Source organism: Grampus griseus (genome assembly GCF_964374135.1).
Source record: "Grampus griseus genome assembly, chromosome: 6".
Classification (NCBI taxonomy): Eukaryota; Metazoa; Chordata; class Mammalia; order Artiodactyla; family Delphinidae; genus Grampus; species Grampus griseus.
In genome coordinates, this window is record NC_139000.1 from 71,954,017 (window position 1) to 72,026,105 (window position 72,089).

Sequence of the window (72,089 nt, forward strand, 5' to 3'; positions counted from 1 at the left end):
TCCCACTAACTATCTATTTTACATTTGGTAATATATATATGTTGATGCTACTCTCACTTCGCCCCAGCTTCATGCTCCCACTCCTGCATCCTCAAGTCCATTCTCTATGTCTTTATTCCTGCCCTGCCACTAGGTTCATCAATTTTACATTTGGTAGTGTATATATGTCAATGTTACTCTCTTACTTCGTCCCAGCTTACCTGTCCCCCTCCCCATGTCCTCAAGTCCATTCTCTACGTCTGTGTCTTTATTCCTGTCCTGCCCTTAGGTTCATCAGAACCATTTTTTTTAGATTCCATATGTATGTGTTACCATACGGTATTTACTTTTCTCTTTCTGACTTACTTCACTCTGTATGACGGACTCTAGGTCCATCCACCTCACTACAAATAATTCAATTTTGTTTCTTTTTATGGCTGAGTAATATTCCATTGTATATATGTGCCACATCTTCTTTATCCATTCATCTGTTGATGGACACTTAGGTTGCTTCCATGTCCTGGCTATTGTAAATAGGGCTATAATGGACATTGTGGTACATGTCTTTTTTTGAATTATGGTTTTCTCAGGGTATATGCCCAGCAGTGGGATTGCTAGGTCATATGGTAGTTCTATTTGTAGCTTTTTAAGGAACCTCCATACTGTTCTCCATAGTGGTTGTAACAACTTACATTCCCACCAGCAGTGCAGGAGGGTTCCCTTTTCACCACACCCTTTCCAGCACTTATTGTTTCTAGATTATTTGATAATGGCCATTCTGACCAGTGTGAGCTGATACCTCATTGTAGATCTGATTTGCATTTCTCTAATAATTAGTGATGTTGAGCAACTTTTCATGTGCCTCACGGCCATCTGTATGTCTTCTTTGCTGAAATGTCTACTTTGGTCTTCTGCCCATTTTCCAATTGGATTTTTTTTTTTTTTTTTGGTATTGAGCTCCATGAGCTGTTTGTATATTTTGCAGATTAACCCTTTGTCTGATGTTTCATTTGCAAACATTTTCTCCCATTCCGAGAGTTGTCTTTTCATCTTGTTTATGGTTTCCTTTGCTGTGCAAAAGCTTTTAAGTTTCATTAGGTCCCATTTATTTTTATTTTAATTTCTCTAGGAGGTGGGTCAAAAAAGATCTTGCTGTGGTTTATGTCATAGAGTGTTTTTCCTATGTTTTCCTCTAAGAGTTTTATGGTGTCTGGTCTTACATTTAGATCTTTAATCTATTTGAAGTTTATTTTTGTGTATGGTGTTATGTATTGTTCTAATTTCATTCTTTTACACGTAGCTGTCCAGTTTTCCCAGCACCACTTATTAAAGAGGCTGTCTTTTCTACATTGGATGTTCTTGCTTCTTTTGCTGTAAATTAGGTGACCATATGTGTGTAGTTCTACCTCTGGGCTTTCTATCCTGTACCATTGATCTGTACTTCTGTTTTTGTGCCAGTACCATACTGTCTTGATTACTGTAGCTTTGTAGTATAGCTTGAAGTCAGGGAGCCTGATTCCTCCAGCTCCATTATTCTTTCTTAACATTGCTTTGGCTATTAGGGGTCTTTTGTGTTTCCATACGAATTGTAACATTTTTTGTTCTAATTCTGTGAAGAATGCCATTGGTAGTTTGATAAGGACTGCACTGAATCTGTAGATTGCTTTGGGTAGTATAGTCATTTTCACAACATTGATTCTTCCAATCCAAGAACGTGGTATATTTCTCCATCTGTTTATGTCATCTTTGATTTCTTTCAGCAGTGTTTTATAGTTTTCTGAGTAAAAGTCTTTCACCTCATTAGGTAGGTTTATTCCTAGGTATTTTGTTCTTTTTGTTGGAATGGTAAATGGGATTGTTTCCTTAATTTCTCTTTCTGATTTTTTGTTGTTAGTGTATAGGAATGCAAGAGATTTCTGTGCATTAATTTTGTATCCTGCAACCTTACCAAATTCATTGATTAGCTCTAGTAGTTTTCTGGTGGCATCTTTAGGATTTTCTATGTATAGTATCATGTCATCTGCAAACAGTGACAGTTTTACTTCTTCTTTTCCAATTTGTATTCCTTTTATTTCTTTTTCTTCTCTGATTGCTGTGGCTAGGATTTCCAAACTACGTTGAGTAAGAGTGGTGAGAGTAGACATCCTTGTCTTCTTCCTGAAGACATCCTTCCTTCTTCCTGCTTTCAGTTTTTAACCATTGAGTATGATGTTTGCTGTGGGTTTGTCATATATGGCCTTTATTATGTTGAGGTAGTTTCCCTCTCTGCCCATTTTCTGGAGAGTTTTTATCAAAAATGGGTGTTGAGGGCTTCCCTGGTGGCACAGTGGTTGAGAGTCCACCTGCTGATGCAGGGGACACGGGTTCGTGCCCCGGTCCGGGAAGATCCCACATGCCGTGGAGCGGCTGGGCCCGTGAGCCATGGCCATTGAGCCTGTGTGTCCGGAGCCTGTGCTCCGTGACAGGAGAGGCCACAACAGTGAGAGGCCCACGTACCGCAATAAATAAATAAATAAATAAAAGTTGGACAAAATACATAATCAACTGCTGCCAATAAATGGAAAACTTACCATGAATATTCATGAGATTGTACTGGATGCATTTTAATGATTTAATTTTTAAATCATCCATATCTGCTTCAAGTAATTGTCTTCAAATAAAGCTTTAATATAACTGATCTTGCTTGTAAGGAACCTATGAGACTTAAGAAAAATTCCTGTCTTGTGTGAAACAAATGAGTATTCAATATTTCAAAGATTAAGTAATTTGTTTCAGAAATGGGAGAGAGAAAATCTCTACTGAAGGTGTAGAAGTCTATATACAAGGATATAAACTCAGAAGAGGATGGATGTTGGCATAATTTGAAGAGATTTATTTATCAGTATTTGTCTTATAAAATAGTTAAAACGTTATAAATTTATGACAATATTTGCATCACCTTCAATTTATTATTTTTGATTTTGCTCTATACTTAGATTTTAGTAAAAAAAATGTTTTTTCCCTTGAAGATGTTAGAACGCAAGCTTATGTATCATCTCTAAAAACAGGCCGTCAAGGATTTCACATTTAAGAGAAAAAAAAAGTGATATTTTCCTATGTTTAGTGTATGACTAACATTTTTTAAAACAAGGAGCAAAACATTCACTGTGTTTTCCTCTTCCTAACAACACAGAACTTCAAGTTCATGTGGGAAATCCAAGCATATTATAACAGAAAAGAGATCTTAAAACTATCCATTCCAATATCTTCATTTTACGGAAGAAAAATTGAGATACTAAAAGATTAAAACTTTTCAGTTTATACCCCTTTGACTACAGAAGGATGTCTCCAGGAGTAGTTAAGCCTTCATCATCTGAGATACGTTAACAGCATCATATATATTCCCCACTACCTCTGTTCTAAGAGAAAAGAGTGAGTGTATCCCGCCCTGGAAAAGGGGAGATTAGGCTGATGGATATAGTACACATACTTCCTAGTATTCACAAGACACTTCTGTTTATGCTTGTTGTCTTGGTACAATTATTAATAGCTCCCTCTTTTACATCAGAATTGTCCATCTAAGTTTGGGTACCCGAGGATATTGAGTGTTTAATTTGGTTAAACCATGCTGATGGGATAAGGTGGAGTGGATATTCCTTTTTGCTTACATTTTTCCAGCTAATTCAAGAGATTTTTGGAAAGAAAATGAATGAATGGCTTTGCCAGAATTGCATAAAGTTAGAGTCCCTAAATTTTATCACATTAATTTTGCTTCAATTGGACAATTGTGTACTATGTGCTTGACAGACTTGGGTTAATCTTACTATAAGACAGCATTTACCTCATTCTTGCTCAAGGACACTAACAGTTAGACATTCACTTGTGAGACTATTAATATATTATAGTCATCTTCTTCTGTCTTCCAATTTCCCATCTAGTGAGGATTTGAGGAAAAAGGAAGTGAAAAAAATGAAGTGATGGCCTTCTATTAGGAAGCAATAATTATGTTTAAACTGTTACTATTTAAAATGAAGGCACAGATATATTGGCACATGCAAATTATGTGCAAATATATTTGGTCTTATTTCATATAACTATAATATGAATACAAATGTTCTTTTAAGGACAGTTATATAGTCCTAACTTCCATAACAGCTAACCAAAATCTGAATTTGTAAGGAGAAACTTATTATTATAAACAAGCTTCCATTGTTGGAATTTTGTTAATACTTTCACTGAATAAATACCATTTTATGTAGTTGGTATGTCAAATTTTTATGTTTTGAACATGAGCTCATATGTAATTTTCAGTGTTAAGTTGATGTTTCCAGGTGATCATCATGATGAGTCATAGTTTGAGTAGACTTAACTTTATACTTTCATTTCAGCAAACAAGCAGTTATAAATTCACAATTATGCGACTAGATTGCCCCCATGCTATTGAAGTGCAAAGGGAACACTGAAGAAAAACTTTCTCTGATTTATACATCATGGTTTTATACATATCTAATATATACCAAAACCCACCAAGGCTGGATGCATAACAAAGAATTCTTCTGACTTACACAGTGCTAAAATACACATGAATCCTCACCGGCTTTCCTACTTCAATCCACTCATATTGAAGGGGTTGTGTTAAATGCCTACTGTTTCCTAAATGAGATAGCTGTATTATAGAAAATTGAAATGGTTTGTTGTTCATTTCTCAATTACAAATAAAGACTTGAGGTCACAACTGAAGTGAATTAATGCTATTATTTCTGTGGAGAATGTATTATGTCTTATTATACCTGAGTGAAGGGAGTGAGGGGAGTGGGAAGCAATGCCTTTCATAGTATCATAAAAGTAAAACATTACAATATATAAAAAAGGAATAGACTGAAGGGCAAAAAAAAAAAAAAGTAGAAGAAGATTCATTCACTTACACTATTTACTAAAGCTGACAATTTGTAATGGGCATTGGCATCAGTATGTGCAATTACTTCTTTACTTCCACTGAACAGTGAAACTGTTCTCCCCCTAGGAAGGCTTAGAGCAAGGTGTTTCGGGGTAGAGGGTGGGGAAAAAGACAAAAGAGCTTATCCTGAATCTATTAGCTATAATGAACAGGTATGAAGAATCAGACACTGCTACATAACATAAATTACAATCTAAATGAGATACTCGTATTTACATAAGCAGTTCCTCAGGCGCTCTAAGCTAAGTTCATGGGAAGAAAGTCTTCCAAATGCCATTCATACCACCAGGGATAATTGTAGGACTAGAAGCATCCATGCCATTGTTGGGGAACCATGGAATGGGGTTTTAATTTTCAGTTTGACTTACAGGCTGTTGCCATATCATAGAGACTATAGTTGCAGTTTTACAGCATGGTTTTTCTTAGCTTATTTTAGAATCACAGAAAGAGTAAGCTTGCAAATCTTTTAATAAGGCAATTACATTCAGACAAAGATTAGATCTCAGTAGCACAATAGATTTTTGCTATATTATTCAGTATCTTTTTGATATTCCACTGTCACTAGACAAAGCTGTGAATAGTAATGTGACAAGTCTATTCAGAAGACAACAATGAGGGTTTCCTTAATTGTGTTCACTTGTATGCCACACAAACCCTCACTTAATTTCTTTTCCTGTTTTGAAAAAGCAGAAAGAAAATATCATTTAGAGTCACAAAAAACACTGTTGAATCTATCTTTGAAATCGACATTTTGTGTTTGTAAAATGAAAATGTTGAGATAGTCAATCATTTAATTTTTTATTTGATAAAAATATCTTCTGATTCAAAATGTCAGTCTTAATATAGGAATGAATTACTTGGTGTGAAAAAGAACAAAAATCCATAAGAATCTAAAGAATTGCTTAAAATATGCGCTTTTGGTGATGGGATATGGATTTGGAATATCCACATGTGGGTTCCTAGTGGTTGCTAATGGAAAGAAACTTAAGGGAAATATTTGTTTTATGTATTTTCTTCAAGGCTTAACCTTCTCCCCACAACTTAAAATCCTTTGAAAAAATTACAATGGAAACATAAGATATATGGTCATTTTTGGAAAATCCAACTTTACATTAATAGTTCATTTAGGAGAAGAAAATCTTGTTCATATGATCTATGATTTTGTTAATTTTATAAATTAATATTCATAAGTTAATTTTTAAAAGTTGAGCATAATGGCACATCTTCATTGTCCTGGAATGAGATTGTGTACCCAAAACTTCATTGAATTTATGTAACATTGTTTGGAACTAATGAGTGTATAGGAGGAATTATCCTCAAAGTTTAACTCAAGCAGGACAAATGGAGACCGCGATCTAGTGGAGAAAATGACGGGTTCTAATTTGAATTCTACAAGTAATGTTTTTACATCTTGGTTTCACTTAATCTTTTTGTATCTGTTTCCTCAGGAGTAAAACAGAGGAAATGCCTGATGTGGGGATAGAATGGAAAATGGATGAGAAAAATTCTGTAATTGTAAAAGCACTATAGAAACACTACATAATATTAAGAAAGATATAGAAGATCCAAGAAGTTTCCATAATCATAAATTTAAGAGTTTTACATACTGAATCATGGAAAAAAGTAAGAATGTGGTTAAGACTGTATACCACTTGTTACCTTCAAAGAGGTTTCCAGGTAGAAATCAACAAATAACTCTTACACATCTTTAAAAACAATTGATAAATGATATGATGAAATAGAACATTATTAATTTACCAAAATATTCTGAGCAACATTTACCATCTTTATATACGTAAAAAAACCAACTGAAAAAAACCCCAATATTATTATTGGAAGTGATTGATAGAGCTATAGCTTTCTGCTTACTGAAAAGCACTGTGAGGCATTCTGGTGTTTTTGCATAAAAATTAAAGAGAATACTTAGAGCAAATGTAATAAATAAGAAATGAATAAACTTTTCCTAGTTAATCAAGATGGTTTCATGAGCACTAGTTGTACCATTAGACAAAGTGGGAGCTATTATACTTTGATATTCCTACAGAAATCTTTACTTCTATGCTCTTACCAACAGCTTATCATTGAAATGGACTTGGCCAATAGAAGTCAGACCATAATACTCTATTTGTATCTGATGCCTTCAAGAATTATAAAGAATATAATGACAATACTTCATGATTGTTAATATATGAGCAAATTAATATTCATAATCCTGCTACAAAGTCCAAAAAGTTATTGTTGGACTCTTTCTAAGTCACTTTTCTCGGGCAGTAATGCAATTCAATTAATCAAAGCCAGTCCCTCACAAGACGTAAGTTTATCTTGTTGGTGTCTGTAACCCAGATTTGTCATGAACATTAAAATCCCACACAAGATGATTGATATTTACTGTAGAAAATCTTAAATGTAATTTTTCAGCATTGCATTCTACCTCTACAGATTCTAATGAATGAATAAATTATTTATTGACTTTAGCTCAAATGGCAAGGCTATGTGACCCAGGGAATAACCAAATGTTGGCAGAACAAAAGTGAAAAATCAATAGTAATTGATTATTTAAACTCAGAATTTCAGGGTACTCAGGCAGGATTTATTCTAAGCCAAGCCCCAGTAGGAGCACTCTTTGAATCTATCTGATTTGTAAACTGTCTCCAATACTTCATCCCCCCCAGTTAATCTGCAATCAGAATTGCTATTTTATATGAAGGCATCTGATTTGCTGATGAATCTTACATAGTTCTTCTGATTTGTTTATTTTTGTTCATGTGTAGATTAGTGTCCAGCTATATCACACTATTTTTGTCATTTTGAATTCTGAACCACCTGTTCAGATATTTCTCCTTTATGTTATTTTATTTCAGGAACTGCTAGAAAGCCTTCAGGACTCCAGTACTCCTGTGGTGTTGTCAAATTGAATGGTAGGGGAGAGGAGTTACCTGTATGATCTCAGCCAAACCGGGCTGGGACATCATTCAATTGAAAGCCAAGAGGGACTCAATTGGAAAGTACCACACCATGCTTTTTATATATTGCACCTGCCTCTTGGGGGTCATGCTAAAGTGGCAGCACTTTCAGAAAGAGAAAAACTGGCAGATGTTGGAGGTGATTAAAGGGATGATTAAAAACGGGCACACTCTCTCCATGAAAGTGTGCCTGTGTTTATTCTACTACATTTAGAACTTGGCAGGTCTTGGAGATCTGGCTAGATTGTGAAAACTCTGGCAGGACCACTGTTACTTAGAGAGTTTCTTTTCCCAAGATATTGGGATCAAATGCTAGGCTGTTCAATTTGCCAATGAAATACATAATATTATAAATTTAATTGTGTATGAACTGAGCAGAATACACTGAAATTATTTTCACAGAATGGTTGGTGACTATCACAAACACTAATTCTTAAAAATAGAGATGTTGAGTTCTGTGATACAATTAAGCAATGTGTTTATGAATATTTGGGTTTCTCAGGGACATTTAATTTTGTGAATAAAACAATTTGAAATTGAAAATGTCCAAATAAAATATCTGGGATTCTTGTAATCATGATCACACCATTTTTCTAGAGAAATCTGCCATTAATATTATATTGAGTCACTTTTTTTACTATAACAACAAAAGCCATCATTTTTACCTCTTTATTTAATATAGCCATTATAGAACTTTTCAACCCATTTCTCCATAAGACATTCTGTTAAGGCAAGTGATAACCAAGCTGTATGTTCCTTCCAAGAATATCTTAAAGGAAATAGCTTTCAACAGTTTACAAGACTGATTCATCAATAATAGTAGCAGGTTTTCAATTATTGTGAGTATAGGGATACTTAAAGTGTTATCAAACTCTTTATGTGAACTTGTTAATTGCTAATAAGTAAATTAGAAGTTGATTATTCACTTTACAAATACTCACTGAGGCAAGAACAATATATATTTCTGCCATATGGGTAATATTATTATATTATAATAAAGGTGATATTATTATAGAGTGGGAAGGGATCTTAGAATTCAAACTTCCTCCCAAATTTTGAGTCCTTTATGGAACATCCTTAATGAATGGTCAGTTAATCTCTTTGCAGTCACATTTTCTGTCATCTCCAACTATGAAACCCATTGAATTATCTTTGTTGCCTATACATTTCTATGCCTCTGACCATGCTATTTCTCCTGTCTGGACTTCTTTCCTCCCCTACGACTTCCAAAATATTATTTGCCTTGCAATTTGAAATGTTACCTTCTTTGTGAAGGACCTTCCCAATTCTGCCAAGGCAAGTAAAAACATCTTTTGCTCTCTACTGTTACTATGGTTGGCATTTATCACATGGTATTGTATTGATATTATCACACACACACACAAACACACACACAATTTGTTACTCTCACTGTACAATTCTTGTGGCCAGAAGCGGTAAAATTCATCTCTATATGTTTAGAGCCTAGCATATAGTACCCTCCCAATAAACGTTTTCTGAATGAATATATGGACAAATGGATTTAATTGGATCAGAAAAAGCAGCTGTAAAGTTACACAAGAGTTGAAAATTAAAAATCTGAGCTCATAAGACAAAATATAAGTACTGACACAGTTGAGCTATTGCTGAAACAACTAGAATTCTCTAATTTTTGTTAATTTTTTAAAGAGTGATATTGATCAGTGGTAGCCCCAATTCACTGAATGAGGTCAACCTAGAGACAAATATAATGAAGGTAGAGTTTTCACTTTGCCTAGGAAGGAAGCATCAAAAAGGACAGGAAACAAATGTTTAACTGCCCGTGTCCTGAAGCATGCTGTTGAAATTCATGTCTTTTTTCATGTTTCAGCCTATCAGCAAATGATAAAATGTTTAAAATAACAAAACTTAAATTTGGTCAAGCATCCATTGTTTGCCATTATTGTCCCATCTTGACAATAGGCACGAGACTTTGATAAAGTTAATAAATTATTATTCTCCTCAGTATAACTGTCAGTGGGACTAGGATGAATATATCTGCTCAATTTCTTTCATTGTGAAGCTACTGGGATCTGTTTATTTTGTAGCTGTCATTTTAAAACAAACCTAAGTATGACTTGGGATGATGTACATATTCAGGGAGTGAATATTAGAAAATAAAAATTATTAATCTGAGCTATATTTACACCTCTGTTGCTCTTTATACCCACGATTGGAGGGGTTTTCCTTAGAGTTATTACAGCCATTATAGCTTTGCATGCATTTTTAACTTGGAGCATTAGGTTTTTAAGTAATGTTCTAACATGGTTAATACTTTCACAGGATGCAGCTTCTCAATGTTTCAAAATATGGCATTACCCATTCAAAAATTTCAAACAGGATAGTGATAAATCTGCTGCTATTTATTTTCTCTTTTAGACAACATCAGTTTACACATCAAGTTCTGTTCTGAGATATCTAAGTATACTTAGATAATAATAAATAAATTCTTCCAGGTATATTAGAAAGAAATGATTATGTAGTGAATCTCTGGGTTATGACTGAAAGGGAAAAGTATCAATAACTAAGAGAAAGCATCTTTAGGATTTTTAAAGAAATCTTTATCTTAAAAGATGTGAATGAGACTGTCTTCATCATTAAAATGTAAATTTTCAAAAATATTTATGGATATAATAATTCAATGTTGCAATTTTGAATTCCAAGAAATGAAAGAGTAACTAACAAAATAATGAAAGCAAATTTCAATAAAATGTAAATCAACAAATAGGAAGTCATAGGAGACAGGTAAAAAGAGTTTCAGGGAACATCTAGAAAATTACACACATATACAAATATATGAAGTTGAGTAGGAGACATTGGAGGTGTAGTGCTAATTGAATAAAAATTTAAAAACCCTGAAAAACTGGACATGTCTAAGAATTATACCAAAGTAGCATGACTTAATGGGTTTAGGACCAGAAAGTTAAAACAAGAATGTAGCTGCAACTAGTAACAGACAAGATGTCAAGGTATGAGGTAATTAACCTCCAGAGATATCTTCCAACCCAACCAATAGTTTTCATTTAATACTACAAAATTTCTTGTTTATTTACTGAATGTCTATGTAACAGTAGTCCCCCATTATCATCGGGGGTTACATTCCAAGACCCCCAGTGGATGTCTAAAGCTGTGGACAGTACCAAACCCTGTATATACTTTGTTTTGTCCTATACGTACATACCTATGATAAAGTTTAACGTATAAATTAAGCACAGTAAGAGATTAATAACAATAACTAATAAAGAAATAGAACAATTATAACGATATACTGTAATAAAAGTTATGTGAATGTGGCCTCTCTCTCTCTCAAAATATCTTATGGTACAAATTTAATGCCTTTTCCATTTATTATGCATTGTGGCACCTTTTGCAGTTTGAGGTGTGACAGCAAAACTATCATGAATTTCTTTTTCCTCCTTCACAATTCATGGATAGATGATCTGTTCTTACCATAGATGTTAGCAACCTCGGCATACAATTTTTTTCTTTCCTTATTAAGTGGAGAACTTTTACCTTTTCACTTAAAGGAAGTACTTTAAGGCTTCTCTTTGGCATATCTGAATTGTCAGCAACACTACTCTTGCACTTTGGGACAATTGTTAAGTAAAATAAGGGTTACCTGAATACAAACACTGATACCACAACAGTTGATCTGATAATGAGGAGAGCTACTAAGTGATTTGCTGGACAAAGGGATGATTCACATCCTGGGTGGAATGGAGCAGGATGGCGTGATATTTTACCATGCTACTCAGAATGGCACAAAATTTAAAGCTTATGAATTGTTTATTTCTAGCATTTTCCATTTAATATTTTTGGACCATGGTGTACTGCAGGTAACCGAAACTGTGGAAAGTGAAACAGCAAATGAGGGGGGACAATTGTATTATGAATTCATCTGACACAGTTCCCTGAAACTCAAGAGTTCTTTTAACTCTTCAAAGTAAAGTCAACAAATTTCCCCTTAAAAATAAAATAGACTGTAGAGGAGTTCTTTTTTGGAAGCAGGAAAGTTCTAGTACTTATAATGCTTATTTTCATAGCTACTTTAGTGCTGTGTCTACTGTCCTCTTTTAAAAGAATGTGTGCAGTGAGAAAGATTTTCCACTAGAGTTTTTGCTACAATGAAAAAAATTATAACAAAGTTATGCCTTACATGTCTGTATTCATCAATCCAATAATTATTTATTAAGAATCTATTTCTATCAGGCACTGTTCCAGGCATTGGGGATATAGCAGGAGCTTAAACAGTCACTCTTCTCTTATTGCTTCTAATGGTGTCCTTGTGTGGGAAGACAGACAATAAATAATCAGATAAAGGTACAATGTATCAGAGTGTGAAAAGTGGTTTGAAGAAAAAGCATCATAATATAGGGGGTGCTAGCTTAAATAGGATGGTCAGGAAAAAGCTCTTTGATGTAGTAAAATTTAAGCAAAGACCTGCAAGACATGAAGAAGCAAACCATGTGGCTATGTTGGGGAAAGAGGAGAGATATAACCTTTCAATTTATAAAATGCATTACAAAGTGGATTATTTTATTTGAGTTTCACAACAACCATAGAAAGATAAATATATATTACTATCATTCTTAATACTGTGGAAACTAAAGCTGAGAAAGGCCAAGTGTGTTGAAGTTACCTGCTTGGAAAATGGCAGGAAAGGTTTTACACTGAGTCCAAGGCAAATGTTGTTAGTTCAGTAACAAATGTTATTGCCACTTATGAGGCAAGTGACCTTGCAAAAGTTACTTATCTCTTAGACTCAGTTACCTAATTATTAAAATGGTATGAGTTCTGACATCATAGAGTTGTGAGAACTATAAAATAATTTGTATTAAGTCATTACGTGATGTTTACTATATGCACCTAACAATCCTTGACTCTAGAGCAGGGGTCAGCAGACTATGGCCCTCAGACCCAACCCTCCTGTTGTCTACTTTTGTAAGGCATGTGAGTTAAGAATGGTTTTCATGTTTTAAGTGTTTGAAAAACCAAAAGAACATTATATGAAATTCAAATTTTATTGCTCATATATAAAGTTTTATTGGAACACAGCCACCTGCATTTATATTTTGTCTATGGCTGTTTCATCCTGCAACAGCAGAGTTGAGGAGACCATATGGCCGCAAAAGAGACAGAGACCATATGGCCGCAGAGCTGAAAATTTACTATCTGGCCTTTCACAGAAAAACTTTTCTGACCCCTGCTCTGAATGTAAGTGCTCCGCTTTGTGGCCCAGGCTACATTTCACTTCTTTGATTCTGAGAGTAACTACCTATCACTACCTATCTATAGCCCTGATTGTTAGGGCTATAGACTAGGAGTGATTCCAGAGTCTTCTTTTTTCCTAACCCTCCTACTTCCAATATATTAACAAGTCTTGACAGGTCCACAGCCAGATAATGTCATGGATGCAGTCACTTCCCTCTTCAACTACTACCACTAGAGAGACAATATAAAACCAGCCAATGGCTAGACCAAATAATAGAACTTTGACCCATAACCTGAAGCAACCTGCCCAAGAAACTAACCCCTTATCTACAATAAACAGCCCTGTAAGCCAGCCTGCTGCAAGTCAGACTTGCAGGAAGCCAGAATTCTATCTCTAGAAACAATCCAAGAAAATAAAAAATTACTTCTGTGACAATCAGCCTCAAATGGCTGAGACTTCATTAACAACTGACACCTTCCCTAATTTTTCTTCCTGCTTTTAATTTAAGACTAACCAGAGAAAGTCAAATATGCACCAATCACACAGGATAACTTACTTCTCATTAACCCACCTACAGCTTCCCCAGGGCAACAAAGCTTTTCCCATTCCTCTGCCTGCCGTTGAATCTGCCAAAATGAAAGTGATGGTGGCAAGCTCCCTTGCTACGGCAAGCTCTGAATAAATAGCCTTTGCTTTTCTCAGTTGGTTATTTTCATTTATTTCCACAGTTCGTAGAGCAACCTCTATCAACTCTTGCCTCCACAGTATAGAAGTCACTAAGTGGGGCTTTTCTGCCCTTGGTCCTTCGGATTTTCTTTTTGCCAGCAGTGAAGTGGTCCTTATACTTCGCATCCAGCAGTGAAATGGTCCTTTTGGAATGTTACATTTGATTATATCAAGCCTGAATTCAAAACCCTGCCATTGTATTTATAATAAAAACCAAATACATACCTACACCTAAATGCCCTATAGGGTGTGTTTCCTGTCTACTTTAAAAAATTTTATCTCTTGACTATCAACATCTTATTTGCTTTGTTTTAGTTATACTGTCTTAGCTTTTTTCCTTTAACTCAACAAGCTCTGTTGCGCCTTAGGTCCTTTGCATTTTTCTCCCAGATCTTGTAAGATGAAGTCCTTGCATTTTGAACTCTGCAGGAGGCCTTCTCAGACCACCCAACCTAAAGTAGTTCCTCCTGTCCCAATCCCAACCCTTAAGCTTTCTATTGTTATGTTTTTTTCTCAAAGCACTCATCAACATCTGAGAGAATCTTGTTTATTTTTCACCTACTTACTATCAGTTTCTTTCCCACGTGACTACTCTATTAAAGTAGAAGCTCCATTTGATATCTTGTCAGTTATAGTTGCAGCATAAAGATGATACTTTTTTTCTCTACCTACATCTCTTTGATCTTATCTCTTAATTTCTAATGTTCTCTAAGTAGGGAAGAGTTGGCGTTGATAGGCTCTGCTCAAAATCCCAGCAACGTGTGTAGTTTTCTTTTCATCATTGATGGGACTATATATTTAATTTGACCTTCTTTCTGTCTTCATCTTACCCTGTTTGTACGTATTGGCTCCCTTATTTTTTAATGACTCAAATATATATGATTTAATTATTACTAGTGGGATGAATATATTTAATATTTTATTATTACAAACAATAAATATTTTGTTCTTTTGTTCATTTGTACTAGTATTTTTGTGGAATAGTATTAAATGTGAATGTTGTCTCAAAGAGTATGCCTATTTTAAATTTGCTACATACTGCTGAATTGCTTTCTAAAATTTCTATAAATTTGTATACCTCTTAATAACTCGTGTTCCCCCATATCTTAACAACATTGTATATTGCCAAATTTTTCATTTGGATCAATCTGTTATGTAAGACACGATATTATATTACCAGTTTCAATTTTTTCATTCAATATATGAGACTGAACATATTTACTTATATGTGTTGGTCATTTGTATTGCTTTTTCTGTAAATTTCTAGTTCATATCATTGCTCTTTAAAAAAAAATTGAATTGTCTTTCTCTTATTGATTTTTATGCACTCTTTAAAAAATTCTTATGTTGGGCTTCCCTGGTGGCACAGTGGTTGAGAGTCCGCCTGCTGATGCAGGGGACACGGGTTCGTGCCCCGGTCCGGGAAGATCCCACATGCAACGGAGCGGCTGGGCCCGTGAGCCATGGCCGCTGAGCCTGCGCGTCCGGAGCCTGTGCTCCGCAACGGGAGAGGCCAAAACAGTGAGAGGCCCGAGTACCGCAAAAAAAAAAAAAAAAAAAAAAAAAAAAAAAAAATTCTGATGTTATTAATTTTTCTCCTATAAATGTTGTAAATATTTTTCACTTATCTTATATTGTCACTTATATTGTCACTTATCTTTTCTTTGCTTCTGGTACTTTGTAGCTAAATCTATCAATTTTTTCTTAGACTTTGTGACTTGCCAATATAGAACTTCTTCAAAAATTATAAAAATATTTCCCTAGAGTTTCTTCTAGTAGTTTTATAGATTTTAATGTTCAGATCATTCATCCATCTATAACTTTATTTAACTGTAAGTGATCTAAATCAAAATTTCCCTTAGTAGATAGCTGTCTCAACATTATTTACTGAGATGTCAATTTTCTACCACTGCTTTGAAATGTTAATTTTATCTAATACTAAATATCCATCTATATGCATGGTTATTTCTTGATTTTTATGCTACGTCTTTGAAGCAAAACTGAAGGATAGGGTACATACATAAAGTACACAGATTGTAAATAAAAAGCTTGATGACTTTTACAAAGCAGACATATCACATAACCATCAGTTAGATTAAGAAATCAAATGATCACTATTTCAGAAACCTCTCTTTTCTAGGTAGTCAATCATATCTCCAAGTATTGACAACCTTATCTTTTAAAAATATTATTTTCTCTTGCTGCTACTGGATTAAGAAGGTGTCCAGAAATGTTAAAAGCAAGGACCTCCTTGTCTTATTCCTGCTTTCAATAGGGAATGCCTTTGATCTTTATTAAATATGAAACTTGCTTCAGGTTCTTGATAGATTCTCCCCAATAAAATAACAGAATTTTTTTTTTTTCTATTCAAGTTTATGAAGATTTGAAAAGTCATGCATTGTAATTGAATTTTTGTGAGGCAACAAGCAGAATTGTGCAAAGGAGACCTTGTTGTTCAGGTGGGCTTGCTTGGACATCAGGCTAGCGGGGGCAAGAATGCCTCCCCTACTTCAGGAGGAGAGAACTCAGCTTTCATCCCCTCACGACTGTCCCTTTGCAAGAGGGACTGCAGCATTCTACTGCCCCAAGGTCTCCAGTAAGACAGATGGCTGACCTTCCCAGGTAATTCCTATTAACTGCTTTCACCTCAGATCCAGAGAGCCTGATGCTAAGCAGCCTGTGTGTTCTCCCTACCCCAAACCTTGACTTTCATGCCTGAATTATAAGGAAGAACAATGAGGATATGGAGGTGGGTGCAGGGGTGGGGGTTAACGTGCCTGCACTGGAATAGCCTACATATACTCTCGTCTAGCTGTGCCCTGGGGTGGTTGGCCTCCCTGTGACATGTTGGAAGGATTACGCCATCTCTCCCTTTGCTAACTACTGGCATACCTGTTTCCCCTTTCCTCCCAAATGTGTATTCCTTAGTCTATACGGAGTGACATTGTGGAAATCATCCTGCATGTTGTGCGTATAGATGATGCCTCAGATTGCATCCACCAGCTGGGGAAATTACATAAAATGTTTTGTTACTTCAAGACAGTCATATTTTTTAAGCCAGTCTGTTATTGATTTGAATTACATGAATAGACATTTTAATGAAGTACTTTTCTTTTTTGTAATAAACCCTAACATGATACAATCCTGGGCCTGATTGCCAATATTTATTTATCATTATTAAAATCTCTGTTCACGAGTAAGAGGAATCTATTCTAGTCTATTTAAATAGAAATCTATTGTTTCTTTGTAAACAATAATTTTGATACAATGTTTGATAGCTTTTCATCTTTATTCCTATTCTCTGAATAAGTTTAAATAATGTAGGAGTTATCTGTTCTTTCTAAGTTTGGGAGAATAGACCAATAAAACTGGGCCTTGTGCATTCTGGGGGAAGGGTAGATATTGACTATACTTTCAGTACATTTTTTTCAGTATTGTTTAATTTGGGTTTCCTATCTCTTTTTAAACTCAAATTTTGTAGCTTAAGCCTTTCTGGGAAATTTTCTATAATTGTCCGCTCATCTAACTCCCCCTACCCCAAACCTTGTGGAATCAATCTCTATGTTATTGCCTTTAAAAATTATCTCACAATGTTCCTTTTCTTGTTCCTAATTTTATTTATTGATACCATTTTTCTAAAAAGGATTTTCTAAAATTTTTGTTTCTGAAGAACTAGTTTTAAAATTATTTCTGCTTTTTTCTATTTTTAACTCATTAATTTTTCTATTATCTTAATAAATACCAACTATTTATTTTAAGTTGGTTTTGTTACTATAATTTGACTTCTTGTATTAAATGCTTAGTTTATTTATTTTCAATTATTTCTTGTCAGCTAATACATGCAGTTAAGGCTATGATTTTTTTGCTGTGTTTCTTTGCCCATCACATAAATTTTGTCAGTAATCTAATAATCTCTAATATCATTTTCAATTTACTCTTTAATGTAAGTAATTTAGGAGAGTATTTTTAAATTTCAAAGAGACAGACTTTATTTTAGCTGTTTTTCATTATACGTACTGAACAATTTTTGGGGGGGTCACTCTATGTGGCCTGTAGGATCTTAGTTCCCCTGACTAGGGATCAAACCCATGCCCCCTGCAATGGAAGTATGGAGTCTTAACCACTGGACCACCAGGGAAGTCTGGAACAATTTGTCTTTTGATGCATATTTCTACTTTTTTCCCACATCAGTACATTCAGAAACGTCTGCCTCATTCTCCTAAAAGTTGCATTGTATTAAGTTTTATAGATGTATCATAATTTATTTAATCATTACCATATGAGTGGAAATTTAGACTCTTTAGAATATTTGCTCTTGCAAAGAGTGCTACAAAAACATCCAGTATCTCTTTGGGAGCAGTATTTCTTTGGGAGCACATCCTAGAATTGGACTCACAAGCCAAAACTTAAATTTGAAATTAGATCCATATCATCCAATTGGGCTTTAAAATGTTTTATTAATATATATATATATAAATATAATTATATACATAATATATATACACACACTAATATATATATTATTATATATATAATATATATATACACACACACACAAATACTATTTTCCTTCATCTTCACCACCATTAGATGTTGTCAGTCTTTTTTTGTGTATGTTCCTATCTGACTGTGGTAGGCAGAATAATGGCCCCCAAAGATTCCCACATCCTAGTTCTCAGAATTTAACAAATTGTACCTTACAAACATGATTGAAGTTATGAGCTTGAGATGGGGGAGATTATCCTCATTTTCCTATCCAGGTGAGTCCCAATATAATTGCCCAAGCTTTTAGGTCACTTATCCGTTCTTCTGCCTCAGTTATTCTGCTATTGATTCCTTCTAGTATATTTTTCATTTCAGTTATTGTATTGTTCATCTCTGTTTACTTGTTCTTTAATTCTTCTAGCTCTTTGTTAAACATTTCTTACATCTTCTCGATCTTTGCCTCCATGCTTTGTCCGAGGTCCTGGATCATCTTCACTATCATTATTCTGAATTCTTTTTCTGGAAGGTTGCCTACCTCTACTTCATTTAGTTGTTTTTCTGGGGTTTTATCTTGTTCCTTCATCTGGTACATAGCCCTCTGTGTTTTCATCTTGTCTATCTTTCTGTGAATGTGGTTTTTGTTCCACAGGCTGCAGGATTGTAGTTTTTCCTGCTTCTGCTCTCTGCCCTCTGGTCTGCCCAAGCTTTTAAGTGGAAAAGGGAGGCAGAAGAGAGGGTCAGAGAAATGCAGTATGAGGACTTGACCAACAGTTACTGATTTTAAAGATGGAAGTAGGTAACCGTGAGCCAGGAAATATGGTAGCTTCTAGAAGCTGGGAACTGCCCTCAGTTTATAGCCATCAAGAAAACCAGGACATCAGTCTGATAACCACAAGGAACCAAATTCTGCAAACACCCTGAATAAAGAGAAAACATGCTTCCCTAGAGCCTCCAGAAAGGAAGGCAGCCTGCCATCACCTGGATTTTAGCCAGTTGTGATCTGTGTTAGAGTTCTGACCTATAGAATTGTAAGATAATAAATTTGTGTTGTTTTAAGCTACTAAATTTTGATAATTTGCTACAGCAGAAATAGAAACTAATACACTGATGCTTGAATTTTCCTTCCCTGATAAGTAGTGAGATAGAGCATTTTGTTTTTAGTTTATAGTTTTTTGTTTTTCTTCTTGAAGTGTGGTCTAAGTTCTTATTTTTAAATTTTGCTGATATTTCCTTTGAGGCCTACTGTGACTGTGTGGGTTTTGTCTCCTGACTTAATCCTATCTGGCACTCTAGTATATGTAAATATTCCATTTCTATTTTAAAATAATGTGAATTCACTACTGGGTTCAAAATTCTATATTGCTATATGGATCTATTAAATTGAACTTAAACAGTTATTCAAATCCTTTATATCTTTAATTTTTTTTCCTTACTATTTGCTTTCCATTCATTCAGCTTTATACATGTTTATTGTTTTTCTTTTTTCATTACTTTTTTCAGAGTTTGTTATAGTTCTTTTTTCTTTTTCTTTTTTTTTTTTGCGGTAAATGGGCCTCTCACTGGTTGTGGCCTCTCTCGTTGCGGAGCAACAGGCTCCGGACGCGCAGGCTCAGCGGCCATGGCTCACAGGCCCAGCTGCTCCGCGGCATGCGGGATCTTCCCAGACCGGGGCACGAACCCGTGTCCCCTGCATCGGCAGGCAGACTCTCAACCACTGCACCACCAGGGAAGCCCAGTTCTTTTTTCTTATTTCATTTTTTCTCTAGGGGCTTGAAGTTGTATTTTCTATTTCTATTCTTTTAATCCTTATCCCTGATATTGTCACATGTACATTTAAGCAAAAATCTAACGTTCATATATTAACACCCTTCCTCTACATTTAAAGTACACTTGAATTCCTGAATAACACTCTAGAAAATTCATAACTGTGTCTTTGTTTAACCTTCAAAATTAGACATTATTATTATTATCTAATACAGACTATTTTAGTTAGATTTATCTACATGTTAATCAGTTTCTTTTTCTTTTGTGTACTGCAGATGCATTACACCTTTCAAGGTGTGAATTTCTTCTTATCCTATTTGGAATACATTATGTTTGTCTTTGTGGATTCATATCTCTCATCAGTTCTAGAAAACTCTGTCATTGTCTCTTCAATAGTGCCTGTCCTCTACTTTCTTCATTCTCTCCTGGGAATTTGATTTGATGCATGTTGGACCTTCTTGTTTTATCACCTAGGTCTCTTGATTTCTCTTTCATATTTTCTATTTATTTTCTGTGTTGTCATTAATTATGTTCATCAGTGTCTAAAATGCTGCTTTAATAATATATATATTTCAACAATTTTATATTTCCAAAATTTTATTTGCTTATTTAAAAAAATCTGCTGGTCACTCTAGATAGTCTCTTGTTGCTTGCTCAGTTTGGTAGTTCCATTAAAAAAAATTTCTTCAACTATATTATATCTTATACAAGTTCTTTTACATTGTATATCTGATATTTTTATACCTCAAGTTCTTGGGTTTTCAAATTTGTGTTTATTACTGATGCTGAGATTCATTCATAGAAACTTATTTCCTTCAGTGTTTATATTTTCTTGACTGTAGGCTCATCTAGGTTTGATCTGAATTTACGGAAATCTTAAGGACTAAATTGATGATGTTTTCCCCCTAGGATATATTTACTAATGTTTATTCTAGAGACTAGAGGATACTAGTGACTTTAAACCAAGAATGTGGTCATCTTGGTTCACTTGGGAACCAAGGCCTGGTGCAGTCCTGGTACATCATTTATCCTTCAGGCACCCCTACCTTTCACATTTTCCTAGAATTTACTGCTTCTTTTTCAGTTATAGCTTTATTTTTCTTTTCCTCTTGGAGTTTTCCTTAATTTCCTGAAAGAAGTTTCCTGAAAGTAAAAAGTTTTACCCTGGATCTAAATGTTTTGTAGTGGAAGGTCCTTCAAATATCTATTGCCCCATATTCCCTGAGACAGAAACTACCTTCTCCTATTTCTAATAGCTTTTGATTTTCATATTTTAAATATGTATAATTAAGTACATTAATATTCATTACTGTTGTAACATCTTAATATATTGTGTCTTTTAACTGTATAAAATATCATTTTTTTTTTTTGGCACGTGGGCCCTGGAGTGCAGGCTCAGTAGCCGTGGAGCACAGGCCCAGTTGCTCCATGGCATGTGGGATCCTCCCGGACTGGGGCCCGAACCCGTGTCCCCCACATTGGCAGATGGACCCTCATCCACTGTGCCACCAGGGAAGCCCTAGCTTACATTTTAAAAATCATTATTTCTTATGATTTCTTTCTCCATTTGCCTTAAATTATGGGATAATCCCATATTTGAATCTCTCAGTTTAGTAACTAATTTTCACCTAAATCTATTCTGTTATTCAGCCATTTTATTAAATTTTAATTTTAGCAAATATGTTTTGAAAGATTCAATTATTCTCTTTTATTGTAGCTTATCATTTATTTTCTTTTACTTTTTAAGTACAGAGGCAATATTCTCAAAACTTTCTGAGAATTATTTTAAAAATTTAAAAATTTCTACTTTTTTCTGTGTTAATTCTGACCCCTGGTGATTAGTTCTGTATCTGAGTTCTATTCCTCTCTTATATTTCTTTCTTTTACATTGTTTGTCCATTTTAAGTATTGGTAATTTTTGATTGCCCATTTGTATTTATAGGTTAGGGCCTACCATAATCTTATTAGTAGCTATCCTGATAGTCTCTGACTGAGGGTCTGTAGTCTAAGAACAGTGATTGCAGGTTTCTATTAGAGCTTTTATGGTTTTGTGAAGTAGGAATTAAGTCTGATGACTGGGTGGCATTTTTGTTAGATGGATTTTTTTTTTTATGAGGAGACTCTTTGTCCCTTGTGACGGTGTAAGTTACCTGGGCCAATGTCTCATTTCACTTGTGTTAGTACTCATTCTGTTTTCTCCCTGGAGTAGAATTAAGTAATAAATGAATCACCGTCCTTTCTAAGGCCCACTTTTTCTCCCTGCACTCACTGTTTATGATCAGGAAGTTGTTTTGTGTTTCTAAGAAAAAACTCACTATTGTGGTGGGGTACTCTCTTTTGTGATTTTTGCTTCCTCCTGAGTTTTTGGTGTCTTAGCTCTATTAGGTTTTCTCCAATATTCATACACACACTACACACTACACACACACACACACACACACACACACTCTCTCTCTCTCTCTCTCTCTCACTCTCTCTCTCTCTCTCTCTCTCTCTACCTCTGGCCCAAGTGCTGTACATGGGAGGGATCTCCCTAAGCCAAAACTGGGGAGTGAACTGCACATACTCAGGTCACAAATCTATAGCCTTCCAAGACCCTGAAGGACCCTGGGCAGCCACCCAGGCTTCTAGTATGGAACCCTGGGAACCCAATCTGACGTCTATCAAGGTCTAAGGCTGCAGCAACTTGAACGTGCCATTTTACTCTGAAATTAGAAAATTAGATGGCAGGCAGGCAGAGGACCCAAACAGTAGCCCGCCTGATAATACCCAATGCTGTCAGCTTGTGCCATATCTTTCTTCTCTTCTGGCAGACCTGGGTACGGTGCCTTCCAAAGACCACTTGCCTCTACACCCATGCAAACCATAGACGGCGTCACCCTCACCTGCCTAGTGCCTCCAATAGTTGAAAGAGGGGCACCCAAGCTCTGTGATTGCCTGAACACACGCAGACCTGGGGCCTATATGGGATTGGTCATACTCTCCCCACCCTCACACCCTAGAGAAAGGCTCGTCACATCTACAGCCTACAGGGTGTCTACATTTCACTGACACACACCAACCTTCCAAAACAACAGCCTGATGCCCTGAACTATGGCAGAGGAAAGCCTCACTACTAGACCTGGGCGGCTATACCATTGAATGAAATGGCCTTTTCAGCACAAGTTGAGCCCAAAGAAATAAACGGCCTTTACTCCCTGAATCCAAGGTGTATATACTAAGGAGTACACAGCCTACAGCCCTAGGCACCTTGGGCTTATCTGGACACTCTTTTGGACAAAGAGAAAGACACTCAAATTAGTGCACTTCACACTGCAAGGGGAGTAAAAAAAGAATTAAAGGGTGGGGAAAGTACAGCCAATCCCATATGGGCCCCAGGTCTGCGCACACACTCACTCTCTCACACAAAAATACAACAAAGTCCCAGACATTCACGAATATCCTCAGGGCTAGTTCTTTCTCCTGACAGCTGCGAAGCGTCTAAAATTCATCACAGGAGACTGTCCATCTCTGTCCTAGAGCACTTGCCTTGAAGAGCCGCCTCCGGGCATTGCTCTCTCTTTGCGACACAACCCATCTAACAGCAGCCGGTGATGGGGGAGCTGGCTCCTTCGCCCAAGTCCCTCCGTCGGGAGATATTCTCTTGTCTGAATCCCATGTAGGATGCTGGAGGGACGAGAGATGAGGCCAGGGCTGGGACCAAAGCCAAGTACGAGTGGGTGGAGTGTGCAGTTTCCCAGGAAGGCAAACATGGCACAGTTGGAGCCTGCGGGGTGAGGTACGTGACTTTGGGTGTGTGTGGGGCAGTAAGTGAGGGTCCTAACAGAGGGGCAGGCTGACCTGGTACCCACCGAGCGCCATGGGGCTCAGAGAATGTCAGAACCAGGCCCCGCCCCGCCGCGGCCTCCACGCTTCTGAGAGGAAACCCGATCTCGCGGGATCTCGCTTCTGAGAGGAAACCCGTTCTCGCGGGATCTCGGGAGATGTACGGCGGCGCGTCAGGGAGGCCCTGCGGTGAGAGATGGGTCGGTGCCACAGGGCCGACGGTTCTTTCCTTCAGACTGGTCCGTTAGGCGTTTGGCTCACACCACTTGTCATGCAGTCCCTAATGTTCTGGGGGCTCCTCAGCCCCCTCTAGTCAGAGTCACAGAGCAGTGACGCCTCACCCTGAAGTCCGAACAGGTAGGGGAAAGGTGCTCTGGCCGAATGCCGTGCGTGGGAGTGAACTGCATGTGGGTGGGCCCCCAAACTATGGCCTTCCAAGAGTCTGAAGTGGCGGGGTGCAGGGGCGCGGGAGGGATAACAGCTTCTGGCTCGGAACCCTGGGGCCCCAATTTGTCCTCTGCCAAGGTCTAAGGCCACAGCAACATGAATGCATTTTATTCTTTTAAAAATAACAAGTTTTTTTGGAGATATTCACATAGCATACAATTCACCCATTTAAGCTGTACAATTCAGTAGTTTTTAGTATACTCAAAAGTTGTGCAACCATCATCACTATCTAATCCCGGAAGAGTTTTCACATTTTATTACTACAAAAAAAAAAAAAAAATCCCATGTATTGGCAATCTCTTTCCATTCGTCCCTCCCCTCAGCCTCTGGCAACAACTGATTTACTTTCTGCCTTGATGGATTCGTCTGTTTTGGAAATTTCATACAGAAGGAATCATACAATATGTCGTATTTTATGTTATGGCTTCTTATGTTCAGGATAAGGTGCTCAAGGTTCATTCACGTTGTACCATATGTCAGTACTTCATTCCTTTTTATGGCTGAATAATATTCTGTTACGTGGATATGCTGCATTAGTTTATCCATTCAGCAGTTGATAGACATTTGGACTATTTTAACCTTTTGACTATTATGAATACTGCTGCTATAAATATTCATATACAGGTTTTTGTGTGGACATACGTTTTCAGTTCTCTTGGGAATATACCTAGGAGAGGAATTGTTGGTTCATATGGCAACTCTGTATTTAATTTTTGAGGAACTGCCAAACTGTTTTACAAAGTGGCTACACCATTTTGCATTCACACTAGGTATCTATAGGCTTCCAGTTTCTCCATAAACTTGCCAACACTTGTTATTGTACATCTTTTTTGATTATAGCCATCCTAGTGGGCATGAAACAGTACCTCACTGTGTTTTTAATTTGTGCTTATCTGATAACTAATTTTATTAAGTATTTTTTCATGTGCCTGTTGGCCATTTATATATCTGAAGAAATGTCTATTTAGAATCTTGCCCATTTTTAAATTGGGAATTTATCTTTTTGTTATTGACTTGTAAGTGTTCTTTTATGTATTCTAGATACAGATCTCTTGTTATATATATGATTTGCAAATATATTTTTCTGTTCTGTGGGTTGTCTTTTCATTTTCTTGAGGTGTTCTTTTGAGCATAAACATTTTTAATATTAATGACATCTACTTATCTATATATATGTATATGTATATATATATTTTTTGGTTGCTTGTGCCTTTCATATCTTATCTAAGAAACCGTTGCCTGATCCAATGTCACAAAGATTTTCTCCTATGTTTTCTTCTAAGAGTTTTATAATTTTGGTTCTTAAATTTAGGTTTATAATATATATTGGGTTAATTTTTGTATATGATGTGAGGTAGCAGCATTTTTCTAATAATTTTCTTTGATTCTTTGGATATGGTTTTTAACAATTCTTTTAATGTAGTTATATTAGCTGACTTGAAGTCTGTGTTTAGTGAGTCCATAATCTGTGTTTCCCAGGAACTGTTTTTATGGATTGCTTTTTCTCCCTGTGTATTGGCCATAGTTGCCTGGTTCTTTGAGTGTCTTATACTTTTTTGTTGAAAAATGAACATTTTAAGTAATACAGTGTGATAATTTTGGATATTAGATTCCTACCACCTTCAGGGTTTGTTGTTGCTATTTGTTGACATTTGTTTGTTTGTGACTTTCCTGGAATAATTATATAAAGTCTGTGTTCTTTGTTGTGTCTGACTACTGATGTCTCCACTTGGTTAGCCTAGTGGTCAGCTCATGATTGGACAGAGATTTCCTTAAATGCTTTGTGTGGATAAATCTCCCAACCTTTGCTGAGAGGCTGTATGTGCGTGTTGGGGCATATCTTGAATGCTCTGATGGGCAGTTTATAACTTTACCTTAGCTTTAACTTTCTGCTTGTGCAGAGCCTCATGGTCAGTCAGAGGTGAGAGATTAGTATGTTCTTAGGCCTTCCTGGGCATGCACACAACCCTCAATGTGATGTGGCCTTCTAGATTCCAGTAACATGTCAGAGCTTTTCAAAGCCCCCTATGGATACTTCATTACCCAGTTTTTCCTTTTAAGTTTTTTTGGTTGTCCTCGTGTTAGTCCTAACTGAAATACCACTTCAGGCAGCTGCTGCATTAAACAATTGCCACATTAATTGACATTAAACATTGTTTATTGTTTTTGACAAATGACAAAGGTCAATTTTCATAGGGTGCCCTCTGCATCAGGTCAAATAAAGACATACCTTGAGAATGGTGCTTTTTAGGGAGCTGTTATGTCAAATAGTGCTATTCTGGGGGCTTAAGGGCTTTTTGAGGGGGAGTTCCAAACCCATTCTGCCCTCTCCAGGCTCAAGGGTTTCACAGCTACCATTGCTGTGAAGCTATTGGTTTTCAAGGCTATTGCAAGGTTGGGAAGAGGATTAGGGCAAGTTAAAATGCTACTAAATTTGCTTTTCTTATCTATTTTCATCTGTTTTTCTTGAATAAACACTTAATGGATTGTTGCATGTCTTTAGTTAATTTCACAGTTCTGGAAGAGTTGATTTTGATGATTTTTGCCGGTGTTCTTCCTCACTGATTTTATAGAGAAGCAGGTTTTCAGAGGTCCTAAATAACTGCCATTTTGGAAGTGCTCTGATGTACTGAATGTTGATCTATTTTCTAATTTGGTGGTTTTGTTACACTAAGACAAGAATAATACAGAAATTGCCATAAATAAACATGAGATAACAATATACGTAGCTCTCATAACCTTTTCTTTTATCACTGCTGTAATCTTTTGGAATCTATCAATAGTACAAAGATGTTATGGTTTATTTGCCTGTTTCTGTCCTAAGGAGTTTTCTACCTTAAGAAGCACTTGATGTAATTGACAACCTAGGACCATGACTATGAGCACAACCTTTGTCTCCTGAAAAACTTAGGTTTAATCTTAGTTTTCTGATAAGTGTATGACTTTAGACATATTGTTAATGTCTCTGACTTTCAATCTTCTTACTTATAAAATAGAAACCATAATATATACCTCATAGGTTTATGTTGAAAATTGAATGACACAATGTATGTAAAGCTCTTTCTTCAATAAATGGTACCTATTATTATTTAAAATTGAAGCTGGTGGTTTAGATTTAATCTCAGTTGAGGAAATTAGCAGGTGGGATGGTTTATTCATTGACAGAAGTTTAACGTCCTCCCACCTCTTTCATTTGGTTACTTTGAAATTTTCCATACTAATTTTTCTTCTGTGATTTTTTTGGGTCTCATTTATATATTTTAGTTCCAAAGCACAAGAGTGTCCTTCCTCTGATAGTGTCTCCATCAATTGCACTTATCTGCTTCCACCTGAGGGCCAGGAAACCCGCCAGAGGTTACTTTTTATCCAGACTGAGCAGTAGGTTGAACAGCAGTAGGCTTAACACTTCAGGTAACATAATAATTTTAGGTGTATAACTGGCTGATAAACACAGATGTTTCACAGAATGTTATCTGTCTTATTAGTTAAGCATATATAACCAGTCCTAGATAGTAATAGCATCCAAATGTCAAAATATTACTTGGCTTTTGTATTTTCCAGTATCAGATTATGTCATTACCTAGTAGTACTAAATTTATCCAATAGACAAAATGAAAAGATACCACTTTTATAATTTTCAGTAGCACTTACATAAATAATGAACAAAAAATTGAATTCAGTAGTAGTCACGCACAAATAACAAAAATTTAAATTAAGTAAATGTATATGTAAACATTTATTTAAATTGTTTTCTCAATAAATAGAATAAAAGACATTTCACATGATCTTACTTTACAGTTTTTTAAATTAATTAATTTTTATTTTTGGCTGCGTTGGGTCTTCGTTCCTGCCCACGGGCTTTCTCTAGTTGCGGTGAGTGGGGGCTACTCTTCATTGTGGTGGGTGGGCTTCTCATTGCGGTGGCTTCTCTTGTTGTGGAGCACGGGCTCTGGGTATGCGGGCTTCAGTAGTTGTGGCTCGTGGGCTCTAGAGCGCAGGCTCAGTAGCTGTGGCACATGGGCTTAGTTGCTTTGAGGCATGTGGGATCTTCTGGGACCAAGGCTCGAACCTGTGTCCCCTGCATTGTCAGGCGGATTCTTAACAACCACACCACCAGGGAAGTCCCACATGATCTTGCTTTTGAGACTCACAATAAATAATTGTCCAAGTATTTTGTTAAGGTATATTTGAGTATGTGAGTACTTGATGAGCCAATATTTATGATAAAATTATAATTTTTGTTACGAGTCCTTAACTTTGAGTTGCTGTGTACAAAGTTTATTAGAAGTAGAATATGTAGAAAATATCAGTTGCTTTAGAAAGTGTGTGAATTTTGTCAGTCCAGATGTGTTTGTTCTTCTGAAGGATCAAGGCATCTCCTTAGTCTAGTCCTGCGCCTCTTGTTGGGTTTTGGTGATGACCATCTGTGCTATTCATATGCGTGACTTGTTCACCTAGTCCATTGACCATTTTCAGAGATTATCAGATGTTCTTTCTTTACTTCCCACCTACATTCAGTTAGAGGTTAAAGGAAATAATTTATTTCTTGCATATTTTATAGATGATTTGAAGAGTTTTGTGAAGTCCAAAATGTTACTTTTTTTTTCAAGGCTGAATAAAATTAGAGAGTGAACGCAGATTATGTGTAGAAAAAAAGGTAATTGTAATATAGTACTGAATGCAAACATTATAGGTAAGAGTATTCCCATAGTCATCTACATCATTTGTCTGTCCCTTTTTTACAGGTAAAATGGATCTAGAATTATTTGACAAGTGGAATCTATAATACATTCTTTAGGATCCAAAGAGATTCTGCCCCCAAGTAAAAACTGTAGGAAGGTTACTATTAACGGAGATGATCCAGATGTAGTGATGAGAAGTTCTTCACACACTACTTAAAATTTACTCTGGTCCTGAGGAACAGTCATTACTATTTTTGGTTTTTTTTTCTTTTCAGGTGAGGAAATGTTTGCTTAGAAAGGTTAAATATTTTGCCATAGGTCTTACCACTAATAAAGATAGAGCCAAAATACCAACTTATGTCTACCAAATACCTAATTCATGCCATTTTCAATATTCTTTCCTGAGAGTAATATAAATGCTTAGATTAAGGAGGTAAATAAAACATTTTTATGAAATGAAAAATGTTAAAGAGAACATTTATGGGACTTTTTATGTGGGATCTTCCCTGACTGGGGCATGAACCCGTGTCCCCTGCATTGGCAGGCGGACTCTCAACCACTGCGCCACCAGGGAAGCCAGAACTTTTTTTTTTTTTTTTTTTTTGCGGTACGCGGGCCTCTCACTGTTGTGGCCTCTCCCATTGCGGAGCGCAGGCTCAGCGGCCATGGCTCACGGGCCCAGCTGCTCCGCGGCATGTGGGATCTTCCCAGACCGGGGCACGAACCCGTGTCCCTTGCATCGGCAGGCGGACTCTCAACCACTGCGCCACCAGGGAAGCCCCAGAACTTTTTTTTTTTAATGTAACTTTTAAGATAGCAGTAGGTGTTTCAAGAATGGCAGCAGCAATATCTTTCCCAGCTGTTGATAGATAAGGAAATAAAAATCAAGCAATGCTGCTTTCCCTCATTCTTCTTTCCTTGACACCCTACCCTCTTTTTTTTTTTTTTTTGCGGTACGTGGGCCTCTCACTGTTGTGGCCTCTCCCGTTGCGGAGCACAGGCTCCGGACGCGCAGGCTCAGCGGCCATGGCTCACGGGCCTAGCTGCTCCGCGGCATGTGGGATCTTCCTGGACCGGGGCACGAACCCGCGTCCCCTACATCGGCAGGCGGACTCTCAACCACTGCGCCACCAGGGAAGCCCCTTACCCTCTTTTAAGAATTTAATTTTTAGTCATAAAACAACACACAAAAAAAATCCTAAATATATGTCCTATTTCTTCCATGTGGAATGACCATATTTCCAAACATAAAGAGCCTGTTGAACATCTGACTTAATAAGAGTTATTATTTTTTTTTGTGGTACACTGATAATTCTTGTTATTTTATATTTTATTTCCTCTGTACACTTAGAGTTGTACTTGGAGTAACTATTCAGTGATCAGGGCACATTTATCATCTTATGTTTAATAATTTCTATGGCCCATCCAAATCCACTCTTCACTCTTCTCTTTTGTTATGTGTCCTGGGAGGCTGACATTTATGGAGTGCATCTATGTGATTTACTACTCTTATCCCTCCTGTTGGATTTTCCCCGTGGTAGTCCCCATCAGCAGATTGGAGAGTGAAAGGAAAATAAGATTGAAGTATTTTTTCTTCCTGATTCCGTAAGGTTTCTTGAATCTACCTACAAAAGACCACTGCTCCAGTAGCTATAGTTAACTCTATTCAGGTTCCAGCAACTTCTTCCTCTCCATTTTTTTTCAGACCTAGGAGTAATAGCAATTGTGGCTTGCTGGTTTCCTTTACGCTTGTCTACTGTTTCATGAATAATCCCTTATTATTCTCTTTGAGTGTGAAATCTGTCCTCCTGGGAGCCCAAGTGACACACAGCTAAATACTGAGCCATATACTAACTAGCCTCTGTAGTCAAGACAGAACAGAGGGTGATTCTTAACTTAGGGGAGAGATACTACTAACAAGCAAAAAACAGACACCAGAAGATATGCAATGAAATAAACAAATACAAATTAATATAACAGAGTGCTTCAATATGAGTGTGGACATGGAAAACAGGAACCGGAGTTAGTAAGGTTTATTGAATCTTTAAAAGTGTAAGTTTGGTAGAGTACTGCTAAATATTTTAAAAAATTGCCCTCAGTATAAATTCTAAGATTTTTTGTTTTCAAGGTATACACATGATCTGATGGAATGACAGATTTGGATCATCTTTGATATAAACACACAGTGATTGATTTCAGAATATGATAAATGAGAGCTGTTCTCCCTAAGACATTGAATGGTATAGTACTCATAGAATTTGCCATTTGGGTGCCTTTATAGAATTTGACTTTTGAGTGGTACAGTCCTTTGGAAGTTGACCACTGGGTGATATAGTCTTAGTAGAAATTGACCTTTGAATGGTGCAGTTCTTAGGGAATTTGATCTTGAGTACTACAGTCCTGTCTAATTTGACCTGTAAAGTCATTGGATGAGTGTTCAAAAAGATATGTACTACAATATTCAGCAAAGCCATACCTACATCTGAAAAAGGACTTAATGTTTATAAAGAACTTTTATAGTAATAAGACAAACAATCCAATTTTTTAAATGGACAAAAGTTTTCAATAAACATTTGACCGAATAGGCACATGAAAAGATGCTCAACATCATTAGTTAGTAGGGAAATGCAAGTTACATTGAGATGCCACTATAGACTCATTATAGTGACTAAAATATTGTCAGTAACAGGTGATGATGGGGTTGTGGTACAACTGGAAATCTCATACGTTGCTGTTGGGAATACAAAATGATACAGCCACGTTGGAAAATAGCTTTGGCAGTTTTTTATAAAGATAAACACACATCATATGATTTAGCAATCTCACTTCTAGGTATTTAACCGAAAGAAATATAAGCAGGTCCACACAAAGGCCCAGCTGTAGTCAAATGTTCATAGAAGCTTTATTCATAATAACTAAAAGCTGAAAACAAGCCTAATGTCCATCAAATGCTGACTGGTTAAATAAATTGTGTTATATTCATACAATGGAATGCTATTTAGCAATAAAAAGGGATGAACTACAAATACATGAGACAACATGGATGAATCCCAAAAGCATTTTGCTAAGTGAATGAAGTCAGAAACAAAAGACTGAATACTGTAGGATTCTATTTATATTACATTCTAGAAAAGGCAAAACTATTGGGATAGAAAACAAAATCAGTGGTTGCCTGGGGATGGGGGTTAGGGGTGTGATTGACCCCAAAGTGGAATAAAGGAACTTTATGGAAATGTTCTGATTCTTGATTGTGGTGGTGTTTACATGACTGTGTACATTTGTCAAAACTCATCAAACTACATTTGAAAGAGTGAGTTTTATTGTATATAATTGTATTTCAATAAAGCTGACTTTAAGAAGAAGGAAAGGGACTTCCGTGGTGGCACAGTGGTTAAGAATCCACCTGCTAATGCTGGGGACATGGGTTCGAGCCCTGGTCCCAGAAGATCCTGCATGCTGTGGAACAGCTAAGCCCGTGCATCACAACTACTGAGCCTGCATGCCACAACTACTGAAGCCTGTGCCCCTAGAGCCTGTGCTGCACAACAAGAGAAGCCACTGCAATGAGAAGCCCGCACACCTGCAACGAAGAGTAGACTCCACTCACCGCAACTAGAGAAAGCCCACGTGCAGCAACGAAGACCCAATGCAGCCAAAAATAAATAAATAAATTAAAGAAAAAAAAAGAAGGGAAAACAGAATTCAGCAAAATCTACTTCTTCACAATAGATGGATATTCAGTTACTCTCTGAAGTAGTTGATAGCATATTTTGATGTTAGGTATATTTCAGTGTAATTCACCTTCTTTGGAATTTCCAGCTCTAAAGGATATAACATTATTTACACTTCTGAATAACATGTTATTGGAAAAGTAGAGTAAGCTAATATAATTTATTTCTTTTGAAAAAAAATCTTACTTATTTGCTCTTGTGCAACAGAAATACTTGTGCATATTATGAATGATGGATAAGGATGAAGTAGCTGAGAAATTCTAAGAGAGGAGGAAAGACTAGAGTTAAGGGTTCTTGAAAATGATAATTTCCAATTAAGGAAAATAGGCAATTCAAAGAGCTACCTCCAACAAAAATCGGTTTTGGATAAATCTAAGCCAATCAGACTGACAGTTCTTTTTGGAGTTACCTTCTGGAAGTAACTCCAAAAGGAACTCCTTAGTTATATCTCAGTAAAACCGGGAATAAAGAGAAAGCTATTGAAATCATACATGTTAATGTCCATTTGTTTTTATATTATACTCACTTCAACAAATAGAAAAACAAGATTTTATAAAATAAATTCTGTAGATTTCTCAGCATTTGACTAGTTTCCAAAGCTTATGCTGAATTTTAGATTTTCCTGTTGGCAATCTCTATACAAAGAGATGTTGTGGTGGTGCTTTTATTTTTTTTCTCAGATGCCTCCAGTGCTTTCTAAAGGAACAACAAACATGCTTTTATGTTTGTGTATTATTGGGAGAATTACAAATATATATTTTGCTGCAATCATGCCCTCACTTAAACCAGTTCAAAGTGTATCTTACAGTCTATGATAGTTATAAGCAGTCCTGAGAAGGGCTTGCAACTATTATCTACTGAGTCTAGTTCTGTACCTAGACCAAACATCTCTGTAAAAAGTAATTTATCCAGCTTTTGTTTTGGTGATTTCCACCAAACCAGAAACAGCTATTAATCAGTCAGTTTTTTTTTCTACATTATCTGGCACTATCAATTAAATTACATAAAGAAAAACTGAATTTCATATCTCTGAGAAGTGGGTGTATTAAATGCTATAAACTTTTTGGATGATTCATTTAAATTAAAATGATTGAAAGTCTGTTGACAGAATCCAAAAGGAACTTGGCAGTGAGTTCATAGCATAAGACATATATTTTATCTTCTATCAAAGAGTTTTTAATTTAACAGGGAAAGTAAGACATATTAAATATAACATAAGGCAGAAAATAAATTCAGTGAAAGAGTCATATACAAATTTCTTATTCAGATCAGAAAGAAGCATAACTTATCAGGGTCAAAGATCATAGAAGGCTTTCTAGAAGGGGTGGCATTTGGACTGTGCCTAGTAGATGATAATGGCAGGACAGGGAAAGGCATCCAAGTTAGGGAAAATAGACTGGCCAAAGACATAGATAGGAACATTTTGGATGTGTATGGAGACCTGGGAGTGGTACAATTTGGCTTAAAGCAGAGTAATAAAATGGGAAAACAAAATGGGACAGGATGTGTTGAGATCCTGGATGCATAACAGGTTAAAGAATTTGGATTTTATTCCATAGACATTTGAGAAATCAGTTGGCCCTAATGCAGCCATTGGAGTATTCAGTGTTCTGCAGAGAATTCCAGTTGTCCTGTGAGAGATGTTAAGAAGTCATTTAGCAGAATTTTTTTTGTTTTTTTTCTCTTTCTCTTCCCTCTGATACGCTATTTAACGTGTCAAAAAGTAAACTCTCCAAGACTTCCAAGTTACATCTGATGGCAACTCAAATCAAATCAACAGTTATTTACTGAACTTCCATTATATGCAAGTCACTTTATGCTAGTTGTGAGGCACTGCTTCTCAGACTTTTCTATCCCAAATCCTAAATGCAGAGTGTAAAACCTCTTACCCTCAGGGTTCTAGCCAAAACAAGCCACCAGCACATTTCTTTAAGTGTTTTTTTTCTTTTAATTGTGATTTTTGCGTTGGACTATAAACAATGTAAACACATTTTAAGATTCTTTTTAGTATTAAAGGTAATGAATGCTTAACTGGTCCCTCCAAAAGTCTGAGTAAAATTGACAAGAAAGTTGAACAATATTCATGCCATGGCTGTGTGTACCTACCGTAGACTACCTGTCTTTTCTGGGTTCATGTTACCCATTTTGGGGCATCTCAGATAAATGTCTATTCCTTTAAGAACTTTGCAAATATATCAAGGAGATGAAAAAAAAAGGATTTTGAAGAAAGCAATATTATTTTATGCTTTAAATCCAATGTGGTTATTTAACTCTTATTAAAATTTCAATTCAGCCATTGAAGATACATCATTAGGCGGTGATTCAGTAAAAACTAGCCAGATAGAAAATAAACACATAGGAGTCTAGAAGAGAGAAAGAAAATATGACTTTAGGTGATCTCGCAGAGCTAATGTAGCGTTATACTTTCCATTTTAAAAGAAAATTGATTTTATTAATGTTCTTGAAAAAATATCTTGAAAAGTAAAATACTGTCTTAAAAGGGTTCAAATTTGTCATTAGATTAAAAAAAATGTTAATCAGATTAGTAATAAAAATTTAGTTTGTAAATACAAACATAAAAGCATTTTTGCCACATTTTTTTCCTAATGGATCTTTGATTTTTACCCTTCCTATCATCCATTTCTTCCTTTACACTTTCTTAAAATTCATGTAGTATTCTTTTTTTTTTTTTTTACATCTTTCTTGGACTATAATTGTTTTACAATGGTGTGCTAGTTTCTGCTTTATAACGAAGTGAATCATTTATACATATACATACGTTCCCATATCTCTTCCCTCTTGCGTCTCCCTCCCTCCCACCCTCCCTATCCCACCCCTCTAGGTGGTCACAAACCACCTAGCTGATCTCCCTGTGCTATGCGGCTACTTCCCACAAGCTATCTATTTTACATTTGGTAGTGTATATATGTCCATACCACTCTCTCACTTTGTCACAGCTTACCCTTCCCCCTCCCCATATCCTCAAGTCCATTCTCTAGTAGGTCTGTGTCTGTTTTTTTTTTTTTTTTTTTGGTACATGGGCTTCTCACTGTTGTGGCCTCTCCCATCGTGGAGCACAGGCTCCGGACATGCAGGCCCAGCGGCCATGGCTCACGGGCCCAGCCACTCCGCGGCACGTGGGATCCTCCCAGACCGGGACACGAATCTGTGTCCCCTGCATCGGCAGACGGACCATCAACCACTGCGCCACCAGGGAAGCCCAGGTCTGTGTCTTTATTCCTGTCTTACCCCTAGGTTCTTCATGACATTTTTTTTTCTTAAATTCCATATGTGTTAGCATACGGTATTTGTCTTTCTCTTTCTGACTTACTTCATTCTGTATGACAGTCTCTGGGTCCATCCACCTCATTACAAATAGCTCAGTTTCGTTTCTTTTTATGGCTGCATAATATTCCATTGTATATATGTGCCACATCTTCTTTATCCATTCATCCGATGATGGACACTTAGGTTGTTTCCATCTCTGGGCTATTGTAAATAGAGCTGCAATGAACATTTTGGTACATGACTCTTTTTGAATTATGGTTTTCTCAGGGTATATATGCCCAGTAGTGGGGTTGCTGTGTCATATGATAGTTCTATTTGTAGTTTTTTAAGGAACCTCCATACTGTTCTCCATAGTGGCTGTACCAACTCATATTGCCACCAGCAGTGCAAGAGTGTTCCCTTTTCTCCACACCGTCTCCAGCATTTATTGTTTCTAGATTTTTCTTTTCTTTTTTTTTTTTTTTTTGGCGGTATGCGGGCCTCTCACTGTTGTGGCCTCTCCTGTTGCGGAGCACAGGCTCCGGATGCGCAGGCTCAGCAGCCATGGCTAACGTGCCCAGCCGCTCCGCGGCATGTGGGATCTTCCCGGACTGGGGCATGAACCCGTGTCCCCTGCATCAGCAGGCAGACTCTCAACCACTGCACCACCAGGGAAGCCCTGTTTCTAGATTTTTTGATTTTGGTCATTCTGACTGGTGTGAGATGATATCTCATTGTAGTTTTGATTTTCATTTCTCTAATGATTAATGATGTTGAGCATTCTTTCATGTGTTTGTTGGCAGTCTGTATATCTTATTTGGAGAAATGTCTGTTTAGGTCTTCTGCCCATTTTTGGATTCGGTTGTTTGGTTTTTTTGTTATTGAGCTGCATGAGCTGCTTGTAAATTTTGGAGGTTAATCCTTTGTCAGTTGCTTCATTTGCAAATATTTTCTCCCATTCTGAGGGTTGTCTTTTCGTCTTCTTTATGGTTTCCTTTGCTGTGCAAAAGCTTTGAGGTTTCATTAGGTCCCTTTTGTTTATTTTTGCTTTTATTTCCATTTTGTCGAAAGCTTTCTCTGCATCTATTGAGATGATTATATGGTTTTTCTCCTTCAATTTGTTAATATGGTGTATCACGTTGATTGATTTGCTTATATTGAAGAATCCTTGCATTCCTGGGATAAACCCCACTTGATCATGGTGTATGATCCTTTTAATGTGCTGTTGGATTCTGTTTGCTAGTATTTTGTTGAGGATTTTTGTATCTATGTTCACCAGTGATATTGGCCTGTAGTTTTCTTTCTTTGTGACATCCTTGTCTGGTTTTGGTATCAGGGTGATGGTGGCCTCGTAGAATGAGTTTGGGAGTGTTCCTCCCTCTGCTATATTTTGGAAGAGTTTGAGAAGGATAGGTGTTAGCTCTTCTCTAAATGTTTGATAGAATTTGGCTGTGAAGCCATCTGGTCCTGGGCTTTTGTTTGTTGGAAGATTTTTTTTTTTTTTTTTTTTTGGTACGTGGGCCTCTCACTGCCATGGCCTCTCCCTTTGTGGAGCACAGGCTTCGGGCGCACAGCCTCAGCGGCCGTGGCTCATGGGCCCAGCCGCTCCACGGCATGTGGGATCCTCCTGGACCGGGGCACGGACCTGCGTCCCCTGCACCAGCAGGCAGACTCCAAACCACTGTGCCACCAGGGAAGCCCATCCTGTTTCTTAAGGTAGGATTGTATTGCTATAAACTTCCCTCTTATAACTGCTTTTGCTGTATCCCATAGGTTTTGGGTCATCGTGTCTCCATTATCATTTGTTTCTAGGTATTTTTTGATTTCCTCTTTGATTTTTTCAGTGATCACTTCGTTATTATGTAGTATATTGTTTAGCCTCCATGTGTGTGTTTTTTTTACAGATCTTTTCCTGTAATTGGTATCTAGTCTCATAGCGTTGTGGTCGGAAAAGATACTTGATAGAATTTCAACTTTCTTCAGTTTACCAAGGCTTGATTTGTGACCCAAGATATGATCTATCCTGGAGAGTGTTCCATGAGCACTTGAGAAAAATGTGTATTATGTTGTTTTTGGATGGAATGTCCTATAAATATCAATTAAGTCCATCTTGTTTAATGTATCATTTAAAGCTTGTGTTTCCTTATTTATTTTCATTTTGGATGATCTATCCATTGGTGAAAGTGGGGTGTTAAAGTCCCCTACTATGAATGTGTTACTCTCGATTTCCCCTTTTATGGCTGTTAGTATTTGCCTTATGTATTGAGGTGCTCGTATGTTGGGTGCATAAATATTTACAATTGTTATATCTTCCCTTGATCATTATGTAGTGTCCTTCTTTGTCTCTTCTAATAGTCTTTATTTTAAAGTCTATTTTGTCTCATATGAGAATTGCTACTCCAGCTTTCTTTTGGTTTCCATTTACATGGAATATCTTTTTCCATCCCCTTACTTTCAGTCTGTATGTGTCTCTAGGTCTGAAGTGGGTCTCTTGTAGACAGCAAATATATGGGTCTTGTTTTTGTATCCATTCAGCCAATCTCTGTCTTTTGGTGGGAGCATTTAATCCATTTTCATTTAAGGCAATTATCAATATGTATGTTCCTATTCCCATTTTCTTAATTGTTTTGGGTTTGTTATTGTAGGTCTTTTCCTTCTCTTGTGTTTCTTGCCTAGAGAAGGTCTTTTAGCATTTGTTGTAAAGCTGGTTTGGTGGTGCTGAACTCTCTCAGCTTTTGCTTGTCTGTAAAGGTTTTAATTTCTCCATCAAATCTGAATGAGATCCTTGCTGGGTAGAGTAATCTTGGTTGTAGGTTTTTCTCCTTCTTCACTTTAAATATGTCCTGCCAGTCCCTTCTGGCTTGCAGAGTTTCTGTGAAAGATCAGCTGTTAACCTTATGGGGATTCCCTTGTGTGTTATTTGTTGTTTTTCCCTTGCTGCTTTTAATATGTTTTCTTTGTATTTAATTTTTAACAGTTTGATTAATATGTGTCTTGGCGTGTTTCTCCTTAGATTTATCCTGTATGGGACTCTCTGTGCTTCCTGGACTTGATTAACTATTTCCTTTCCCATATTAGGGAAGTTTTCAGCTATAATCTCCTCAAATATTTTCTCAGTCCTTTTCTTTTTCTCTTCTTCTTCTGGAACCCCTATAATTCGAATGGTGGTGTGTTTAATGTTGTCCCAGAGGTCTCTGAGACTGTCCTCCATTCTTTTCATTCTTTTTTCTTTATTCTGCTGTGCAGTAGTTATTTCCACTATTTTATCTTCCAGGTCACTTACCCTTCTTCTGCCTCAGTTATTCTGCTATTGATCCCATCTAGAGTGTTTTTAATTTCATTTATTGTGTTGTTCATCGTTGGTTGTTTCATCTTTAGTTCTTCTAGGTCCTTGTTAAATGTTTCTTGCATTTTCTCTATTCTATTTCCAAGATTTTGGATCATCGTTACTATCATTATTCTGAATTCTTTTTCAGCTAGACTGCCTATTTTCTCTTCATTTGTTAGGTCTTGTGGGTTTTCATCTTGCTCCTTCATCTGCTGTGTGTTTTTCTGTCTTCTCATTTTGCTTATCTTACTGTGTTTGGGGTCTCCTTTTTGCAGGCTGCAGGTTCGTAGTTCCCGTTGTTTTTGGTGTCTGTCCCCAGTGGCTAAAGTTGTTTCAGTGGGTTGTGTAGGCTTCCTGATGGGGGGGACTAGTGCCTGTGTTCTGGTGGATGAGGCTGGATCTTGTCTTTCTGGTGGGCAGGTTCACATCTGGTGGTGTGTTTTGGGGTGTCTGTGGAGTTAGTGTGATTTTTGGCAGCCTCTCTGCTAATGGGTGGGGTTGTGTTCCTGTCTTGCTAGTTGTTTGGCATAGGGTGTCCAGCACTGTATCTTGCTGGTCGTTGAGTGAAGCTGGATGCTGGTGTTGAGATGGAGATCTCTGGGAGGTTTTTGCCATTTGATATTATGTGGAGCTGGGAGGTCTCTTGTGGACCAGTGTCCTGAAGTTGGCTCTCTCACCTCAGAGGCACAGCACTGACTCCTGGCTGCAGCACCAAGAGCCTTTCATCCACACAGCTCAGAATAAAAGGGAGCAAAAGTAGAAAGAAAGAAAGAGAGAAAGAGAGAAAGAGATAAAGGGAGGAAGGGAGGAAGGAAGAAATAAAAGAAAGAAAGAAAGAGGAAAGAGGATAAAATAAAATAAGATAAAATAAAGTTATTAAAGTAATAATTATTAAGAAAAAAAATTTTTTGAAAAAAAAAAAACGGACGGATAGAGCCCTAGGACAAATGGTGACAGCAAAGCTATACAGACAAAATCTCGCACAGAAGCATACACCTACACACTTACAAAAAGAGGAAACGGGGAAAAAATAATAAATCTTGCTCTCAAAGTCCACCTCCTCAGTTTGGGATGATTCGTTGTCTCTTCAGGTATTCCACAGATGCAGGGTACATCAAGTTGATTGTGGAGATTTAATCCGCTGCTCCTGAGGCTGCTGGGAGAGATTTCCCTTTCTCTTCTTTGTTCGCACAGCTCCTGGGGCTCAGCTTTGGATTTGGCCCTGCCTCTGCGTGTAGGTTGCCAGAGGGCGTCTTCTCTTCGCTTAGACAGGACTGGGTTAAAGGAGCAGCTGCTTCGGGGGCTCTGGCTCACTGAGGCAGGGGGGAGGGAGCGGTGCAGATGCGGGGCGAGCCGCGGCAGCAGAGGCCGGCGGGACGTTGCACCAGCCTGAGGCGCAACGTGCCTTCTCTCGGGGAAGTTGTCCATGGCTCCCGGGACCCTGGCAGTGGCGGGCTGCACAGGCTCCTCCGAAGGGAGGTGTGCATAGTGACCTGTGCTCACACACAGGCTTCTTGGTGGCGGCAGCAGCAGCCTTAGCGGCTCATGCCCGTCTCTGGGGACCGCGCTGTTAGCCGCGGCTCGCGCCCTTCTCTGGAGCTCCTTTAAGCAGCGCTCTTAATCCCCTCTCCTCGCGCACCAGGAAACAAAGAGGGATGAAAAAGTCTCTTGCCTCTTCGGCAGGTCCAGACTTTTCCCCGGACTCCTTCCTGGCTAGCCGTGGTGCACTAACCCCCTGTAGGCTGTGTTCACGCTGCCAACCCCAGTCCCCTCCCTGCGCTCGGACCGAAGCCCTAGCCTGAGCTCCCAGTCCCGCCCGCCCCAGCGGGTGAGCAGACAAGCTTCTCGGACTCGTGAGTGTGGGTCAGCAACGATCCTCTGTGCGGGAATCTCTCCACTTAGCCCTCTGCCCCCCTGTTGCTGTGCTCTTCTCCGCCACCCGCAGTCTCCGCTCGCGCAGGGGCTCCTAGTGTGTGGAAACTTTTCCTCCTTCACAGCTCCCTCCCACTGGTGCAGGTCCCGTCCCTATTCTTTTGTCTCTGTTTTTTCTTTTTTTCTTTTGCCCTACCCAGGTACGTGGGGAGTTTCTTGCCTTTTGGGAGGTCTGAGGTCTTCTACCAGCGTTCAGTAGGTGTTCTGTAGGAGTTGTTCCTCGTGTAGGTGTATTTCTGGTGTATCTGTGGGGAGGAAGGTGATCTCCGCGTCTTACTCTTTGCCATCTTCCCGATTCTCCCATTTAGTATTCTTTTTAATGTTTATGACAAATGGAACTTGTACTTGACTTTTATTTTAGTTACGACAATTTACTCCACTGATTCCCAAACTTATATTTAAAGAGATAAACCTTTTTTTGTCAGTATAAATTATGATATAAATCTCAGAATCTATATGCATCTCCCAGAATATTCCAAGTATTTCAGAAGGGTATGCAATAAAATATTAACAGTTGTTATCTTTGTGTATATGTATCTTTATAAATATTTATGTATTATATATATATAAATATATGTCTTATGTATGTATCAGTATGTCTTTTCTGATAATGAGCAAAATAATTTTAATAGTAGAAAAGATAAAAGTACTTAAAATAGTCCTTAAAATAATATTCTGCTAGACTTTGATATTAACATGTTTGCTTATAGGAATTTTGATTTTGTTTACTCTTGTCTTTGAAGTGGTGATTCTAGATTGAACCTCTTTTTCTTGTATTTCCTGCTTTTGACCCCCTTCTCACATGTGAAGATATACATTGTTTGGTAGTTTAGGTTATAGGAGGTTAGAACTATCAAAAGTGATAGTAAAACCAATAGAGCTCTATTCGAAAGGGGTTTCATGTTAGTGCCTTCCCTTAGTTTTGTTCATATTTGCAGGAGTGTGGTTGCTCCAGGACACATATATGGGGAAATGCAAGCTGTAATGCTAGGGCTAATGTATGCTACCACATTAGGACAAATGTATGCTATCAATGGAGAGAGTTGTGGTGTTCATGGCAAGTTTCTTTTGCCAAACACTTGAACTCTTGCTTTATGTCCATTCATGAGAGTTGATAGTCTAGTTTAGGTAACCTAACACTTACAAATCTGTTTTATTTCTCTGAATGTTTTCTTCCTCTTTATTCTCCTATCTTTTAAGACTCAATCCTGTGCCTCTGGAATCCTAATATAATTCCTTCTGTACTTTGTTAATTTACATTTTGTTTTGCGGTGATGTATCCACTTGAATGTCATGCTGGGTGGAGGAAGAGCAATCAAAAGCAGTCATAAAATTATATGTCTTCCATCCTTTCCAGAAGGAAAGGGACTCTGGAATTCTCATAGAGGATCAATGTTGATTTTTTGGCATTTTCATCACCCAGGAATGTATAGTCTACCTTGACTGCCTGTGAGTTACAAAAGTAAAATCGATTTCTTTCTGTTATTTCCTACATATAAAATTTTATTGAATATGCCCTCTCCAATTATCAATCTCTCTACTGTCAACCCAACTCAGTTAAAATAATATAAAATTTCGCACCCTATCTACCCCTAAATATCAACCTGGAGGTAAAAGAAAATAGAGAAATCACAATGTAGTAAGAAGAATATAGTGTTTAGAATCAGACACATCTGAGTTTGAGTTCCCTATCTGCTTTTTCACTGTGTGACTACAGTCAAATCATATGACCTGTCTATATCAGCTACAATTAGAATTGATATACTATTGTACAGTAGCTGATATATGGTAGCTGTTAGTGAAATTTATGGATGTGAAAGTATTTTGAAATTTACAAAGTGCTGTATAAATGATTAGGGTTTTCCTTTTTCTGAAAAATTTTCATGTTAATCCTCCTCAGATGCATATGGCTTTAAAAATGCCCTAACTTCACCTAGATCCATAATCCTCTTTCCCTTTAGTTTATTTTGGGACTGTAGTTACTGGTTTCTTCTCTTCCTGTCTCTCTGTCTTTGCTCAGGTGGAACTTCTTGTCTGAATGACTGACTGAACATTTAGTATATGCTTTCAAGCACTGATGTATATATTTTAAGTTTATATCGCGTCTCCCCAAAGAGCACTTAGCACAGTGCTTTGCCTGTCATGCCTTCCTCCTTAGTACATGTGACCTGGGGATTTAATGGAAAGTACGTGGCATATAGACTTTGGCTCACATACACTGGCTTTTGGTGAAAGGAATCTGGAATGAACTTTAGAGTTAGGTCTGGTTTGAGTTCTGGCTCTGTCTCTGACTATCTCTGGATATTTGCTTAATATCTCAAATTTGTTTTTGTTTTTTTTTTTAACTTTAGAGGACCCAAATCAGACTATGGTTGGGAGAATTGTTAAAGATCTGCCTTGGGACAGAATCTTTTTTTTTAAGATATGTTAATTTGGATTGCTCGCTCTAGCCTCCTACCCAGATGACCGCTCCACGGCATGTGGAATCCTCCCGGACCGGGGCACGAACCTGTGTCCCCTGCATCGACAGGCGGACTCTCAACCACTGTGCCACCAGGGAAGCCCAAGAAGTTCTTTCTTTTTATATTATATTTTAATTATCTTCCATGGTATCACAACCCTTGTCACTTGCCTCATTTTTTTCTACCCACTCAAATGTCAGAGGCTCATATAATTTAAAAATAGAGATGTTTCTGCTTTTTATTTTTGTGCTTGGGTGTTTGGGGTCAAGTGGGTGGGAATACTGACTCCTAAATTGTCACATTCCAAAGGAAGTCTTAGTAAATGTATAAAAATTATAAAATAAAACAAATGCTTTAATCTGCCTATAGTAGCCACTATTGTTTGCCTACCCTTACTTTCATCTCACCCTTCCTTTCTGATAGGAATACCCCAAAATTTTCATGTAGCTGCCCTTCTACTATGGTGTCTAAGTGCTTCAGAGAAAGGTGACCACACCCTGACTCCAAGGAGTAAGTCCTGGTTGGTCTAAGGCTCATCAATCTTACCCTTTTTTCACAGCCACGGTTCAGGAATATGGGCCTAAGCCAGGTGGCCTAAGTCAGTATCTTATTCAGGAAGGCCCAGGCCGATGGAACTCAATTTGAGTCAATGAAATGCAAGAAGACATTTTTTGGGGCTTCGGGGAACGAAGCTTTCTGACCCGGAAGAGATCAGATGAGATCTTCTCTCTTCCTTTGGATTTCAGGATGTGTGGATGTGAAACTGGGAATTGCCACAGCCACTTTTCTGGCATGAAGGAAGATATGCTGAACGTGAAACCAATGCAGAGAAAAGACGAGTGAAGGGGATCCCAAAGAAATAGAACTTAAATACTAGATCAAGCATTTCCTGAGGACCAGGACCTCTTGACTTGCACTTAGGAGAGTCCAAACCTTATTGTTTAAGTTGATCTAAGTAAGGTTTTATGTTACCTTAAAGATGTGAAAGCATCCTTAAGTGATATACCATTTTAAAATTAATGTTTTCCCTAGGGATGAAAATGTGATCTAGGCCAGTACCATCCAATAGAACTTTGTGTGATGATGGAAATGTTCTGTATAAGTGCTGCCCAGTAAGGTAGCCACTATCCATATGTGGCTATTGAGCAATTGAAATGTGGCTAGTACAACTCAGGAACTGAATTTTAAACTTTATTTAGTTTTAATTAATTTGAATTTAAATAGCCTCATGTGACTAGTGGCTACCATATGAGGTAGCACAGATCTAGATCAGTTAACCTTCAGATGGTTCAGAACACTCTTCAGCATCCCTCTGAAGCTTCTGTATCCAAGTGATCACTAATAACTTTTGAATTCTATTTAGAATTTATCATATAATTCTAAAACAAGACAGAGCTCATATTTGATTAAACTAAAATGTGTGTGTGTGTCTATGTGTGTATTAAATGTTTTTTATTTGCTCAGATTTGTATTTCATGTAATGGGTGCTGTAAGAAGAATAAGCATGTGCCTATTCCTTGCCAAATAGCTTAAGACAAACAACCTTGAACACATAAAAACAACCTTGAACAATACAGAACAATGTGTGATTATGTATCTATATCTTTAAATTGCTAAAAGACTTGGAAGGAGAAAGATTGGGAAGGCTTCTTTGCATAACTCTAACCAGTATGGCTTCCTAAAGAGGGTAATAGTGACACGTGTAGTGACGGCTTTCTACTAAGGGAACACTATTTATTGCAAGGCATTTATCATCTTTTTGACTCACTATAGGCCTCAAGTAACATTATTAAAATTTTACTGCCTTCAGCCAGGAGAGAAACAGATTAACAGATAAATGCCTTTTCTGAATTAAATATCTTTGTTGTACAAGTACTAAGTACAGCTTTTGATGATGAGTCTTACGCATTTTGATTTACTCTGTTCTGGATGGCTCTCTTTTCCCTCTTTCTCCTTCTCTTTTTCTCTCCTAGGTGTACTTTCTATAGACATATGTGCAAAGCATTGTGTCTTTTTCCATTAATAAAATTTCCTAACTTGGATATGGTAGTCATAGCATGGAGGGAACACATTCTTGGTTGAATTTTTCATTCTTTAGGTCTCTGCCAATTACTGTCAAAAGCAGTGGTGACTTTTTGTAAGGTGAATGCTTGTTCATTAGAAAGTGGCCTGAAACAATGAATTCCCTTCACATAAACCACTGAACTATCATGAGATGGTAACGACTTTCTGTCACTCCCAACCTAGGTCTAATCCAAACTTCTGACCCAGAGGTGTAAAGACTTTGTAGCTCATTAGTGATTCCCCTGGAGCCATCAAGTGCCAGGTCTCTAGTCACATGGAGCCTAAAGTGAAGAAGTATTGTGCATCTTTTAGCATTAGTTGTATTTTAATGGCAAACATGATAGGATTTACTAAGCTAAAATACTTAAAATGTAAAAAATTAAACATTCTCAGTATTTTCCATATGAGACTAAGGTGATCATGTTAATACGTTTCAAAATACTTTATCGTAATTGCATTATGTTACTGAAGCTGTTTCATGGAATCCCAGTGAGGATAATAGTCCGATTCAGTTGGGCAGAAGTGGATTTTTTCATTTATTCTAGTATATAAAATTTCATTTCATAAGCTGGGAACTAGATTGAGGGGAAAGGGATGGTTCTTTTTTTTTTTTTAAAGGGATGGTTCTTAATGCTGAACTAAAGATAGTTTTTATTATGTGATCCGGACAACTGAGTTTTCTTTACTGTTTTCTGAATTCCTTAAAAAAATCATATTTTGAATTTAAATGAGAAATGAAGAACAGACTTTTAAACCCAGTTTTCCTGTTACTAAATTAGCAAAAGTTGGTGGTCTAGAAATTCTCTTTGAGCTAAGAAGCCTGATCAGGTTTTTTCAGGCCACTGTAAAGTTTGGATTTCAGGTTATGATGTAATGTCATAATCTGAAAATAATTAATGAAAATAATTAGTTTTATTTTTATTTCTCTTAATGTTTAAGCTTGAAACAAAACTATATAAAACAATAGGTAGTTTATCCAGACTGACTATAATATCATTTTCATTTCTGGGGTCTATCAAACCAAAGCATTGTCAATTTCATGCTTCCAAATATATCCATTATTTATGGTCCTGTATACTCTGAAATATATATTTCTTTCTGAAACAATTTGCTTTAATTTAAGAGAAAGCAGACCAATTGAACTCTTAACTAAATACGATACATTTAACCCAAACAATGTATGATATGTATAACTGAAGCATTAATCATCTTTTATGAAGTTAAGGATCTATTAGTGATTCTATTACAATACCCCATTTTAAGTTTTTATTTTTTGAAAATATTTCATCAGAAAAATAAGCTTGATGACAAAATGTGATTGAATAATTTTTGTCTTCTTAGTTTATTTTTACTTGAAAATTAGTTACTTTAGGCTCTAATTATTCACATGTTTACAATTATTCAATTTTAATTGAATTAAATGACAGAAAGAATATGCTCAACTTAATATTTTATAAATTTATGTTTAATAGTCAAGAAATAGCTCATGTTGACATTGCTATTCTTGCTGCAATTTAAAAGTCCTATTAACTTCTGAAGACAAATCTTTTCGAAAGTGGCAGACATATTAACGATGATCTTCAGTTATCACATCTCCATCATAGCTTTGTAAGTTGATATTCTCTTTGTTAAACTGACCAAAGTCAATATGTACTCCATTTATAGCTGGATGAACCTGACAGTTTGTATCTTCTCTCTGAAGGTTGTCTGCCTTGTTGGGTAGCCTGTACAGACAAGCTGCCAGATCTTCATTAATACCTGGGTTCCTTTTTTATTGTTAAGAGAAAGTGGTGTTTGTCTGGTAGATCATCCAAAGAGCTGTGTACTGTTATGTCTAGGGTAATTTTTTTATTTTGAGTTATATTTCTTTTTCTCTAAAATTCTAAAAATTTAGCCAATAGCCAATTTTTTTTTTTTTTTTTTGGTACGCGGGCCTCTCACTGTTGCGGCCTCTCCCGTTGCGGAGCACAGGCTCCGGACGCGCAGGCTCAGCGGCCATGGCTCACGGGGCCCAGCCGCTCCGCGGCATGTGGGATCTTCCCGGACCGGGGCATGAACCCGTGTCCCCTGCATCGGCAGGCGGTCTCTCAACCACTGTGCCACCAGGGAAGCCCACCAAGTATCTTTACTTTGTAGTTTGTTGTACCATTTCTTACTTAGTCTTAATCCCTAAAACAGTGCACTGTACTTATTTTACACAGTTAATTTCAAAAGCATTTTTAGATATGTTTATCCTTATGATAATACTTGAAGTTAAATAAAAAAGATGATATTTTTATCATCATTTAACCAATAAAACATTTGAAATGCTGTACTAAGAAATTAATGATTTGCTGTTAATTAATCCAATCCTCCTTCTAAGTCTTTTAGCACTTACAGATGTGTAGATATACAATCCTATATTGTTCTGTATTGTTCAGGGTTGTATTTGCATGTGTTTGTCTCAAGCTGTTTGATAAGGAATAGGCACATGCTTATTCTTCTTATAGCCCCCATTATGTGAAACACAAATCTGAGCAAATAGAAAACTTTCAACACCCCCTCACCACGCATATACCCATACACCATTGACATTTTAGAATGGTTAAATCTGAACTTTGGTTTTTTGAAAGAATTATTTAATACAATTCAAAATGGAATTCCGAATAGTTATTATTAGCCATTTGGAGACAGAAGCTTTAGAGGGATGTTGCAAAGTGGTCTCAACCATCTGAAGGCTGATTGATCTAAATCTGTTCTATCTCATATGGTAGCCACTAGCCACATGAGGCTATTTAAATTCAAATTAATTAAAACTAATTAAAGTTAAAAATTCAGTTCCTGAGTTGCACTAGCCATATTTCAATTGTTTAATAGCCTCATGTGGATGGTGGCTACCTGTCATTATTGGGCAGCACTTATACAGACAGAACATTTCCATTATTGTGCAAAGTTCTATTGGATAGGACTGGTTTAGACCACATTTTAATCTCTAAGTTTAATATTTTAATATTAAAATATAGTATTATTTTTCTATAATAATAAAAATCAAAAGAAATAATTGGGAAGTAGTAGTGAACCCTAAGGAAAAAAATCAAAGGAATTAAAGTTTTGATTGATAGCTGTTTTTCTTTGCAAAGAAGATGATAATAGCTTGGTGTTGTTTCTTATACCTTGAATTCTAGTTTATAGGAAGAGGCATAAATATCAGTTATGGGGTTCTGGGCTCCCTTAGCCTTTTGTTTTGTTTTTATTTTAATAATTAACAACTGTGCAAGCCTGCACAAGCAGAAAGCCCATAACCCTATTTAGAAGACGAGGATATACAAATATTTCTCTATTATCCCAGAGGAGAAATCCACTAGCATATCAGAATATTATAAAAGAAAGAGGATACTTGTACCTGTTATCAGTTTGGAATGTTGTCCTCTACATTGTTCAATTAATGATGACCTAGCTAAAGAAAAAGTTTAGGGGTTTTGGTAGATGGGAAAATGGTCACTATATATGCTGCAACTGTTGACAGGTTTAATTTCATTTTTAGCCACTATCACAGGGAATATGTGGATACTATTTTAGTAATCTGCTATTTTCTCAGCTTATTCATAATAGTCAAAGGAAAGATGGTATCATCTATGCTTATAGTGAAAATCTTTGGAAGGCAGAAAGCAAGTTTCTTATTAAATTTTTGTCCAGGAGTTCATCTGTCAGGTCTAGAAATGACTAGTTATTGTTACCATATACCCAAGAACATCTATGACTGATATGGAAAAATAAAACATTTTGAAAGAATTCAACAAGCAATGAGTCCATGTTGTTTTTGCCTGTCAAGTTTATAATTAAACAAAGTTCCTTGTTTTACTTCCTAGATAATTCTTCCAATGCAAGTCAGATCTTTTTAAACTATAATGCTTAGAGCGAAGGGTGGTGTTAGGGGAGCAGTAAGATTTTACAAAATGGTTAAAGGATGCCATTGCTATGATATTAACACCCATATTTATAGCAGTATGAAGAACGGAATTGTTCAATATATTGGTCAAAGATGAATTAGTAAAATTTCCCATTCTGACGTGCAGTTAGATTGCTGAAGTATACTGGGTATTAGAAATTTTTATAGAGTGGATCCTGCAAAGTCTTAAGTTAGCCTAATGATGACTTCAAAAAATGATTAGGACTGTAGCAGTTTGGGTGTCCTGTTTTAACCTCACTATCATTATTCTAGATTGTTCATAAATAATTTTTACTTCTGCATTCTCCTAGAGAATTCTGTCCTATGTTACCCATCTCACAAAGAGAAAACATAAGAATTTATTTACAATAAATACAAATTTGCCTGAAAAATATAGTTTTCCCATTAAAAAATAAACTAAAGTGAGTAAGAGAAACAATATGTTATTTCCCTTTTTCTAGGTGCCTGATACTTAGGATACCGACCATGTCAGAGAATGAGTATTTTCTATGAATAAAGGATATTGATGTTCCAGACTATCTTGGAAATGCGATCCCTTTATCCTAAGTGCCAATGCAAAATTTCAACCTTCCCTGGGTGAGGACACATGAATGAAGAATAAGAGCAGAAGGACCTTAGAGGGAAACCTTAGGGAATCCAAGGAGAATGGAGAATGGATCAAAAGAGCAGAAGTAGGTGATGTGGCTTATTTTCCCTTTCTTAACGCTCTCCCTTTTGCAAATAAGTGTCTTCTTGCCTCAGCTTTATTTTTCAAATTATAATCAAGATTGAAACAAGTCAGACCGATGAGACTCATTTGTTTCCTTTCTGAGCTAAGGCAAATGGATCTAATTTCTTTCTGAGACCAGGCAAGTGGGCATAATAGACTGTGGGAGTGGGTGAAGAGGAGGAATGTAACGGAGGGGAGACATCAGTTGTAATTTGTCTTGACTTTGTAAGACTTTTCCTTTTTTCATGACATGCTGTCTACAAATGGAGAAACACCCTGTTAAGTAATTGCTCAGGTTATTAGAGTGCTGTGCTTAAAAAGGACTCCTAAACTGTGTTAGCTTGGGTTGACATCACCGGTGCTCATCTTCAAGAGGTCAGTCCAAGAACCAATCTATTTAACATCTTCATCAATGACCAAGATAATGGAAGAGAAATAGCAGGCCTGTTCGGTTAACTTTAGGAAAAACATTAGACTGCAAGGGGTGGCTTGCACATTGTAGGGCAGGGTATGAATTTTAAATGACCTTTGCTGTGATAAAGCACTTGTCCTTTGCATTCAAAATCTCAAAGGCTATTTGTGTTTTGAACATCCCTGCAGGCATGTCTTAAGAAACGAAGTGAGCTCTTGCTACTATGAATTTGTGTATTCTGTTTGCTAGATCACAGCGGATCAGGCCTGGAACAGTTTTGTTTTAAATAGAATCATCCATTTCTTATAGGCGCATCTCCACATGTTTTTCTTCTTTCTGCAGGAATTTAAACTTAAAAAAAAAAAATTGCGTGTGGCTTTTTCTTGGAGTTTCTAAGCAATGCTGCATTAGTGTAAGGGAGGGCCAGCTACATAATTTGCGAGGCCCGCTGCAGAAGGAAAATGTGGAGCCCCTTATTCATAAAGAAGGGAAAAAAATGTAGCTAAAGTTACTAAGATGTGAAGCTTTTTCTATTCTTCCATGGTCTCTCTCTGGACTTGTATGGTGTTTTTTATTTGCTATTTAATGTCATTTTAAGAAAAAAAAAGAAAATTTAAATTATTAGCATAAATTTTATTGTTCATCTTTATATTGTGTAATGTCAGTTTTAAATGCAATTTGAGAATATTTAACTTGTATGTGGAATCACCAAAACTATGCAAATTATATTTTATAGCTCATACATGCATATGTATTTCTTTCTTACCAGAAGGGTGGAAACTCTGCACAAAACTAACTCAGCTATTTTTAGTTCACTTCTTGATATGCACACATTCTACTAATACTCCCAGTCTTTGGCTTATTGATGAGTAAGAAAGGACTGAAAGGAAAAAAGTTATGGGTTACCCTATCTTTCCCTTTCCTTCTATGTCCTCATTTTTGGTATAAGAGATTGGCTAATACAGGGAAGTAACACAGGTAAGAAAGGATAAATAGGGTTCCTTGGTCAGTTGTGTTTTTTAGAACACTGTTACCTTCTCTCTGTATTTGAATCAAGTTCTGATTTGAGTAGAAAGTTTGGCTTCTCAAGGCTTTCAGTGCCTTTGCTTACTCAGTCACAGATATAATACTCTTACTTAGTACTCACTTTGAATCTTGATGAACTGTCATGCATTCTGGATCCACTAGTTTTCTGTGTTCATGGCATATCTGAACTGCATATGTGAAGGGGTGGTAAGGAATGCAGACATCATATGACACCTGTGCCCTCTGTTCAGGTACATGCTTGATTGTCCCATTGGACTTCACTTATAATATACAAGTTTAAAGATAAAATTATTACAGATTTTAAGATGATAACAGAAGAGCATTAAACCAAGCTCAGGGGCCAATCAATGCTACTGCACAGGCTACACACCCATGAAGCTGGGCCTGATGTAGGGTCTTCATATACTTTCTCTGCCTGCTGTGCTCATACTCGTGGTCCCCTTTCTCTGACCTTGCCACAACAGATAGTTGATCACATCTTCCTACAAAATTCTGGGTTCGTTTTACCTCCTTAAGCCAGGAAGCAAGAGCTTCCTTGACTAGGCTGGGAGAGAAATTGCCATAATAAAGGACTACTTCTAAAACTCCAGTATTTAAATATGCAGCTATGTCAGGTTTAGGCATAAAATAAATGCTGAATTACATAATTTTTTTTTTCTTAAGTTATAGGATATCCTCTATATACTTTTTGGGTTCTTGCATCTTACATGCAAGACTTAGAAATATTTTCAGTTTTTGTCTAATTTGGGGCCTGAGGGGTTACCAGGGTTTATTATTCTGTTTTTAATTGTTTGTACCTCAGATTCTGGAGATGGCATTCAAGCCCTACTCCTCTACCCTTATCTCTCTGGCTTTGACTTCAGAGAAAAATGACAAGGGTTCTCTAACCTGTGAATTCATTGTGACCTTGGGCAAATTTTAAAATCTGTCTGTCTTAGTTTATTTCATTTGTTAAAAGGGGATAATGCCTATCTTAATTTAAGGATTTAGTGAAATTATAAAAGTGCCTAACAGCAGTCCTATCACATGTGCTCTATTAAATCTTTTCTGATAGTAAGTTAATGTAGGAAATAAATCCCTATTTGCACCACAGTTGGCACTGAGTCTCTATGTGAGTTTAAAAAGTTTAATTAGCCCATAACCACTTACTCAATCTTATTTCCTTAACTTATTGTGTTCTTACTCATCCTAAAGATTGGATGTGGATTTTGTATGGAAAGGTAGGTACTTGCTTGCTTGCTTCACAGTAAAATGCTAATATAAAAAATAGCTTTATCCTTATCTGCCATCAATTATTTTTGCATCAGGTGTGCAAGTTAAAATTTTACAAATCAGGCAGAAAAATATGATCCGTGTGGTTTTACCTTTACATTGCTTCTTAGCTCAGTGGTTTTTTTTTTTAAGATTTATTTATTATTTATTTAATTTATTTTTGGCTCTGTCGGGTCTTAGTTGAGGCACGTGGGATCTTTTGTTGCGGCATGCGGGGTCTTCATTGTGGCGTGCAGGCTTCTCTCTAGTTGTGGTGCGTGGGCTCCAGGGTGCGTGGGCTCTGTAGCTGTGGCGCTTGGGTTTCAGAGCGCGTGGGCTCTGTAGTTTGCCGCATGTGGGCTCTAGATGAGGCATGTAAGCTCAGTAGTTGTGGCGTGCGGGTTGCCCTGTGGCAAGTGGGATCTTAGTTCCCTGACCAGGGATCGAACCCGAGTCTCCCATATTGTAAGGTGGATTCTTTACCACTGGACCACCAGGGAAGCCCCAGCCCAGTGTTTTTTATTATAAAATTTATGTTTATTAGAGAAAATATAAAATACTAACAAAAGAAAATGAAGAAAGAATCGTGTACATTGAAGATAATGTAAATAGTTTGTCTTTTCTTCTTTTGGTCTTAACGTACAACTGTAAAAACACTGTTGGGATAGTACTGTATATAAAATTTTATATCCTGTTTTTTTAGATAACATTATATTGTAAACGATTTTTTATGTTACAGTCTGCATGAACATTTTCATGACTGCAGAATATACTACAACACAGATTTATTTAATGAATCCTCTATTTTCTGATACAATTTCATTCATAGTAAATACTGTGTTGAACATCTTTCAACATAAAACTTTTTCCATTTTCAAAGCTATGCCTTTAGGATGGAGTCCCAGAAGAACACTACTGGGTTAATACATGTTACACATTTTAAGTCTCTTGATACTTGTTGACAAATTACTTTCCAGAGGAGTTATACCAATTTTTTACTCTTATCAGAGATTTATCACAATGCCAGCCTCTGTTTTTGTAATAATCTTTGCTATTTTTTTTTTAATATGTTGGGGGTAGGAGTTTATTAATTAATTAATTTATTTTTGCTGTGTTGGGTCTTCGTTTCTGTGTGAGGGCTTTCTCTAGTTGTGGCAAGCAGGGGCTACTCTTCATCGTGGTGTGCGGGCCTCTCACTATCGCGGCCTCTCTTGTTGCGGAGCACAGGCTCCAGACGCGCAGGCTCAGTAGTTGTGGCTCACCGGCCTAGTTGCTCCGTGGCTTGTGGGATCCTCCCAGACCAGGGCTTGAACCCGTGTCCCCTGCATCAGCAGGCAGATTCTCAACCACTGCGCCACCAGGGAAGCCCCAATCTTTGCTATTTTGGTAAATGAAAAGTGATGGCACTTTGCTCAATATAGACTATTTTTATTAGTGATGATGGATGTATAATTCATATATAAATATATAATATAGATACCATGTATTAGAGTTAGAAAACAAACATATCTGTATATAGCTGTATCTATATGTTTGTTTTCTAATTCTGGTTTTTCCATCATGAAATACAATATCTCCTTCAGGTCATTTGGTAAACCATACATTCTTTTTTTTTCTTCGGTGCGCAGGCCTCTCACTGTTGTGTCCTCTCCCGCTGCAGAGCACAGGCTCAGCGGCCATGGCTCACGGGCCCAGGCGCTCCGCGGCATGTGGGATCTTCCCGGACCGGGGTACGAACCCGTGTTCCCTGCATCGGCAGGCGGACTCTCAACCACTGCGTCACCAGGGAAGCCCAAACCACACATTCTTAATAGTCATGATCTCCTGGCAGGAGGATGGGAGAAGAAAACACTGAAAAATTTCTGCAGAGCTGCTTTTATTTTTGATGTTTCCATTTTTTTAACTCCCGCCCCCCCCCCCACCCCCCCACCTTCATAAAACTGTCAGGAAAAAACCCTGATTTCCTGTCATAGTGGTATGAGCAGGATTGGCTTATCCCTGCCCCTATCTTTGCTTCTTCTCTTTCATAAAACCTTTATTGTCCTCCCTTCCTTACTCTCCCTGTAGTCCTCAGACAGTTGTTTTCTGCATTTAACCGTTGGCAATGTGGTTTTACATTTCTTTAGCAGTTTGATTTTGAAGCCCTTCCCAGGTTATTGAGGGGTTTTTTTCCCCTTAATTTATTTTATTTTATTTTTTAAAGGTTTAGGCTGTTTTGCTGTATTAAGAAATGCTGGGGAGAAAAATGTTAGAGAAACATTGTATTGGGATGCCAAAATCTCTTTCTCTCCCTTAAGCTAAAACACATACAGTTTTACCCTGAGGAGCCAATTCTTTAGAAAACCAAGCTAACAGAGAATGAAATGAAAGGCAGCCTACATTAAATTTCATTTAAGCCTATTGTTTAATTTATGTTCTTTTGATGCAGGATAATGTTTCTGTGTGTTTGATCACTCCTTTGTATTTCATCCTATCTTTGGGCCTTCTGGAAGTTTCTGTTCTGGAGTCTTCTTAAATCAGCCAGTTTTCACTTCTTCGGAGGGTTGATAGGTCAAGTGGGATATTTTTTAGAAGGTGTGTTGGCTTAGCTTTTTCCATTAAACCTTATTTGGCTTTCTCCTTTTTGACTTTAATAATATGTTAATACTTAATACTTCTGTTGATCAGTTTAAAAAATTTTGATTATTCACTTGTGCTTCAGTTGTTTTCCCACATTTTCATAGTATTTTGTTTATTTATTTATTTTGGGTACAGCCCTGGAACAGACACAGGGATTTCCCATGAACGTATGATGACTACATGCTCTAAGCTGTGTTGTGGACCTCTGAAGATCAGGAGTGGTTCCATATTGGGAGCCATGTGGCTAAGCAGGATATAATTGCCTCATTTTTGACCCAGCAGTCGAAGATGCTGTGCTTTGCTGGAGGGAAGTGTTCACAGAGACTGCCTGTGTTGTATTTTTTTTTTTTTTTTGAGGATTAACAGGAGACCTGAACTTTTAGTGTTTTCCATATGGTTGCTTTCCCAGTTGCACTAACATTGACTTGAAAAAAAAAAAAAAAACACACCTCTTCACTTTAGGGAAAAGAAAGTCCCGAGTCACTTAGTATTCCTTACACTCTGGAGGTCTGACTATAAAGGCTTACACTTCCTGCTGCGATTGTATCCTCCTTGAAAAAAATGAAGCAGCAACATGAATTTAGTTCTCTTTATCTGCACAGTGATTCTAAGTTCCAGTTTCTGCAGTCTTCCCTCTTTTACTATTTAATACACTTAATCATTTCTCTGCCTGGCATTCCCTTATAGGAGAGATTGAATTTAACAAATGTACACTAAGAATGATAGCTGAGACTAATTCTATGAGCAGAAGGTTAAATCCAATCATAATTCCTGAGGTAATGGAGATGGGTAAGGTATGCAGAGCTCAGAAGAGTCAGAGATTAAATGAAACTACACGGTCCCTTTGACTATGTAGCGACTAGGAAACTATAATAGCATTTTAAGGTAGGGTGATACCACAGCCTAAAGATTTATTTTTTTAAAATGAACAAAGCATCACAGTCAAGCTGATGCAATAATTTTGCCTTCCCTCGAGCTGTTAGGCTCAAGTGAAGAAAGATGTTAGCTAAATACAATCTGGATTGAATACATTAATTTGCAGTCCCTTTCCCCCATCGTGCATAAAGTCTTGAACGATTTTGACTCAGATGGATTTTAGTCCATGATAAAAACTGGAAAGACTGTCTGCAAAGCTTTTAAAAATATAAATAAGTCACATTAGGTATAGGGTGGGAAGGGGAGGGAGAGATTTGCAAACACTTAAAAAAGTAACTGCTTGATTTAATGTCTGTAGATGAAAGCTGTGGACCAGCATTTCTTGTGAGACTCCAAGGAGGAGTGTCGCTGGTGGCAGCTAATGGAGAACTGACGGAAAACTTGCAGCTGGGATGCTTGCTGGATCCTCCTCTAACAGCCCTTCTCAGTGGGATGGCAGGATTAGGGTTGAGGCTGAGAAGATAATGGAATCTGCATGCCTGGTCTGATTGCTTCTCTGATCTGATCACTAGTATCAGGATGACAGCTGCTATTCCAGTCCTCTGAGCAGCAAGTGGCAGAGCAGAATGTCAGTTGCATGTATCTCTTTAGCAGTCATATATTGACAATTAAGGAGGAAGTGATTCATATTTGTATTACCCTTACTAAAGAGTATATGAAATATTTAGTCAAAGACTTGGAGGATTTAGAGATCCCAGCGTGAATTCTTGCATGACCGAGCAGGGTTCTTCTTTTAAAATATACCCACTATCAGTGAATAATCATCATTTTTGGGTTGGTGTGTCTGTAAATATATTGAACATTACATATGCAATTTACATACATATACCTCAGAGGAAGACTGTCAAGTTTTAGGAACGCTGTAGTAGTACGTGATATTGAAATTGGGCTACATTTGTTAAAATTCAAATTGAAAGTGATAGAAGAGAAAAGAGATTATGTTTTTGTTTTGAAGGATTAAAGCTTTCTAAATTAGTGAGTTGGAATGAAGTATTATGTCATTAAAAAAATAAAATGCATAAATATATTAATTTTCATAGAAAGGAAACTGGTTAGATAAACCTGCTAATATGTATCCCAAGCATTTAAAATGTGCATAACCTTTGGTGTGATATTTTCATATCAAGGATCATGTGATATTCACATGCTTGTTTTACTTAAATAATATATCTTCTTTGCTGTTTGGTTTTTCAATTAAAAGTTACTTCCTTCTGTCCTCTATTCAAATGATGTAATGTTTGACAAATATAAAAAATTATTGTATTTGTATTACAGATATGTAAGTAATGAAGCATAATAATAACGGAGCCTAGTAAATACACCATTCAATTAGGACCTCGACCATTACTTATATGATTATGTTTCTTTCCCACCTTGTCTCATTTTCTCCTTTCAATAGATACCCAGTAGTCTGAATTTTACCATTTTCTTTCCTAAAATGGTTTTTATCACATAAGTGTATATTCTTTTTATTTTGTTTTTGAAAACTGAGGTATAATTTACATACAGTAAATTACACCCATTGTGGTGTACAATTCTGTGCGTTTTGACAAACACGTACTCTACTACAATCAAGATGTAGAGCAGTTCTATCACCTCTCAAAATCCTCCCATGCCCCGTTGTAGTCAGTCCCTCACCTTTCCTCAGCCCTTGGCAATCACTGAGCTATTTTTTGTCTCAAGAGCTTCACCTTTTCCAGAGTGTCATGTAAGCAGAATCATATGTCATGTGGTCTTTTAAGTCTGTCTTCTTTCACTCTGCATAATACATTTGAGGTTCATCCATGTTTTCGTATGTATCAGAAGTTAATTTCTTTTTATGACTGAGTAGTATTCTATTATAGGGATATATTTACTATAGTTTATTGATTCACCAGATGAAAAATATTTTGAGTTTCCAGTTTTTGGCAATTACAAATGTATCAGCTGTAAACATTTGTATACATGTTTTTCTGTGAACATAAATTTTGATTTCACCTGAGTAAATACCTAGAAGTGAGATTTCTGGGTCGTATGGCAAGTGTATGTTTAACTTCATAAGAAACTTTACAAGATGTAACAAATATTTCCAAAGAGGCTTTATCATTTTGCATTTTCACAAGCAATTTATCAAAGTTTCAGGATGCTCTGCATCCTCCTCAGCATTTAATATTGTTAGTTGTCTTATTTTTTATTTCAAATTTAGTCATTCTTTTGTTGTGGTATCTCATTGTGTTTTAATTCACACTTACTGAATGACTAATGATTTGAGCATCTTTCATGTGCTTATTTGCTATCTATATATATTCTTTGGTGAAATGTCCAAGTTTTTTGCCCATTTAAAAAATGGGTTGCTCATTTTCTCACTGAGCTTCGTGAATTTTTATGCAGAGGCAAAAGTCATTGAACAAATATGTGATTTGCAAATATTTTCTTTCAGTCTGTGACATTTTTTTTGTTCTTTTAATAGTCTTTTGAAGAGCAGAAGTTCTTAATTTTGTTAATGCCCAGTTTATCAATTTTTTCTTTAATGTGTCATGCTTTTGGTGTTGTATCTAAGAAATTTTTGTAACCCAAAGTTACAAAGATTTTTTTCCCTACATTTTCTTCTAGGAGTTTTATTGTTGTAGATTTTATTTTAAATCAGTGATCCATTTTCAATTAATTTTAGTATATTGTGATTCATATTTTTTTGTATTTGGATAGCTGTTTCAACATCATTTTGTTGGAAAGACTGTCCTTTCTCTCTTTTTCTTTTAATAGATCTTTATTGGAATATATTTGCTTCACAGTACTGTGTTTGATTCTGTTGTACAACAAAGTGAATCAGCCATATGCATACATATATCCCCATACGCCCTCCCTCTTTTTTTAAAAAAAAAATTTTATTTATTTATTTATTTTTATTTTTGGCTGTGTTGGGTCTTCGTTTCTGTGCGAGGGCTTTCTCTATAGTTGCAGCAAGTGGGGGCCACCCTTCATTGCACTGTGTGGGCCTCTCATTATCGTGGCCTCTCTTGTTGCGGAGCACAGACTCCAGACGCGCAGGCTCAGTAGTTGTGGCTCACGGGCCTAGTTGCTCCACAGCATGTGGGATCTTCCCAAACCAGGGCTTGAAACCGTGTCTCCTGCATTAGCAGGCAGATTCTCAACCACTGTGCCACCAGGGAAGCCCTGCCCTCCCTCTTGAGCCTCCTTCCCACCCTCCCTATCCTACCGCTCTAGGTCGTCTCAAAGCACCGAGCTGATCTCCCTGTGCTATGTTGCTGCTTCCCACTACTAACTGTTTTACATTTGATAGTGTACATATGTCGATGCTACACTCACTTCACCCCAGCTTCCTCCTCCCCCACCGAGAGTCCACTCTCTATATTTACGTCTTTATTACTGCCCTGCCACTAGGTTCATCAGTACCATTTTTTTTTTCTTTTTAGATTCCATATATATGTGTTAGCATACGGTTTTTGTTTTCCTCTTTCTGACTTACTTCACTCTGTATGACAGACTCTAGGTCCATCCACCTCGCTACAAATAACTCAGTTTTGTTTCTTTTTATGGCTGAGTAATATTCCATTGTATATATGTACCACATCTTCTTTATCCATTCACCTGTCGATGGACACTTAGGTTGATTTCATGTCCTAGCTATTGTAAATAGTGCTGCAATGAACACTGTGGTACATGTCTCTCTCTCTCTTTTTTTAAATAAATTTATTTATTTTTATTTATTTATTATTTTTGGTTGTGTTGGTTCTTCGTTGCTGCATGCGGGCTTTCTCTAGTTGTGGCGAGTAGGGGCTACTTTTCCTTGCAGTGCGCGGGCTTCCATTGCAGTGGCGAGGATTTCCAAAACTATGTTGAGTAAGAATGGTGAGAGTGGACATCCTTGTCTTGTTCCTGATCTTAGTGGAAATACCTTCAGTTTTTCACCATTGAGAATGATGTTTGCTGTGGGTTTGTCGTATAAGGCCTTTATTATGTTGAGGTAGGTTTCCTCTGTGCCCATTTTCTGCAGAGTTTTTATCATAAATGGGTGTTGAATTTTGTCCAAAGCATTTTCTGCATCTGTTGAGATGTTCATATGGTTTTTATTCCTTACTTTTTTAATATGGTGTATCACATTGATTGATTTGCATATATTGAAGAATCCTTGCACCCCTGGGATAAATCCCACTTGATCATGGTGTATGATCCCTTTAATATGTTGTTAGATTCTGTTTGCTAGTATTTTGTTCAGGATTTTTGCATCTATGTTCATCAGTGGTATTGGTCTATAATTTTCTTTTGTTTGTGGTATCTTTTTCTGGTTTTGGTATCAGAGTGATGGTGGCTTTGTAAAATGAATTAGGGAGTGTTCCTCCCTCTGCAATTTTTTGGAAGAGTTTAAGAAGGATGAGTGTTAGCTCTTCTCTAAATATTTGGTAGAATTCACCTGTAAAGCCATTGGGTCCTTGACTTTTGTTTGTTGGAAGATTTTTAATTACAGTTTCAATTTCATTACTTGTGATAGGTTTGTTTATATTTTCTAATTCTTCCTGGTTCAGTCTTGGAAAACTGTACCTTTTGAAGAATTTGTCCATTTCTTTGTGGTTGTCCATTTTATTGGCATATAGTTGTTTGTAGTAGTCTCTTATAATCCTTTGTATTTCTGCGGTGTCAGTTGTGATTTCTTCTTTTTCATTTCTAATTTTATTGATTTGCATCTTCTCCCTTTTTCTTTTGATGAGTCTGGCTAAGGGTTTTTCAATTTTGTTTATCTTCTCAAAGAACCAGCTTTTAGTTTTATTGATCTTTGCTATTGTTTTCTTCATTTCTATTTCTTTTATTTCTGCTCTGATCTTTATGACTTCTTTCCTTCTACTGACTTTGGGTTTTCTTTGACCTTTCTCTGGTTGCTTTAGGGGAAGTGTTAGATTGTTTATTTGAGATATTCTTGTTTTTTTGAGGTGAGATTGAATTGCTATAAACGTCCCTCTTAGAACTGCTTTTGCTGCGTCCCATAGGTTTTTGGTCATCATGTTTTGTTCTCATCTGTTTCTATGTATTTTTTAATTTCTTTTTGATTTCTTCAGTGATCTCTTGGTTATTTAGTAGCACACTGTTTAGCCTCCATGTATTTGTGTTTCTTTTTCAGTTTTTTTCCTGTAATTGATTTTCAATCTCATAGCATTGTGGTCAGAAAAGATGCTTGATGTGATTTCAATTTTCTTAAATTTTCCAAGGCTTGATTTGTGACCCAAGATGTGATGTGTCCTGGAGAATGTTCCATGTGCACTTGAGAAGAAAGTGTATTCTGCCACTTTTGGGTAGAATGTTCTGTAAATATCAATTAAATCTATCTGGTCTATTGTGTCATTTCAAGCTGTGTTTCCTTATTTATTTTCTGTTTGAATGATCTGTCCATTGGTGTAAGTGGGGTGTTAAAGTCCCGTACTTTATTATTATGTTACTGTCGATTATTATTATTGTGTTGCTGTCGATTTCCCCTTTCATTGTTGTTAGCATTTGCCGTATGTATTGAGGTACTCCTATGTTGGGCGCATAAACATTTATAATTGTTATATCTTCTTCTTGAATTGATCCCTTGATTATTATGTAGTGTCTTTCCTTATCTCTCGTAACAGTCTTTATTTAAAAATCTATTTTATCTGATACGAGTATTGCTACTCCAGCTTTCTTTTGATTTCCATTTGCATGGAATATCTTTTTCCATCCCTTCACTTTTAGTCTGTATGTGTCCCTAGGTTTGAAGTGGGTCTCTTGTAGACAGCATATATATGGGTCTTGTTTTTGTATCCATTCAACCAGTCTGTATCTTTTGGTTGGGACATTTAATCCATTTACATTCAAGGTTATTATCAATATGTATGTTCCTATTGCCATTTTCTTAATTGTTTTGGGTTTGTTTCTGTGGGTCTTTTTCTTCCCTTGTGTTTCCCGCTTAGAGACGTTTCTTTAGCATTTGTTGTAAAGCTGGTTTGGTGATGCTGAATTCTCTTAGCTTTTGCTTGTCTGAAAATCTTTGGATTTCTCTGTCAAATCTGAATGAGCTCCTTGCTGAGTAGAGTAATCTTGGTTGTAGATTTTTCTCTTTCATCTCTTTAAGTATATCCTGCCATTCCCTTGTGGCCTGCAGAGTTTCTACTGCAAAATCAGCTGATAACCTTATGCGGATTCTTTTGTATGTTATTTTTTGTTTTTCCCTTGCTGCTTTTAATATTTTTCTTTGAATTTAGTTGTTATTAGTTTGATTAATATGTGTCTTGCTGTGTTTCTCCTAGGGTTTAACCTGTATGGGACTCTGTGCTTCCTGGACCTGGGTGACTATTACCTTTCCCATGTTAGGGAAGTTTTTCACTATAATCTCTTCAAATATTTTCTCAGACCCTTTCTTTTTCGCTTCATCTTCTGGAACCCCTATAATTCGAATGTTAGTGCATTTAGCGTTGTCCCAGAGGTCTGTGAGATTTTCTTCAATTGTTTTCATTCTTTTTTCTTTATTCTGCTCCTTGGCAGTTATTTCCACCATTTTGTCTTCCAGTTCACTTATTCGTTCTTCTGCCTCAGTTATTCTGTTATTGATTCCTTCTAGTGTATTTTTCATTTCAGTTATTGTGTTGTTCATCTCTCTTTGTTCTTTAGTTCTTCTAGATCTTTGTTAAATATTTCTTGTATTTTCTCAATCTTTGCCTTCCTTCTGTTTCCAGGATTTTGGATCATCTTTACTATCATTATTCTGAATTCTTTTTCAGGTAGATTGCCTATTTCCTTTTCATTTATTTGGTCTTGTAGGATTTTACCTTGCTCCTTCATCTGTGACATATTTTTTTGCCCTCTCACTTTTTTTTTTTTTTTTTTTTTTTTTGATGAGTGGGATTGTGTTTCTGTCTTACTGGTTGTTTGGCCTGAGGCTTCCAACACTGAAACTTGTAGGCTGTCGGGTAGGGCTGGGTCTTGGTGTCGAGATGAGGACCTCTGGGAGACCTCACTCTGATGAATATTCCCTGGGGTCTGTGGTTCTTTGTTAGTCCAGTGGTTCATAGTTGGAACTCCCACCACAGGAGCTTTGACCCAGCCCCCAGTTCGTGAACCAAAATCCTACAAGCCTCCTGGAGTGGCAAAAAAAAAAAAGAGAGAACAATAACAAAGTAAAAAATAAGAGTAGGAAACGAATCAATATGTTAGAAAGTATATAAAAATAAAAATATACATGAAATAACAACTGGAAGGTAAAACAGAATCACAGTAGTAAAAAAAAGGGAGGAGAAAAAAAAAAAAGGTGGAAAAGGCTTTGGCTCTGGAAGGCGGCGCCTAAGCAGGGGCAGGGTTTGAGTGAGAGGCAGGGCCTTTGCTTCGGACCCACAGGGCTGGAAAAGGCCCTGGGGGTGTGTGGGGTAGGTGCTTAGGCTCAGTGGAACAGAAGGAGCCCAGGTGTGTCTCCCACCTCTGGTCTTAGAGGGCGGGGGACCCCACCTGGGAACACAGCAAGTTTCCTGGGCTCAAGTGGGAGGGGCCAACGCCCTCCCCTCCTCTCCCTGTGGTGTTGGAGGGCCCCTCCCGCCTGATTCTCTTGTTCTCTGCTGATCTCCCTCCTACGCCCCCAGGACCAATGTGGACCAGAGGGGGCCTCTGAGGGTGTAGGACCTGGCCCAACAGCCGGGCAGACTTCCCCAGCCAGTTGGTCAGAGGATACGCTGGGCCTGTTCCCCCCTGAGCCGAGCTCCTGAGGGTCCCTCCAAGCATGAAAACCCCTCCCCCCTCTTGGACACCTCTCAGGGGTGCCGGTCCTATCTGGCCTCCGCTTCTCATCCCCCCTCAGTCCTCCTATGTCCTACCAGTTTGTTTGGGGGTTCCTCCCATCTCCTTAGGCATCAAGGTCCCCCGCCAGCATCCTGCAGGTGCCCTAGTTGTGGGGAGATGCGAACTCCATGTCTTCTAACACCACCATCTTCTAAATATTTTCTGTCCATTCTCAATTGAATTACCTTTGCATCTTTGTTGAAAATCAAGTGAATACATATGTGTGATCTAATTCTGGAATCTCTGTTTTTGATAAAAAATGATTTATGTGTCCATTCTTTGACCAATGTGATATTGTCTTGATGGTGTATCTTTAAAGTAAGTCTTGAAATCAGGCAATGTGAATTTGAGTGGTTAATTTAAAAAAATTATCTTGGCTATTTATTTCTTTTTCTTTCCATATAAAATTTACAATCAGCTTATCTGTTTCTATAAAAAACTTGTTGGGATTTTTGATTGAAATTAAATTGAATCTAGAACAGTATGAGGGGAAGTGATACCTTAGCCATATTGAGTCCTCCAGTCCATTAAAAATGACCTATTTCTTTGTTTATTGACATCTTTTTGATTTCTTTCATCAGTATTATGTAGTTTTCAGCATACAGATCTTGCACATGTTTTGCTAGATTTTTGGTGCTATTATAAATGGTACTTTTGAGTTTCCAATTGTTCATTGCTGGTGTATAGAAATACTGTTGATTTTTGTATACAGACTTTGTATCTGAAACCTTGATTAAGTCACTTAATAGTTTTAGTAGGTTTTTAAAAATAGATTTTTGGGTTAAAAAAAATCTACACAATCTTGTTTCTCATGAGTAGAAACACTCTCTATTGTGTTGTCTTGGATGTCTTGTATGATGATGAATAGGAAAGCAGAGGTCCTTGTCTTATTCTGATCTTAGGGAGAAAGCACTCAGTTTTTCATTAATAAATATGATGTTAGCTATAGATATTTTTGTAGATGCCCTTCTATTCCTAGTTTGCTGAAAGTTTTTTAAAATTATGAATCAATGTTGAATTTTCCCGAATTTTCTGCATCTACTGAGATGTTGATGGGTTTTTATTCTTTATTCCATTGATATGGTGCATACATTGATTGCTTTTCAAATGTTGAAGTCCAGCATTTTTTGAATACCCACTTTGTCTTGATACATTATTATTATTATTATTATTTACACATTTCTTGATTTAATTTGCTGGTATTTTGTTGCAGGTATTTTGTCTGTGTATTCATGAATATTGGCCTGCAGTCCACCGTCCACCCCCACACCCATGTTGTCTTTCTCTGGTTTTGATATTAGAGTATTTTTGGCCTCAGAAAATGAGTTGGGAACTGTTCCTTGTTCTTTTCTGTTCTAGAAGAGATTGTGTCAAATTTGTATTTTTTTTTTAAGATTCCATATATATCTGTTAGCATACGGTATTTGTTTTTCTCTTTCTGACTTACTTCACTCTGTATGACAGACTCTAGGTCCATCCACCTCATTACAAATAACTCAATTTCGTTTCTTTTTATGGCTGAGTAATATTCCATTGTATATATGTACCACATCTTCTTTATCCATTCATCTGTTGATGGACACTTAGGTTGCTTCCATGTCCTGGCTATTGTAAATAGTGCTGCAGTGAACTTTGTGGTACGTGTATCTTTTTGAATTATGGTTTTCTCAGGGTATATGTCCAGTAGTGGGATTACTGGTTTATATGGTAGTTCTATTTTTAGTTTTTTAAGGAACCTCCATACTGTTCTGCATAGTGGCTATATCAATTTACATTCCCACCAACAGTGCAAGAGGGTTACTATTTTTTAGATCAATTAAAATTATGTTTACATTCATAAATGTTATTTCCATAACTCTTCTTTTATTTGTGTAGCTCCAATTTCGGTCTAGTGTTATATTCCTTCTAACTAGGGAACTTCTTTTAACATTTCTTGTAGTGCAAATGTGCTGACAATAAATTCTCTCAGCTTTTGGGTATCTAAAAAGTCTATATTTTTGCCTTTATTTTTGAAAGATCTTTCATTAGGTATAGATTTCTGAGTTTACATTTTTTTTTTTTTTGCTACAGTAATTGTCTTCTGTCTTGCATAATTTCTGACAAGAGTCTGCTGTAGTATAGTGTGTAACTTGTATTTTTCCTGTTTCCTTCAAAATTTTCTCTTTGTTTTGGTTTTTAAGCTTAAATCTAATATGATATGGGTGTGACTTTATTTAGTATTTATTCACCTTGGCATTCTCTTGGACCTGGGGCTTACCATCTTTCATTAATTGTAGAATTTTCTTGGTCATTATCTCTTCAGTTCTTTCTTCTGCCCATTTTTGTTTTCTCATTTTTCCTTCTTGTATTACAATTAAACATATGTTAGACCATTTTTTTGGTCCCACATTTCTTGAGTGATATTTTTTTTCCCCCAACCACTCTTCTTTCTTTTCTTTTCTTTTTAAATTTGATTCAGCTTGGGTAATTTCTTTTTTTTTTTTTCCTTGTGGAAAAAAAGGCCTCTCACTGCTGTGGCCTCTCCCGTTGTGGAGCGCAGGCTCTGGATGTGCAGGCTCAGCGGCCATGGCTCATGGGCCCAGTCGCTCCGCGGCATGTGGGATCTTCCTGGACCGGGGCACGAACCCGTGTCCCCCTGCATCGGCAGGTGGACTCTCAACCACTGCGCCACCAGGGAAGCCCAGCTTGGGTAATTTCTGTTGACTTTAATTCAATTTCATCAATACATTTCTCAGCTTGTTCAAATCTATTTATGAGCTTTTCAACAAAACAACAAAAACATTGTTCATCTCTGCTACCATCTTTTTCATTTATATCTTTTCAGTTTGATTTTTTTCTTAATGTTTTTATCTCTGTGCTGAATTTCTCCATCTGTTCATGCAAGCCGTCCACTTTTTCCACAGGGCCTTTAAAATATTAATCATAGTTACAACATGTTCGTTGTCTGATAGTTCCAACATCTGTCATATCTGAATCTGGTGCTGTTAAATGCTTCTACTCTTGACGTTGTATTTCCTTTTTTTCCTCCTTCTTTGTGTGTTTTGTAATTTTGGTTGAAAATTAGGCATATCGTTTTGGATACTAGACTGAGGTTAATAGTATTAACGTTGGTAAAAGCCTCTTCTTTTTGCTAGACCCTGAGTCAGCCTATTCAGGAGTTGAGCTAGGTTTGTGTTTTCTTTTGGCTATAATTTCCCTACTGCTCCAAAGTTTTCAAATTCTTCTAAGAATTCTTTGTGCTTAGGGTGGGGATTGAGTTGATGGAGAGTTTTTCTCAATGTACTTGTTCCACACTCAACTTTTGACATTCTCTGTTGAAATTGTACCTCAGAAAGGCTGTCTTTCTGTGCTCTTGCCTCTCCTCCAGCAATAGACTACTGTTGTTTTTTATTTGGTTCTTGCTTTCCTGGTTTTGTGTGTGAGGGGGAAGGAAAGGGGATGGAATGCTTTCTCAGGTTCTGGGTGTGTGTTGTGTTCCTAGTTCTTGATTGTGGAGCGTTCGCATCGTTCCTAGGAGAGTAAGTGTCTTACTTTCCTAGGGCTGCTGTAACAAATTTCCACAATCTGGATGTCTTAAAACAATAGAAATTTATTCTCTAAAAGTTTTGCAGGCTAGAAATTGGTAATCAAGGTGTTGGCAGGTTTGGTTCCTTTTGGAGACTCAGTTTCATGTCTCTCGTCTAGCTTCTGGTGATAGCCAGAAATTGTTGGCCTTCTTTAGCTTGTAGTTGAATCAGTTCAATCTCTGCATTCTTCTTCATGTGGCATACTCCTCTTTGTGTTTCTGTCTTCACATAGTCTTGTTACAAGGACACTGGGGATTGGATTTAGTACCTAGCCTAATCCAATATGACCTTATCTAAGTTGATTACATTTGCTAAGACCTTATTTCCAAATAAGGTCACATTCATAGGTACCAGGAATTAGGACCTCAGCATATCTTTTTGAGGGGGACATATTAGTTTGCTAGGCCTGCCATAATAAAATACCACAGATGGGTGGCTTAAACAACAGAAATTTTCTCACAGTTCTGGAGGCTAGAAGTCCAAGGTCAAGATGTTGGCAGGATTGATTTCTTCTGAGGCCTCTCTTCTTGGCTTGCAGGTGGCTCCCCTCTGGCTGCCCCTTCACATGGCTGTCCCTGTGTGTACACACATCCCTGGTGTCTTTCTGCATGTCCTAATCTCTTCCTACAAGGACATCAGTCAGATTGGATTAGGGCCCATCCTAACAGCCTTATTTTAACTTAACCACCTCTTTATAGGCCCTGTCTCTAAATAAAGTCACATTCTGAGGTGCTGGGGTTAGGGCTTCAATATTTCAATTTGGGGAAGACAAAATGCAGCCTACAAGGGACACAATTTAACCCCAAATTAATTGGGTATGGTGGGACCTAGGATGTTTTTCTACCCTTCACCCAATTTTAGAGGAACAGGAGATGAGTAAAACTTTTATAAAATAATGTTCTACTCTCTTCTATTCAAATCTGCCTTATTTATAATACATTTAAAAAAATTGTACACTTGTGATCTTTGTGATGTCATATAGGATTGCTTTTAATTTGTGGAAGATTTAAAGTTTGAATTTATAAGTGCTATGCTTCATAAATTGTTTGCATTTCTTTCTTTCAGAAGCCAAGAGCTACTACTAACCTGGTTTTACTTTACCCCCTTCCAGGATCTTGAGCTTAATCTAACAGTCTCTGGTTCATACCTATGACCTTCAGGTTAAGGCATTTGTCTCTTAATTGTGGTATTAATGTATGCTTGCCTTTTGTGTGTGTTTACCATTCACTAACCTGTTTTCAGCTCATAGGATTTTTTCTTCCCCTTGGAGATTTCTTACTTCTTGGGAGTCTATCAATGTAATATGTTTTATGCAGCATCTAGTTGTTTGGTAACAGTGGGACCTTTCAGAATATTTAGCCCATCAAATCTCAAAGAGCACAAGTCTTCAATAATATATTTTGTAATCTTTTCAAATCCACTTACAAAGATATACCTCCATCCTTCTAACGTTTGCATAGTATTAGATTTTAAAGATGTAGCATATTGTAAATTCATACCCCTGCTTAGAGGCATAAAGACTATTCTCAGTTTTTAGCTATTTCACAAGTTATGCAGTGAGCATCATTGTGTTTAAATGTCTATAAACTTGTATCAGCATATGCTTGTAGGATACATTTATAAAAGTGGAATCGCTGGGAGAAAGGCATTTTGAAAGTTTTCTGCAAATATTTTCTGACAAATTTAAATGTTATTAGAAAATACAAAGATTGTTTCTAGACATTTATATTTTACTAATATTTACCTATTTAAAGTTATTTTATTTCTTTTTTAAAATTAATTAATTAGTTTATTTTTGGCTGTGTTGGGTCTTTGTTGCTGCACACGGGCTTTCTCTGGTTGCGGCGAGCGGGGGCTACTCTTCATTGAGGTTCGTGGGCTTCTCATTGCGGTGGCTTCTCTTGTTGCGGAGCATGGGCTCTAGGCACATGGACTTCAGTAGTTGCAGCACGTGGGCTCAGTAGTTGTGGCTCATGGGCTCTAGAGTGCAGGCTCAGTAGTTGTGGCACATGGGCTTAGTTGTTCTGTGGCATGTGGGATCTTCCCGGACCAGGGCTCGAACCCGTGTCCCCTGCATTGGGAGGCGGATTCTTAACCACTGCGCCACCAGGGAAGTCCAAAAGTTATATTATTTCTTATATGGTCAATATTTCCCCTTCAATGACAGTAAAATCTTGTCTATATGGAACATTTTGTAAAAAGGCAAGCTGTGCAGAAGGAGTTTAGTAACTGGGTCCTAGTCTTGGCTCTGCCATGAATTTGCTTTGACTTTGGATAAGTTAGTTGGCTTTCTTAGTTCCTTGTATCTTTATACATAAACAGAAGACTGTTGAACTAGAGCAGGGGTGATTAAATTTTATTTCAAGGATGAGAAGATGACCCTCCTGGGTGGTGCTTTGAAATCCCTGCCCATACTTCAGGGAAGAAAGCTGAGCATTTATCTTTTTTTATATGAGAAGTACTAGAAAAGATTTCATTTTGGGGGAAAAAAATAAACGTTTGGCAATTAAAACTAGTTTAAAATCCCTTTGCCTAGGTGGATCATCTAAAGTCACTTCTAGTTCCAAAATTTTGTGACATGATTCTGTGCATCCTTCTGAATAGCTCGATTTTCCAGTATTTGAATTACAGTTATGGCTCCTATTTTTTTCTCTCCATTTAATGCAAAAATAAATGCAGTTATTGAGACAAAAAAATAACATAAATGAGCTATTTCTTCCTCTACTCTTTTCTCTCAGCTTTATTTCTCTTTTGAATTGAGTATGTTTCAGTCTCAACTACATTTTTTTCAAAGTTAAATTTAATACCTTAATTTAATATCCTTCACACTTAGACTGAATTTAAATATGTAATACCCTTCCTTATATCTTGTCTTTTTAAATTTTCTTTGGAGTATATCCATAGCCCATATATTGGTCACTTTCTAATAGAATGCTTCTGTCCTCATCGATTTCCAAGTCCCAGCATATTGTCCTATAGTTAGTATTGAATACTGTAGTCACATTTCTTTTGTCTGTACACTACTTCCACCATAATAAGATTTTTTTACATTTCTGTGGGAAACTCTAATTACCTTAGATACAAGAACAAAACTCTTGGTTTAAATCTCTTAATCAGACTTTCTTAAAATAGCCACTGAGGCAAACTGACTCACTCTCCCATGTGCCTGATTATCATCCATCCTCAGAATTTTTGAAATTCACTCGTTGTACATCTATGTTAAGAACTTCTGTACCTCTGCAAGTTCCACTTTTCCCACTGCTAAAATGTGACTTTCTCTAAGAAGTTTTCTCCTACCAACTAGGGAGGAAATGTTCTCCTTTCTCTCATTGCAGGCAAACTACTTGTACTTTTTCTATAATGAGAAAACAGTACAATTTTATTGAAGTAGTCTCCAGTAAGGCTGAATTTGCAATAATTTTACCTGCACTGAACTGAAGTTTGAATATGCTATATCTGAAAAAGAAATTTACCAGGGAAATAAGCATAATTAAGATTGTAGGATACACACATATGCAGATACACGTGTGCGCAAACACACAGGCACACACACACACCAAATTTTGAAGTCTTTAAGTTTGAAAATTCTTATTTCTACCTTAGATGAGAATCTGTTTAAAATAAAATAATATTTCAGCATGTTTTCTGTAATTTAAAGTTATCTTCCCTTGATCTGAATAGTGCCATATTATATGAGCTTATTTACTAGTGATAAATTTAGGTAACTTACAATAGTGGATGCTGTGGTGCACTTCCCGGATCCCCCTTTAGCGCCAGGACACTCATTCCCAAGCTGTCAGAAATGTTGGTGACTGAAAGGTCTCAGCTGAGTCCCTGTCTGAGAATTGCCTTCAACTAAAGAGTGTCATCTTTACCACAGTCACATCCCATCTCTGTGAGCAGACTGCACCTAGTACCTACTCCAGTGGAAGTATAAAAACTTGGTCCTCTTGCCTTAATTTGGAATAACTCTGATAGGCCATTCCAGCTCCAGAGCTCA